The 72,089-nt window shown below is 41.3% G+C and overlaps 3 protein-coding genes, 1 long non-coding RNA gene, 1 other non-coding gene and 1 pseudogene across 5 annotated transcripts; 2 read left to right on the forward strand and 4 right to left on the reverse strand.

The window, feature by feature from the left end:
- Positions 1–14,809: 14,809 nt before the first annotated feature.
- LOC131328468 (beta-amyrin 28-monooxygenase-like) lies at positions 14,810–46,555 on the reverse strand. The gene is made up of 8 exons (XM_058361413.1): positions 46,453–46,555; positions 46,218–46,309; positions 46,047–46,108; positions 44,868–45,581; positions 43,733–43,740; positions 39,821–39,937; positions 20,529–20,716; positions 14,810–15,109 (listed from the first exon to the last, which is right to left on the reverse strand). The coding sequence occupies exons 1-8, from the start codon at positions 46,553–46,555 to the stop codon at positions 14,810–14,812; spliced, it is 1,584 nt and encodes a 527-aa protein (XP_058217396.1).
- Positions 27,273–27,380, reverse strand: LOC131309031 (small nucleolar RNA R71). The gene has a single exon (XR_009194709.1). It is a non-coding gene; the product is annotated as a small nucleolar RNA R71 (small nucleolar RNA).
- On the reverse strand, positions 42,812–43,566 carry LOC131336585 (uncharacterized). The gene is made up of 3 exons (XR_009202883.1): positions 43,397–43,566; positions 43,100–43,197; positions 42,812–42,991 (listed from the first exon to the last, which is right to left on the reverse strand). It is a non-coding gene; the product is annotated as an uncharacterized LOC131336585 (long non-coding RNA).
- A 5,776-nt stretch (positions 46,556–52,331) lies between the features above and the next one.
- Positions 52,332–54,398, forward strand: LOC131328476 (PKS-NRPS hybrid synthetase cheA-like). The gene has a single exon (XM_058361421.1). It carries the CDS (start codon positions 52,332–52,334, stop codon positions 54,396–54,398), a length of 2,067 nt encoding a protein of 688 aa, XP_058217404.1.
- Positions 54,399–63,984: 9,586 nt separating this feature from the next.
- Positions 63,985–66,387, forward strand: LOC131328484 (uncharacterized). The gene is made up of 4 exons (XM_058361427.1): positions 63,985–64,146; positions 64,190–64,627; positions 64,718–65,698; positions 65,818–66,387. Exons 1-4 carry the CDS (start codon positions 63,985–63,987, stop codon positions 66,385–66,387), a joined length of 2,151 nt encoding a protein of 716 aa, XP_058217410.1.
- A 5,232-nt stretch (positions 66,388–71,619) lies between these two features.
- The window catches only part of LOC131335389 (uncharacterized mitochondrial protein AtMg00810-like), a 2,133-nt pseudogene continuing 1,663 nt past the window's right edge, over positions 71,620–72,089 (reverse strand).

A 72,089-nucleotide genomic window follows, 5' to 3' on the forward strand; every position in this document is an offset into this window, starting at 1 on the left:
CGGTGAAGGAGGTTGTTAAATAGAAGCAGCAACTTGAGCTGCAGTATCCTCGGTATCGCTTTTGGGATGTTTGTCCCAGTAAGCCTCATCTGCCTCTAGGGAAGCATCACGTTCTCAAGGAGATGAAGAAGATCGAGTAGAGCCCCCCGATTATGACGGGGTGGAGGGGGAGCATGCCCAATTGATGCTGCCCTCCTAGCACCACGACCCCGCGCAGAAACAGTGAGAATAGAGCTCAAGTTCAAAGGTTGGCGAGTCATCGTACCTGAATTTGGTGGGGACGGAGATATCCAGATGAGGAGGATTGGCTGGTATCACGTTCCAGAGCTGGCTGTTCGGCTTGTCGTTGGGATGCCCTTCTAAGGATCAAACGAGGTAGTGGAATGCCCTCGGAAATGGGTACTTCACCTGGCTGCCCGACAACAGTAATCCCAGCATTGGATCTCAAACTCTTTGATTGGGGAGCAGTTAAAGTTGAGGCAGCACTACTACTTGGGTTGGCAAGTCTTCTATCAATAACACCTCTGTAAGCGGGATCGTAGCCCAGTAGTATGTCTCCGTTACGACCCCGACCAGCTGACGAAATACCAGGTTCCCCTGTATATTTGAGCACCCTATTTATGTCCGCTGTTTGGACGTAGTTGGGTTATCTTTTAGGCCACTTGTTGGCGTTAGTTGCTATGGATTAAAGGCGCAGACAGAGGTTAAAGGGTGCAGAAAAGTAATAAACAGAAAATTCAGAAAGGCGATAAGAAAATAAAGGAGCATACATGGGTAGCCCCAAACATGGGGACGATGGAGGCCCACCACTTGGCCATCTTTCCCTATTGGCTCGAATGCTCCGGTAATGTAGAAGAAGTCAATTTCGTGATCATGAGCAGAATCTGGCAAATTTAGCACGAGATGCTTTTCTGCTCTTCTAACCTTGAAGTAATACGTATTGTATTCAAGGTTTAGCACGATGCTATACCACCACTGAATCTCCCAAATCTCTAGCTAGATACCCAGAATTCTGTTCAGGGTTATAACCCCCCATCACCAGCTTAAAGACATTGGTGGAAACTTGTATAGGGGTAAGACGGTACCAGTTCAACACTTGGCGAAGTAATGGGTGAAGGGGGAAACGAACCCCGCCCTCAACAATAGCTATAATAGGGATACACATTCTATCCCATGAACCACCATCCCTATCTGCACATAAAGGGGCAAGTTTTAGACCCACATTATCAGGGACACTATATTCAGCCCTGAATGCCGCCATGGCAGTAGGGGTTTCACGGAGTTTCCTAAACTTGTTGGGTTTTGGAAGGTTTTCACTACCATCTGCCATGGATATTGAAGGTATGAACAAAACGAAAATCTGAAACTAGGGGTGATCGAAACCCTAACACGCAAAGGTTAAATATGGGAAACGAGTCTCAGAAAAGTGATGTAAGAATGAGAATCTTACAAAGATGCCGTGAGGATTCCCTGGGATGCAACCAAGTTTTGCAGACAACGGCGATGGCAGACGGAAGGTGAGTATTAATCACCTGATCTTAGAAAGAGAGAGGATTCAACTTTTTGGGTGGAAAACCCAAAATGATCCCTTACTGGGTTTAAAAGTGGGGGACGGAGATGAAACGTTCCCTCTCACGCCGTTTCATGAAAAGAAACAGAAACTAATACTGTTGAGATGTCGTTTGGCCAGAACATCAGTCGGAATTAAATGCAAAGTATATGGAAAACGCCACGTGGAGTTCCTACCTCGAGACGGCATAATGATTTAGGCGCCAAAAGCATCAATAACAAGATCTGAAGAGTTGAAAGCTTAGCTCAAAGGTATATTCATAGTTTTACCAATTGCTCCCAAACAGTGGCAAAAGGCAAAACTAGGGAGCAATTGTAGGGAGGTACTCCCGAACAGATAGAATCAGAAACGTGGTACAAGGAACCATGGTATAAATATAATAAAAGCAGTGGTGTGCAAAGTCACCGGCCAGAGAACCTTATTCGGCAAAGAAAGGGGCCAAACAGAGGGAGAGCTCCTGACTAAGAAAACAGTAGCCCAAATAATAGATAGAGGACCAGTTGCACGTGAAGTAACCAAACCACACAAATCTGTTCGGCTATGAAGTAGCTGAATAGAGATAACTCCAATCAAGTACTGAAACAGAGGGAACACTCTGGAAGGGTCCAAAAGCAGTGGTATTTCGTTAAAAGATGAGATCCCGAGAATGTAGGATCTGAGAAAGATACCCAACGGGAATGGAATGCTCGGTCAGCTACGGAAAAGAGTCCTAAAAAGACTAACGTAATGAACTGATATGGGAACGAGAATCCAATATATCCTGGGTTTCCTATAAGAGATAGGAATCCTAGGGCAACATGGATGCTTGGGCAACAAGCATCTTTGAATCTATAAATACAAGGTAAACCTGGAGGAAAAAAGGTACGCAATACGCAATTCTTTACATTACACGAGTTTCCTACTGATAATTAGGTTTTTCTGCTAGTATGTGATACTAACTTAGGCATCGGAGGGCCTTTGCCACGAGAGGCAAAGGTGCGCTCATCCCTTGTCTGTTTTGCAGATTAGGGTTCTGACGACGTACTAGGGTTCCAGTGAAGAGGCACGAGTACCCGTAGCAATCTGGTGCTGTTTTAAAGTACCAATTGTTTTCATCCCCCTACAAGCGACTTTACCTTTTGCCATTATCGATGGAGCCAGAGAAATTCATGCAGAAGCATGACAAGAAAGTGCATCTATCTTCTACCATCACTCTTGAAGCAAGAGAGGACAATTCGATGAGGCAGATGCTTTGGAGCAAAAAGAGTTTCGATTTCAGCTAAGGGACTAAGTATGTACTAGTTCTTTTGAGAAGTCAAAAGAACAATCCCTCTACGTGGTCCACCATAGGTTGAATTTTATTTTATTTTTGATTTGGTTGACTGGACTTGGAAGGAGTCCAAGTTGCCTACGTACCTCGAAAGGATCAAGTCAAATGTAGTTCGAATAGAGTTTTTTTTTTGTATGAAGTACTGAGCTCAAAATTCAAGCTACCTACGTACCAAAAATGGGATCAAGTCAAACATAGTACATATTTTATGGTTTTTTTTTTGGTTTGCCATGCACAGTTTTAGCTCATGCGGGCCAGGAGCAACATGCAATTTAGGCTTACGCATCATGGAGTAACCCTTGCTCTTTAAGGGTAGTAGTGCTTTAAGAATTTACCGTTTATGGGGCCAACTCTTAAGCCATCTTCAACAAGCAATTTGTAGGCGCCACTTGAGTAAACTTCTTGTACCACATATGGTCTATCCCACTTGGAAATGAATTTGCCACCAATTTTATGGGTGGTATTAATGGGCCTTCTTCGAACAAGAATCAAGTCCCATTTGTGAAATGAATGAAGACGAACCTTCTTGTTGAATGATTTTGACATGCAGGCTTGGTAACACTCAAGACATTGTTGTGCCTCAAGTCTCTTTTCATCAAGTGCTTCTAGTTCTTCAAGGTGCAAGCGATTGTTGTCTTCATGAGTACGTGAGACCTTCTTGAATGACCATCCTTAAAGATGGGATTTGACATTCGAGTGGCAAAACAGCTTCCACACCTTACACTAGTGCGTAAGGAGTGGCTTATGTAGGTGCTCGATATGTGGTTCACTATGCCCAAAGAGCTTTTTCCATTCCCCCAGGCCAATCCCTATTTACTTTGGCAACCACTTTCTTCAATAAGTTCCCAAGAGTTTTGTTGAATGCTTTCGCAAGACCATTTATAGGCGGGTTGTACATAGTAGAGGTATACTGCTTGAAGCCAAATTTCTAGCAAAGTCTGGTCATGGCACTATTGTAGAAATTCTTTCCATTGTCCATAGTGATGCAATGCGGTACGCCATATCTAAAGATGAGGTGAGTATGGATGAAGTTGATGACATTTTCCTTCTTTACCTCTTTCAGTGCGATTGCCTCCACCCATTTGGAGAAGTAATAAGGGCCCATGACATCCAGCCCCCATGCATCAAAAGGCCATGAAGTGACAATTGGGTGGAGCAGTTCTAAGGTTGATGTATGAAATTGGTGTGGATTTGATAAGCATGGCATCTCTTGGTGTACTCCATGCAATCTTTGACCATGGTTACCCTCTAGCAGCCCATTCTTTTGATTCAAAAATGAAGTTTGGGGCCAGATTGATGAGCGCCGCATATTTAAAATGAGCTTCTTTCAAAGCTTGCTTAGCTTCATTTTCTCCAAGGCAATGGAGAAATAACCTTTAAAAAATTCGGCGATAGAGCATGTCTTTATAGTAATGAATCGAGGGGCTCGATACTTCACATCCACTCACCTATATGGATCATTAGGTAGTTTCCCATGTTGCAGATAATTGATCAGGAGTTGGCGCTAATCCTCTATTTCAATTTCAAACACTGAGATGACATTCACTTCCTTTTTGCCATTGTCCTCATCATCAAAGATTGGAGGTACGACCCAACTTTCGGCATATTGGAACATGTGTCTTTTGGTCAGGGAAAGCAAGTGTAAAAGCAAGCTTTGCAAGTGCGCCTGCCTGCCAATTTTTTCCTCGCGGTACATGCTCCAAAGTGACACCACCAAGCCATGCAATCAAGTGACGAGCATAGTTGTTAAGGCATGAGTTCAAACTTTCTCACTTCATAGCTGTTGAGGAGTTAGTTGATGATCAACATTGAATCTCCATATACGTTGAGTTACAAATGCTTTCTTTCAACTGCCATCTCTAGTTCGAGAATGAGAGCTTGGTACTCAGCCTCACCGTTTGAACAGTTTTATGTGAGGGTGAAAGCAAAAGGAGTCCCTTTCTTCATGAGGCGACTGAATGGTTGACATCACCCAGCCAAATTTGGTACGAAGCAACGAAGGTAAACCAATCGTCCTTGAAGACTTTTCAACTCATGAATATTCCGAGGTTCAGACATTTTCAAGATAGCGTCAATTTTAGCTTTTTCAATCTCTATGCCATGGTGGTGCACAATGAATCCAAGAAACTTTCGAGACGTAACCTCAAAAGCGCACTTTAAAGGATTCATCCTAAGTTGGTGCCTTCACAGCCGCTCAAACACTTGACTCAGATCATGAAGATGGTGGCTGGTTTCTTGGAATTCACGACTAAGTCATTGACGTAACACTCCACATTTTTGTGAAGCACGTTGTCGAAGATCTTTTGCATTGCTCTTTGGAATGTGGTACCCGCATTCTTCAAGCCGAATGGCATAAATTTGTAACATAAGATGCCTCTAGGTGTGTAGAAAGCTGTGATCTCTTCGTCTCGCGGAGCCATGCAGATTTGATTGTAGCCAGACGAATCATCCATGAATGACAAAACCTCATGTCCAGTAGTGGCATCAACCATGAGCTCGGGTATGGGGAGTGGAAAGTCATCTTTTAGACAAGCGTTGTTCAGATCCCGAAAGTCAACACAAACTCGGATTAGCCCATTTTTCTTCTTTACTGGGATGATGATTGAAATCCAAGTGGAGTACTCGACTTCTCAAATGAAACCAGCTTCGATAAGTTTATTGACCTCCACTTCAATTTTGGGATCCACTTCAATTTTGGGAACCAAGTCTGGTCGGAAGTGTAATGCTCCGAATTTTGGGAACGTTAAATAGACATTTTCATTGAAAATCTAAATAAAGTCTGGCTCAATATTACATCATAATTCTCAAAAGAGTACTTTTATTCAACAAAAGGAGGGGAAACTAGGGTTCCTATCTACTGCTCTGCCTGCTCCTCCATCCTAGCTAGCTCCTCGGCTCCGAAAGTCTCCAAGGTGTAGAGTTCTCCCTGTTCATCTACAAAGTCTGACACATTATACCAGCATTGCCACCAGTATAATATGTCAGGGTCACCAAAGGTAACACCGTGAGCTACGAAAGCTCAGCAGAATAATCCCATATCCGCTAACCCATAAATTACACATAATAGGGCGTAGAATCAGTGAGATCCGCATATCACATGCGTATTTAACAAAATAATTACAATGACACATTCACATTCACTATTCAACTAATGTTGGTGTCCGTGATTTCTGAGTTTCTCCTACGCGATATCTCATAAACAGTGTCTCCATTTTTCACTTTTCATTTTCCAAATACATATCCAAAATCGTTTTTACACACTCATCCTCGGTTCCGGCGCTCCAGGTTTCCGAGTATCCGCACAATGGTTCCGCCGCTCCGGGTTCCCATTGGCACACAATTGGCATTGGCACCTCTCCGCGGTAACCAAGTCACACACCCTACCTCGATTTTGCCGCTCCGGATTCCCGGGTATCCTCACAATGGTTCTGCTGCTCCGGGTTCCCATTGGCACACAATTGGCATCGGCACCTCTCCGAGGTAACCAAGTCACACACCCTACCTTGGTTCCGCCGCTCTGGGTTCCTGGGTATCCGCAATATGGTTCCGCCGCTTTGGGTTTCCATTGGCAAATACACACACACACACCACACAATGGGCTACTACGTCCTGCCTCATTTGGGGTTTCGAAATATTTCTTCTTCTTTTTTTCAAAACACATCTCATCATTAACCACACCCATGTTTCTACTTTCACGATTTCTGTGTCTCATTTTCATGCAACGACTCTGTGGTAGGACTTTTCACATACGTAATCATAAATCATTCATTGTAATCTTGAAACTAAACTAGCAAGATCATCCAATTCTATATTAATCATCATGCTCAAACCACAACTTAAAGCACAACGTCACATGTACAGACGCCTTTGGAGTGAAAATCACTTATACTTTATCACACCACAAGTAATACCAGCAATTCATGTATGCATGCTCATCAATATTAAATGCTTATCTTTTTAAATCCGTTTTTTCTTCTTTTGTGGAAAGTTCAAAACAACATATGTTTATTGAAGTAAAGGTCGATTATTCAACATGTTTATACACCCTTTAGCAAAATAAATTTACTAGCTACCTTTCATGCATTTCAAACATTATAGGCAACTAGACAAACTTATATATATACTTAGAGAGAGTAGTTAGTGATATTCTACATGATCATACAACTTTTATACTTAGAATTAATGAGTAAGGGAAAATCTACCGTTCTTCTTGGTGTAGGGAGGTATTCCCGAATAGATACATCTAGTTGCCGAACACATGATGTATACGAACACGTGAAAGATTGGACAGGACTTATCACCGATCAGTGCGTTGAAAGGCGATAAAGGCCAATAACATGAGAAGTCATTGGTGTAAACTAACTATTCGGCAGATAGAGACATTCCGATTATATTGGACCAAGTTACATGTGAAGTAGCTGGTCCAGGCAGACTGTTCGGCTATGATACAGCCAAACAAGGAAAGAGCTCCAATCAAGAGCAAGAGCAGAGGAAGTACTCTGGAAAATTCCAGAGTAGTCATGGATGAGATCCCAAGAATATAGGATCTGAGAAAGATACCCAACGAGAATGGGATGTTCGGCTTTTAATGGAAAAGAATCCTAAAAGGACTCTTTTATAATGAATTAATAAGGAAAACAAGAATCCTTGATATCCAGGGTTTCCTATATGAGATAGGAATCCTAAGGCAACAGGGATGCTTGGGCAGCAAGCATACGCAAATCTATAAATATGAGGTAAACCTAGAGGAAAAAGGTACGCAATATGTTGCATTCTTATATTCTCCTACTGATAATTAGGGTTTCTCTAAGTATGCGATACTAACTTAGGCATCGAAGGGCCTTTGCCACGAGAGGCAAAGGTGCACTCATCCCTTGTCTGTTTTGTAGATTAGGTGACCAACGACGAATTAGGGTTCTGGTGAAAAGGCACGAATTAGCCGTACCAATTCAAGGTGATCCGAAGCATCAATTGTTTTCATCCCCCTACAATTGGCGCCGTTTGTGGGAAATGAACCAATTTTTCTAAAAAATCATGATGGAAGAAGATCCAGTTATGCCGTTTAGTCCAAAGGACCAGTTGGGTGAGGGAAGAGATAAATCTCCACCAGGTGCTCCGAGAAAGCCCACTGGTAGACATGACAGAGATAACTCCAAAGAAAAAGGAGACAAAACTGCCACTGGCTCCACGAGAAGGAGTAAGTCTCATCGAAGAGAGGAATCAGTCACCCATTCAAGAAGTATACACAATGATAACGATGTCCTCGATAAAAAGAGAAGGGAAATCGAGGAGTACGCTCGTTTGATTAGAAAACGAGAGTACGAGATACAAGAATTGCAACGAGTACGAGAGCATCCAGAAGATTTCGAACTTTCTCGAAGGAATTCCCAGAAGGACAGACGGACTCTGGTAGTCCATAAGCAGGCTCATTCACGAGGAAGAAGGAGCAAGAGTCCTATCATAGGGCGATACGAAGCTTCTCCATAAAAGAGGAGAAGCAGAAGTAAAAGCCGAACACTGGAAAGAAGGGCTTCTTCACGAAAAAGGAGGAGCAGAGACCGAAGTTCCACCCCAGAAGAGGAGGAAATAAGGAAGCATCATCGAGACAGGTACGAGAGGCCTGATGCTGATTGGGTCAAAGCTACGGCTCACAAATCGAGGGAACACGAGGATGAGACAGTGACTGCACGAGAAGCAGCACGCAAGGCCCTAAGTAATATTGCAGCCTCCCCCTTTGCAAAGAGGCTACAAGAGGCTAGGTTGCCGAGCAGAGTGAAGCACGGTACGTTCATACTTTACGAGACAAATACGGATCCCGTAGCTCACATACAGCACTATCAACAAGCTATGTTCATGCACGAGGGGGATGATGCCATCTTATGCAAAATGTTCCCCTCTAGTCTTGGCAAGGTGGCTTTGGCTTGGTTTCATAAACTGGCCCCACGATCCATACGAGGATGGAGGCAGTTGGTTGAGGAATTCACTACTCGGTTCTTGACAAGCAGAAAAGCCCCAAAGACTTTTGAAAATCTTTCCACCATGAAACAGGAGGAAAACAAGCAGATCAGGGATTATGCAAAGAAGTACTGGGAAACTTTCAACGAGATTGAAAGCTGCAGTGAGGAGTATGCAATTGCCACCTTCAAGACTGGTTTGCCTGTTCGGGGAGAGCTGCGTCGCTCATTAAATAAACATCCGGTAGCCACATTGGCTAAATTGATGGAACGGATAGAGCAACACACCAGAATGGAGGATGACATACTCCATGAGGATGGCAGGATTGTTGCCGAACAGCTAAAGGCGCCTGTCAAAAAGCTGGATAAGCCAGAGCCCAAGACTTATAGAGAGAGAAAGGAGTATGGGCAGGCTAAGAAAGAGCCGTACAACGATAAGCAAGCTCCTGACCCCAAATCTTTCTTTTCTGTCACTACGGTTTGGAAGGAACCAATTTATAGGATTCTTTATCGAATAAAGAATCAGCCATATTTCAAGTGGCCCCCAAGTCTAGGCGAAGACAAGGACGCAAAACGTGCTACGAATCAGCACTGCAGTTACCATAAAGATTGGGGCCATATGATTGAGGATTGTGAGATGTACAAAAGACACCTTGACGATTTGGTCTCTCGGGGCTATCTCAAGGAATTTATCCAGGAGGATCCAAAGGAAAAAGGGAAAGCCATGGAACTGGGTTACGAGCAAAATCCTAAAGGAGTAATCCACATGATACATGGTTTGGCCACACTTTATACGAGAAATGAGGTTAGGTTATTACCAAGGCAGGTCAAGCACGATTAGCATGTAATGCGATTGGGAAACAAGAGAGGGCGAGGGAACGATGTGTGCAATGAAAGCATAGCTTTCACAGATGATGATCTGGGAGAAGTCCAACTACCCCACAACGATGCTTTGGTCATAACCCTACGAGTTGGGGAATACAACATTGAGAGGATTCTAGTAGACTCAGGGAGTTGTACAGAGGTGATGTACTACGATGCGTTCAAGAAGCTAGGGCTGGCCCAAACAGACTTAGAGCAATCCTCAACACCCCTGATTGGGTTCGGTGCAGGAGCAGTCTGGCCTCTTGGAAAAGTAACACCACCTATTCGGGCTGGATCAGTGGTGGTAAGGACAGATTTCTTAATTGTTGATGTTCCTTCTTCCTATAACGCGATTATAGGGAGGACATGGCTGCATAAAATGAGAGCTGTCTTCTCGACTTACCATCAGATGGTGAAATTCCCAGGATCGAATGGGGTTGAAGTAATTAGAGGCAATCAGATAGTGGCCCAACATTGTCTAATCTCCGTCATTAAAAGAGCCCCAAAAGCCCACCATGTTCATACATTAGAAATACCAGATCAACCAGCTATCGAGGATGTTGGAAGAAGTCTGACAGAAAAGGTGGTCGAAGGCCTGGAAAAGATTCAGATCAACGAGACTGATCCTGAAAGATATTTCTTAGTTGGAGAATCATTGCTAGCAGACGAAAAGGCTAAACTGATAAGATTTCTGAGGGAACATGTCGATGTATTTGCTTGGGTGCCAGAGGAAATGCCCGGGGTAGATGCAAGTGTGATCTGTCACCATTTAAATATTGATCCTCAACATAAACCAATCATTCAGAAAAAACGGAGAGCAGCCGTGCAGCATGAGAATGCTGTAATTGAAGAGGTTGATCGTTTGCTAGAAGCAAAAGCAATACGTGAGGTTTACTACCCAGAGTGGTTATCCAACACCGTGGTGGTGAAGAAAAAGAATGGGAAGTGGCGAGTCTGCGTAGACTTCACAGACCTAAACAAGGTGTGTCCAAAAGACAGTTTTCCTCTTCCAAGGATAGACCAGTTGGTTGACGCAACCACTGGTTACGCGAATGAGTTTCCTCGACGCATATCGAGGATATCATCAGATTGCTATTTTTGGGCCTGATCAAGAGAAGACTTCATTTATCACACCACGAGGGTTGTACTGCTATAGCGTTATGCCGTTTGGGCTAAAAAATGCTGGGGCAACATACCAAAGACTTGCAACCATCATGTTCACAAAGCTCCTAGGAAAGACTATAAAAGTTTACATAGATGATATGGTGGTGAAAAGTCAAGAAAAACGGGGACATATAGCTGATTTAAAAGAAGCTTTCGAAATCCTGAGGGAATACAAACTGAAACTCAACTCCTCGAAATGTGCTTTTGGAGTCGGTTCAGGAAAGTTCCTGGGCCATTTGGTGACCATGAGAGGGATTGAGGCTAACCCTGATCAAATTGCAGCCCTACAAAGGCTACAAAGTCCCAAAACCACTAAGGAAGTCCAGAGGTTGACTGGAATGGCTGCAGCACTTAATAGATTTATCAGCAGGTCAAGTGACAAGTGCAGACCCTTTTTTCAATTATTGAAAAAGAGGGAGGAATTCGAATGGGGAACAGAGTGCGAACAGGCATTCCAGGACCTGAAGAAGTATCTGGCCGAGCCCCCACTTTTGTCAACTCCACAGCCAGGTGAGTCTTTAGTTTTGTACTTAGCTGTTTCTGAGCATGCAGTAAGTGCAGTCCTGTTGAGGGATTTGGGAATTGAACAAATCCCTATTTATTATGTTAGCAAGACACTGCTGGATGCAGAGACGAGATATCTGCCCTTAGAAAAACTTGTCCTGGCACTTTAGACAGCCATAAGGAAATTGCCACACTACTTCTAAAGCCACAAGGTTGTGGTTTATATTGAGTTTCCATTGAAATCACTGCTACGAAAAGCAGACTTCTCGAGAAGGATCTCGACATGGTCCGTCGAGTTAAGCCAGTACGATATCGATTATTAGCCATGCACGGCAATCAAAGGCCAAGTGTTGGCTGATTTTGTGGCAGAGTTTTCTCCTACGGTGGCTCTCCTACCTCCTACGAGAAAGGAACAGGCGACTAAGACATCACCCAAGAAGAATAAACCCTCAGCCGAACAGGACCCTATGGAATGGAAGTTATTCGTTGATGGATCAACATGTAATACTGGTTCAGGAATTGGGGTTGTCCTTTTTCCTCCTGAAGGAGTACTGATCGAACTATCTGTTCGGCTTGGTTTTAGTGCGTCGAATAATGTGGCTGAGTATGAGGCACTATTGACTGGATTAAGGAGTGCAAAAACCCTAAGAGCAGAGCGGGTTAGGGTGTATTGTGATTCACAGCTTGTGGTCAATCAACTGTACGGGGAATATGAAACCTGAAGCGAAAAGATGGTAGCCTACGTACAGGCAGCCAAAGACTTGCTTGATACCTTCGAAAGGGCATACATTGAACAGATAAGTTCTGGACAGAATGCTCATGCAGATTCATTAGCTTGGTTGGCTGCAGCAGTACCAACTGAATTCAAGAGGAAGGTGGCAGTAGAATATCTGAGTGAGCCGAGCATTGGGAGAAGTGTGGACTTGGTCTTGGACGTGAACTAAGGACCAAGTTGGATGGACCCAATAGTGTAGTTTTTACGAGACGAGATACTCCCTTCTGACAAAAAGGAGGCTCATAAGATAAGGACTAAATCTGCTAGGTTTTGGCTGTCCCCAGAGGGTAAGTTATACAGAAAATCCTTCACAGGCCCGTATTTGCTATGCGTACACCCTGAGATGGTGCAGAGATTTCTTCATGAAATCCATGAGGGAACATGTGGAAGCCATGCTGGAGGCAGATCCATTGCCCACCGAGCAATTACCCAAGGCTACTGGTGGCCACACATGTAGGAAGATGCAAAGGTGTATGTAAAGATTTGTGAGAAATGTCAAAAATTCTCACCAATGATTCAAACACCAGCCAAGGATCTGGTGCCTTTGACAAGTCCTTGGCCGTTTGCTCAATGGGGAATGGACATCGTGGGTCCACTATACAAAGCAACTGGGAATCGAAAATTCCTGCTAATTGCAACAGACTATTTTACTAAGTGGATTGAGGCAGAACCACTGGCCAAAATCACTGAACCTATGATAGAAAGGTTCGTGTGGAAGAGCATCATCATTCGCTTTGGGGTCCCTTATTCATTGATTACAGACAATGGATCCCAATTTTAGAAGAAATTCAAGGCTTTTTGTGTCCAGTACGGAATACGAAATTATTATTCAACCCCAGCTTACCCTCAGAGTAATGGGCAGGCAGAGGCATCTAATAAGACTATCCTTGACGGGATCAAGAAGAGGTTGGACAAAGCCAAGAGGAAGTGGCCTGACGAGTTACCACTAGTACTGTGGGCTCACCGAACAACACCTAGGAGGTCTACGGGAGAGACCCCCTATTCATTGGCATATGGAACAGAGGCTGTCATACCTCTGAAAGTTGGTCTTCCAACCAATAGGACCGCACTGGTTGAAAGTGGGGGCAATGATAGGGCCCTTGAAATTGAGCTTGATCTTGCCGAGGAGAGGAGGGAAAGGGCCTTGGTCCATCTGGCTTCCTACCAGGAACAGTTGATGAAGAGCTATAATATACACGTTCATCCTCGAGAATTTGGTGTTGGAGACCTCGTACTACGGAAGGTGTTCGGCAACACCAAGGTGGCCAATGAAGGCAAGCTGGGGGCCAACTAGGAAGGCTCGTATCGGGTAACCGAGATTGTAGGCATTGGAGCCTATAGATTAGTTGATCTGGATGGTAATCCAATTCCGAGGCCTCGGGAAGGGCTTCATCCGAGTAGTTTTTGTTTGAACCATTCGATGAAAAATAAACAAAAACTGCTCGGATGAAGCAATTTCCGATCATTTTTTTTGCTGATGTCTCGCGAGTACCCTTAAAATCATGTTCTGAACACATTGAGCGGCTCGGATCATCGAAATTCGATCGGAACAGTGAGGTCCTCATTTTATTAAAATGAGGTGGTCCTCATAAGAGCTGGTCTGATATACATACATACATATATATATATATATATATATATATATATATATATATATATATATATATATATATATATATAGAGGAATTTTCAAGTGAGGGAACAAAATGAGGGACTTTCATTTTCCGATCAAAATTTGAAAATCCGAACCGTTCAATGTATGCAGAACGTAATTTTAAGGGTCCCCGTGAGAAATCAGTAAAAAAAATGACTGGGAAGGGCGTCATCCGAGCAGTTTTTTTTGAACTGTTCAATGAAAACTGCTCGGATGAAGCCCTTCCTGGTCATTTTTTTTGCTGATTTCTCACAGGGACCCTTAAAATTACGTTCTGATCACTTTGAGCGGCTCGGATCATCGAAATTCAATCGGAAAGGGGAGTCCCGCATTTTAATAAAATGAGGGATCCCTCACCGGAACCTAACTCTCTCTCTCTCTCTCTCTCTCTCTCTCTCTCTCTCTCTCTCTATATATATATATATATATATATATATATATATATATATATATATATATATATATATATATATATATATATACGGGACGATTCAAGGGACACCCAAAAAAACACCTAAAAAAACACCCTAAATCTCAAACTCATAGTTTCCGATCAAATTTTTATGATCCAAACCGTTCAATATGTGCAGAATGTGATTTTAAAGGTGCTCGCGAGAAATTAACAAAAAAAATGATCGGGAAATGCTTGATTTAAGCAATTTTGATTTGAACCATTCAATAAAAAACTGTTCGAAACTGTTTGGATCAAGCTCTTCCAGGTCATTTTTTTTGCTGATTTCTCACGGGTACCCTTAAAATCACGTTCTGATCACATTGAGCGGCTCGGATCATCAAAATTTGATCGGGAACTATGAGGTGTTTTTTTAGGTGTTTTTTTTGGGTGTCCCCGGAACCGCCCCGATATATATATATATATTCTATCAATTTATTGTAACTATTTTTAGCTTCTTTCCTTCATCATGGAATAAAGCACTTTGAAACCGAAATACTCCAAAAGTGGTAGAATTAATTAAAGGAGTAGTTTTACCCTTAAAATATATATGAATTATTCTGTCTAACCCTTGTGAGGGTAGAGGCGAATTGGAAGACCATTTTCAGGAGTAGACACGAGATTCACAATCATCTTCTCGTTAGGAATCATCTTTTCCCACTTGAACCTTCTCACTAAGTGGTGCATGAACACAAGTATTTCCAATCGGGCATATTCCTTCCCGGGGCACATCCTCGGCCCTCCACCAAAGGGCACGAATGTGTACGGAGCCGGTCCAGATCCCTCAAATCTCGAGGGATCGAATTTCAGTGGCTCTGGAAAGAATTCAGCATTCCTGTGCGTTGGATGCACACTCCAATATATCTGCATATCAATGTAGAGTAGGAAATATAAATACTTATAACAAAATGACTTTCAGCTTTTCAAGTAGACGACATGCATGTTAGTTGAACGAATAATTAAGTCAACAGGCCTAGAAATATTCAGATCAAAGTTCATATCAACTGTCCAGCTCTCATATACTATCACTCCTACTATCAGATCTTCACATCAATTACTTATCACAAACAATGAAAACATAAAGTTTACAGCCCAATAGTTGACTCGGAAAAGTATTTTTTTTTTTTTTAAATTTTACCCTAAGACTCTTTATAATATCTAATATAAAACCCAAAACGTCGACGTTTTGGACTTTATCTTGGATATTTCTTAAAATATTTGAGTAAATTAAAGTCATAATTTTTTTTTATCGGCAAAAGTAACAATTTATTAGGGATAGGGGAAAAGAATCCAATCAAAAGTTAAAAATACAGCCTTAGGAACAAAGCCCAATACACACTTGAAGGCCTAAAATGCCCAAATAAAAACGGGAAATGACAGGCCGGTCCCATTTTTTAGGAGGGGTTCCATGTCAACCCTTTTTTGTCAATGTTATCCTGTCAATGACCCTTTTTAAAAATGCTTTTACTATTTTATCCTTGTTACTTTTTACACTTGAAGAATTCACACATTTCTAAAGAATTCACATCTCCGAAAATTCACACCTCCCAGAATTCAGACCTCAAGAATTCACACCACTCAGAATTCACATCCCCAAGAATTCACACCTCTTTGCAAAATTCACACATTTCCGAAAAATTCACACCCCTTAAGATTTCACACCTCAGAGAATTCACACCATCCAGAATTCACATTTCCGAGAATTCATACCTCTTTGCAAAATTCACACCCCTTTACAAGAATTCACACTCCTTAAATTTACATCCCTTTACAGAATTCACACTCTTTTGTAAGAATTTACACCTTTTTGCAGAATTTACATCCTTTTACACTATTCACACCCCCAGACTTTACATCTTTGAAAAAAGACACAATTCGCACCGAATTGAAGAATTCACACATTCGAAAAGGTCAATTCACACCAAAATAAAAAATTCACATCTTCAGAAACGACATAATTCACATCTCATCTATAGTTTTCACATCCCCAACTTAGGATTCACACCCAAATTCTACTTTAATTTCAGTGGCTAATAGAAGACAAACGCAAAAGAAAAAAAAATAGTGTAATTATAAAATTCCATTGATACATACGTTTAAACACATATGACGATCGAATCAGTTCGATTGAATTTTAGAATTAAGATAAGAAAAAAAACTTACATGATTGATTGATTCAATTAAAAATCCCCTCTGTTTCTGTCTTTGTGGCGGTGAATTTTCTTGGTTGTGTGAATTCAGCCCTGGTACATCTCTGGCGGATGTAAATTCTCGGAGGTGCAAATAGTTACTCTCCAATTCTAAGCGAGAAGAAAAAAAAGCCATTGCATTGAATTAATTAACTCTCCAATTTCATTGATCTGATGAAGGATGTTAGAGAGAGAAAATATTCTTCTTCACAAGGAAAAGTAAGATGACCCCTATCTTGACAAAACCAAACTCCTCCTCAGCACTTTGTAATAGACATAGATGAACCGATGAAGCTTCTGGTCACAGGTCTGGATTTGTGCAACCAAGGTGAAAGGTTTATATCTTGATTTGTGCGATCAAGGGGTGCAGCCAAGGGGTGAATGGTTTTGATTTCCCCAAACCTTTTGTTGCCGCCGTCGCTGACTTCTTCATCCCAACGTATAGCTCGTCGATTTCTCCGTCGTCGACTTCTTCAGTGTCGTCAGCGATCTCCGCAGCAACGGCATCAACAACAATCTCTCTGCCGCCGGTGACACCCTCAGCGACTGAGAGATGTAAGTGAATGAACTTCGTAAGTGGTTTCTCAGAGCTCCGAGTCGGAGAGGGAGAGGCCGAGTTGGGAAGCAAAGGGATTTGGGAGGAGTTCGTCGCCGGATGATTGGGGGTAAAGATGAGCGGGGTATTTTAGACAGATTACATAAAACAGGGTTTAGAGGGGTATAGTTAGACACGGGCGGGACCTGGACACGTAGAGAGGTACAAAACTGGGCCAGCTTGGAAGAAGCCCAAATAAAAACAGATAAACCTCAAACACCCAAAAGGCCTAAAAAGCCCAAATCTAACAATGAAGCTCAGTCCCAAGAAATCCCAAAACCTAACCGTAAGAGCGCCGTTGCCTTCCAAATTAGACAGTAAATCCAACACCGCCGGTCAGCCATCGTCGAATCTCGAAGCCACCCCTGGCCGTCCCTCCGAAGAAGCCATGCATCCCGAAACCCAAACAAGCCAAACTACTGCGGATGCTACCCTTGCCGTTAGGCGAGTACCGGGCCATCCAACAAAGATCACGGCAGGAGCCACGCCAACCGCAACACGCAACTAGTAGAAACCTACGCTGTTAGGCATGATCGGAAGACCCAACAGAGATCTGATCGGGCATCCACGAGTTTGTTTGCGGCCGTGAATGGGAAAAATGAAACGAGCGGGCAAGGGGAAAAAAAATAGAGGGGAAAAAGGAGAAGACAAAGGATCGTCAACAATAATACTAGATCCAACCTCGTCGGACGGCCGAGATCCCCTGTTGCGAGCCGTCGTGAAGCTCTATGTGTCGGCTCCCAAAAACGGCAAGAGGAAATCGTCCGTTGAGATCCATGGACGCTTGCATCGCCGCCGGAAACCGCCGTGGCCACCATCTCGTTGCTGCCTTTGCCGATTGTTTTGCTCGCATCGGCTGAAAATCTGATTGTTCGCCTCTGCCTTTTTGGTTCTAGAGAGAGAAAGAGAGTCAATTCTTCTCATCATAATTTTTTACTTTTTCGATTATTCTCGTTAAGACAAATCAATAGGTGTAAAAAGTTTATGCAAAATGAACAAATACGAGAAAATTCAAAAATAAAGACAGCGAAAAAATCCCAAAAATCCCTTAGTGGAACTTAGCCGCATTTGAAAGCCAAGATCCCTTTCTACACAGCAATAGCCAGCTAGGTATGCCTTTTAACTCTTGTTGACGTATCAATTTCAATCAAGCTCTTTTTAATAGAATTAATAAAATTTTATTAAACAGAGTTTTTGGGGTTTTGGTGGTAAAATTTGGCAATTTTGGGTTCTCCTTGTTTGTTTGCTCAGTAAAAGAAATTTTATAAATCTATGAAAAGAAAACAAAGATTAAAAGGACAAACAAAAGCTATCCGAGACCTAAGGAGAAACGTTGGCAAAGAACCAACAAAGAAAAGAAAACTCCTCAAACACAGCCAACCCCAAAGAAAAAACAATACCCACTAAAAAGCTACCCGGGTTCTCCTTGTTGCAGTTTTTGCTGTATCAGTGTTTGGTTTTGTTAGTCTCTTGCCAACTTCCTTTGGGCCTTGGGCAACATATGATTATTGGGATGTGTTCGTGTTTGTCTGTTCGCTCGCTCCTTCTTGTGATGCCACTGCGTCCTGGGTCCCTTATTCATCTTCAGCAATTAATAAATTTGTTTGCTATTAAAAAAGAAAAGAGATTTGCTACAATACACATCTCTTATTTGGGTGTATATTATATGCACCCTCATTGATTACCATTGGATGTTTGAAAAAAGATCTAGACCATTTAAAATGTTAAGATTGGTTACTAACAAATAACCTATGACCAATGCAACAGGTAAACCCTATGAATTAACCAAAATGGAAAGAAAATCCCCTCAAGCCTCTCACTCTCTTCCCAAGTAGTGTATATCTTTCTTTTCCTTCAAAAAATTAGGCCCAATTTTATTTTTGATAATTAATTTATGTTAAAAATAATAATTTTATTTTTTAATCTTTGAAGCTAAAATTATTTCAAGTGAAAATAATTTACTTCTTTAAAATACGTTGTTCTCGATAATTATTAAAGAAAAAAGATACTATCATTATCATAATGTAATAAAAAGTCAAGTTAATGCATTTTTTTTATAGGATTTTTAAAAGCCAATGATTTTGGTACTCCTCATTTTGTTAATGGCACTCCCAAAGGGAGTGCAGCAGATTGATTTTGGCTGCACTCCCCTTGGGAGTGCCAAAATCAACACCATTTTTAAAGTGTTTTATATATGTAGCCAATTTTTTTTGGAATTTTTTTGAAATATTATGATGTTTAACATTTTTTGCAATACCTTTAATTGCACAGTGAACTTTCACATGTAGATCCAAAAAAAAATATTTCACACAAATAGTTCAATTAAAAGGAATAGCGAAGTCAATCATCCATATTAATCAAGTAGGAAACACTAACAAAGTTAATGGGTGATCGAGAGGGCGATGGTGACGAGATAAATTTACCAATACATTTTAGAGTTATGTGTAAATGACAACAATATTTAGAACGTGCTATTTATTTTTTGGTCATTAGACATACTACTAGAGTTTTGTAAATTAGTGCTCGCATCTGAATTACAAATAACTAATACTCATATTTGATAATGTAATCGATTACAAGTGTTATCAATACCAATCAATTACGCAATTGAAACCGTAGAGAAACCGTAGAGAAATATAATCTATCTTGTAATCAATTATTTGTGTTATTAAGAACAATTGATTTTGAAATCTATTGCACTGTTATTTTTAACTTATTTCGCAATTGATTAGAGGACTTACTGAGACCCATCAATCGATTAGCAAATCGATTGAGTAATTGACTTCACATTGTTTTCCAATCGTACTCAATTCAATTACAAAATCAATTATATTGTCTAATCGATTACATAATTGAACATAACAAAATTGATTACATATATATTCGATTATGATGTCTAATTTATTAATCAATTATATATTTTATTATGATGTCTAATCAATTATAAAGTCTAATCGATTATGGAATTGAACATTGACATAATATATTACATATTTGATTAACTACCGCTAAAAAAATGGATCAAGTAATCAATTGCACAATTGATTACACGTTATTAAAAAGTTATGAAATGGACTAATTAAAATGTTATGATTCCGTAGTGAAAATATTACAAACTGAAATGTTAAGTTTTTTTTTATAAAGTTATGAAACACACCAAAATATTATGATTCTAAAAATGTTATGAATATATTGCTATAAAGATACGATTGATTAGTGTAAAAGTTATGATATGCACTAGAAGGTTATGATTTGTAAATAAAATATTATGAATGAAAAGTTACGAATTTTTGGTATAAAAGTTACGATAAACCTAAAATGTTATGAAGGACCAGTACAATAGGTAATTTTTTATGAGGTGGCATAATATGAACCACACAATAGGTGCATATGATACACACCTTAAAAGGATGTGTATTGAAAATTTTCCGAAGGAAAAACCTCTTTTAATAGAATTATAGAAATCTCAATTTATAGACAATTTAATATGCTTAATTACCTTCCAACCCTTTGGAATTGAAAAACCATTGTACATGAAATCATTGAGAGCTTCTCTGAAAGCACCTTGGACTGGTGGAGAAAGCCTCATCACTTCACATGCCACGTTCCATGAATACTTCATCTTCTGAATGTCACCCCAATTTAAACATTCACCTGGTGCTTTTGATTTTGCAATTTCCATTTGCTCTGTTCACAAAGTAGAAAAAGCACATCAAATCACATTAATGGTTCTGTTTGCTAGCACTTATAATCAACTTATTTAGCTTATATTTGATTTTATATTTGATTTAAAAAAGCTAATCATGAATGGTGTTCGTTAACAATTATAAATAATTACTTATTTGATTTTTCTAGCTTATTTGACCCAAAAAGGCTAGATTATTTAATGCTCCAATTTGAAGGGGTTTTTTTTTTTTTGCTTATGTTAAGTTGTTAGAACATGGCTTAGCAAAAAAAAAGTTGTTATAATAGGAATGGACAAAAGTGTAATGCCCCGAATTTTGGGTACGTTAAATAGACATTTTATTGATAAAATCAACTGGAGTCTGGCTCATTATTACAACAGAACTTCCACACGAGTTCAATATTTACACAAATGGAGGGAATTCTAGGGTTCCTAACTACAGCTCCACCTGCTCCTCCATTCTTGCCAGCTCCTCGGCTCCAAAAGCCTCCACGATGATCTGCTTACCTTGATCATCTACAAAATCTGACACATTATACCGGCGTTGCCACCCATATAATATGTCAGGGTCACCAAAAGGCAACACCGTGAGCTGCAACGCTCAATAGGAAATCCTTACCCACCAACCTTAACTTACAAGTAAGGTTATAATAAAACATCGATTTCCACATGATACGTGTGAACACAACTAACAATGACACATCCACATTCGTTAATCATCTATCGTTGGTGTCCAAGATTTTAGTGTTTCTCCTACGTGACTCATCGTAGACCGTGTCAACATTTTCATAAACAAATCAACCTTTTAAAAATCATTTGCATTGGCTTCGTACCATGGATAACCAAGCCACACACTTTCAAAATCATTTGCATTGGCTCCGTACCGCAGATAGCCAAGCTACACACCCAACCTCGGTTCCGCCGCGCCGGTCTCTCGAGTATCCTCACAATGGTTCCGCCGCGCCGGGTTCCCATTGGTACACAATTGCATTGGCTCCGTACCATGGATAACCAAGCCATACCTCACCATGGTTCCGCCGCTCCGGGTTCCCATGGGAACGCACACAATTCAAAACCCTCGGTTCCGCCGCTCCGGATTCCCGAGTAATCCCACAATGGTTCCGCCGCTCCGAGTTCCCATTTGGGGTTTTCGAAAAAAATCTAAACCCTCGGTTCCGCCGCTCCAGGTTCCCGAGTATCCCCACAATGATTCCGCCGCCCCGGGTTCTCATTGGGGTTTTTCACAAATCTTACTTTTACACACGCACACAACTCACATAATGCCACCCAAAACCGGTCATTATGTAGTTTCAAAAATATTTTCTTCCTCGAAAAACATTTCCTTTCATTACTCACACCCTAGGTGCCATGTTTCTACTTTCTCAATTCTCGTGTCTCGTTACATGCAAAGACTTTGCGGTAGGACAAAAATAAGCTTGATCCATTCTAACAAGATCATCCAATTCTATATTACTTATCACGCTCAATCACCACTTATAGCATAACGCCACATGTACGGACGCCTTTGGAGTGTATCACTTATGCTTATTCAAAGCACAACGCCACATGTATGGACGTCTTTGGAGTGAAATCACTTATGCTTAATCACACCACAAGTAATACAAGCAATTCATATATGCATACTCATAACCATCTTAAATATAAAAACTACAATTACTTCGAGATAAGAAAGTAATAGGAATAACCTACTTTATACTTGGGGTGAACGATAAGGGAATCCTACCGTTCTTCTTGGCGGTAATCGGCTACGGAAGGTTAGTCGGCGGTCGGACGGAGTAACTTCCTACGGTGGTCTCCGGTAGCTTCGAAAGAGAAAGGTTTCTCTCGAAACTTCTACTTGACTAACGCTACTCTATTTTATGGATCGAAGGGTGGTCGGGTGGCGGTTTTAGTGGCGGCTTTGGATGAGTTTTTTGAAGAACTCAAGAACACTCAAGAACATGAAGAACAAAGAAAGAACAAAGGAAATTCTAGAGAGAAGGAAGAGCAAAGCTTGAAGGTGTGAGTTCAATGCTTGGAATGGCTTGCTATTTATAGGCAAAGGCATGCCCTCTTCCTCTCTCCCAAGGCCGGCCCCCCCCTCTCTCTCTCTACCTCAAATTTTAACACATGGCAAGCAATCTTTGAAAGATCAAAGCCTAACCCTAGGCTTGCATGGCTAAGATTGACCTTGGATGCGATTATGGAAGATTTGTTGGAAGATTTGGAGACAATGGTACAAGATTTTGTCTAAAACAAATATAGAAGTTCAATGGACGTTAATGGAGGGTGAGTTTCTTAGCTAGGAAGGAAGGTTCACCCATGGATTTGAAAGATGTAGGAAGATCAAGGAAAGTACAATCCCATCTCCTTCTTTCTTCCTTCCTCTCTCTCTCTCTCTCTCTCTCTCTCTCTCTCTCTCTCTCTAGTACACACACATATATATTACAAAGTACAAGAAAACAATAAACAAAAAGTACTTCGGTACTTTGAATCAAAGAAACTTTAAAGACAAAGATTTTCTCAATAAACAAATAAATTGGCACATGTTTGATTAAAATAAACTAGTGTGCTAAAGTACTCTAGGAAGATCAACTCCCCAATAAATTAATCCAATTGGGTACAAAACCCCAATATAAAATAATAAAAAGTACTTAGGAGAAAGATTTGGGCTATTACCCAATGGATAATAAATTCCCTAACTTTTATTGTCCAATGGACAATAGCTACTAGGAAACTTTTATATTAAAATAATCAAGGAGTACTTTAAAGCATGTGACAAAAGCCTTATATTAATTTAGGTGTGGTACCAAGTACCCTAATTAAATAAAAAGGTTAGGATTCTCCCCATAAAAATAATAATAAAGTACAAGTCAAATCTTTATTGGAAGGTTCCTTAGTCACATCGGTACTTTATTTGGTCAAAAGTCTCTATTACCCAAGGGTTACTAATTTTCCTAACGGTTATTACCCAATGGATAATAATTCTCCTTGCGGTTAATAACCAATGGACAAAAGAGTACAAGTACCTTTTATTTTAAAATAAGATTTTAAAAAACTACATGTACTTTTAGTCAAATATATAAAAAGTTTTATTGTCCAATGGACAAAAATTGCCCTAACCATTATGGACCAATGGGTAAAAGCAAAAGGTTCAAAAGTTTCAAAAGGTCCAAAAGGTTCATCTAGCAACTAGGTAAGTCGGTTGCTCGGTTCCTCCAACTAGTCGGTTAGAAACTAACTAAATTGGTCACGTAGGGTTTCTAGTCGAGAGTTAATCAACGACCAAAATCTAACTACGACGAAAATTAACAAGAATCATATAGCCACTCAAGAGAAAATAAGTAATTCAAATAAAATTCAAATATTTAATAAAATTTTTATTGACCAAAATTCAGAGGCGTTACAATCTATCCCCCTTAAAACAATTTCGTCCCCGAAATTGGCGCGCGACTACAGATTAGACTAGGTTGCTAAACCGATCTCGGAATCATCGACTATCCCCCTTAAAAATTTGGAGTAGGTCACCATCAATCGGTCTCTACTTGAGCATTTGCGAAAGATGTTTGCGATTCTATTTGATTATTCGATTCTTCAGCCATATAGGGGTGGGAAACAGTTTAATGGAGATTAAAGCTGTAACACGTCTACAGGATGTGATAGATAGCATAGATAAGAAGGCAGTAAATGGGATAAAGGACAAGTTTTGTTTAGCAGAGCAAACCTAACGCACTATTTTGAATTGACGTGCACAAAAAGAATCTACATGCATTGATCCAGTTCACGCTGATCACTGCATGTGTTTCAAACTTGCATTCGTGGACCCCACACTAGCGTGAGTTTGCTTTGCTCGTAGCCTTTGTTTTTACCCCCTTATGGGCTCTGGAATGACCAATGCACACCCAGAACAAACCATACAGTTTATTACATTTATACTATACAGTTTAAAGGTTGAAAAGCCTAACAAATGAACAAAACACCTCATAAATAGCGTGGGGACAAAACAGTGGCTAAGGCCAAGTCACCCATGCAAGAGCAATGCATTGGAAAGCCAACGAATCAAGCACACCTGCGCGCACAGGTTGGTAACTTGCGCACGCCCATCCAGGCTGTTTCCAGTACTTGTTCTCACATGAATGGGGCTTTGGGACATGTCTAGATATACCCAAGTTGGTGTTCTAACAAAACAGAAATAAGTATTGAAAGGCAAACTAGCAGTTTTAACATAGGAAAGCAGTAAACTGGTTTTATATGCTCGCAGTGATGATCTATAAAGAAAACTACATAAAAGAACATGGTCCCTGTCCTCGCACATATTGATAAGCACTTAAGATTGCTTGATCGTGGTGCTTAAGTCCGTTAGTTAGAAGTGTTTTTAGCTATTATTTGTCATTTTTATTCAATATTGCTCGTAAGGTAGTTTGTTAAGTGTTTCAGGCAAAATGCCCTTAAAAGGCGTATTTTGAGTGCAAAGCCAACCCCCAAGTTAGTTCAAGAATCATCGCCCGGTGGAACTTGTGCCAAAGTGACCAAAGAACGAAGGCAAGAAGCGTCGGGCAAGCCAACGGTCGACAGGTGCCAAGTCTGGGAGGCTGGCCTGAAGAATTGGAGATAAGCTCTGCGTATCGATACGGATTATGGGCCGTATCGATACGCGTTGGTTAATTTTCCAGGTAGAGAGTTCCGTATCGATACGGCCATAAACCGTATCGATACGGGTTCGTTACGGGAAATTGGTCTTCTCAGCTTAGCGACGTGGTATCGATACTTTGCATAATCTGTATCGATACGGGGAGCTCTCGCCCAGATATTTTGTTACTTTTTGGGCTTTCCATTTGTGGAATACTTGCCTTTAATAGTATGTTTTTAGATATTTGATGAGAGAGAAACCCATTGTGTATAAATAGGGGTCTCTTCTCTCTCTTTTGTATCTAGCTCATTACACCTTTTGTTCTTAGACTCCATTAATGCTTTTGAAGCTTTTTCATAGTATAATCTTTTAGGACTCAAGTAAGTAATTCTCATTTGTTAATTTCTCGTTTATTAAAGTTGTTCCTACAGACTAGATCCTTTATAATATCAAGTTTATTTTCGTTTTTATCGGTTAAAAGTCATGTCTCATTTTTATGCTTTCTTTTATGCTTTCTTTTATGCTTTAGCTATGTGTGAGTAGTCGACAGGCCAAGTCTCGGGGTAATCTTTCCCGAGTACTTAGGTGGTTATTAGGTTCTCAAACCTTCGGGCTTAAAATCATGGTTTTCGAAATTTTATTAACCTAGCCATTTTGGTCTAAGCGAGGGGTGTTAACTCCTTAGTATGTCGTTTAGTCAAGCGGTCTTGGCAAGTGGCATATTGAGGGCTCGTGGCCTCCTACGTGTTAGATACATTAGCAAAAATAGGTTGGTTTAGTTCTGATTAATCACATCTTTCGTTAAACGAAGCAATCAAAGCTAAATTCCCCGGGCGTGAGCACGCGGTCGTGACTCTCGCCTGAGTTATAATTGAGAACCAGTAACGGATTACGTCAAGGGTTAGACGATCCCTAGACTTGCCTCTTTTAGTTTATAAAGCTCGTATCTAATTTGTTGCTTTAGCCTTTCCACCGTTAAATGCAAAACCAAGTTGGCCGTCTTAAACGCCACAATCCACCATACAAAACCTACAATCCGATTAAGCTATATTCGAATTCTCTGTGGGCACGATCCCAGATTTACCGGTTTATTATGCTACCGACGACCTAGCCCTACGCTTGGGGTTTTTCTCAACCTTATTTGAAGGCGAGGTTTGAAGGCTAAGCATTTTTGGCGCCGTTACCAGGGATTTCTTTATCTAGCTTATTTGGAGGATCGACAAACCATTGTAAGTACTTCGTTTATTTTTCATTTCGAGTAAGTTGATCTCGACTTAGCGGATACCTCTAACTGAGCCACCAATTCGACTTGAGGTTTAACGAAGCTAGTTGAACATCAATTACCTTTTTACTTTCTATTTATTATTGCTTATATAGCCGTGGTGGTGGCATAACCCCACGAGAGTGTTTGAGAACGAGGCGGCGGCATAGCCCCCATAGTCTGCTCTATTGGACTGTGCAGGTTGTATGTTCAATATCTATTGTAGCCCTTTATCGAATCGGCTACATCGATTTGCATCTCGCAAGCTATCACCTCCATTAAGCCCAATGGTAGATCAACCGGCAGCTCGTACTTTGTGCGATTATTTAACGCCAGAAAGAGGTCCACATGTCTCCCCCATAGCCATTCCCATTTGCACTGTCGCCAATGCGTTTGCTTTTAAGCCAGAGTATCATCGGGTTATACCAGAGTTTCGGGGGCGTGAATTGGAGGATCCCTATGCTCACATTCGGGAATTCGAGACTATCGTTAGCACCTTTGTGACTGGGCCGGGACAGCTAGATCAAGCTCGCCTGAAGTTATTTCCCTTCTCGCTCAAAGACAAGGCTAAGTAGTGGTTCCATTCTTTGAAGCCCCGATCTTTGCTCTTATGGGGGGAAGTGCAAGACGTGTTCACCACAAAGTTCTTTCCGGTCAGCCGAACCAAACTTCTCATGGATCAAATTTAAAATTTCAAGCAAAAAGATGGGGAAGTCTTCTATAAGTATTGGGAGCGTTACAAGGATTTACTCGCAGCTGTCCCACACCATAATTTTCCCATGTATCTTGTGATCAACTATTTCTATTTGGGTTGTGATCGGGAGTCCAAGCAGCTTTTGGATACTATGGGGTGCGGTGATTTTATGGGAAAGGACCCCGACTCCGTTTGGGAATTCTTAGATGCTTTGACCGAGAGAGCTCAAACTTGGCAATACATTGATCCAGGTGACCAAGCTAAGAGAAATCAAGGACCGGGAGGCTCTGGTAAGTTTTCGGTGAACGAACATAACGGTCTTGAGACGCGGTTGGATGAATTATCGTTAAAGTTGGACAAAATGAAGCTAGATTCGGTCCAAGTGAAAGAAGCGAAAGAAGTGACAAAGGTTCGCCAAGTGGAAGAAGTTTGTGTCATTTGTGAGACAGTGGGTCATTCTACTGACAATTGCCATACGATCCTCGCCCTTCGACACCATTATAGTCAACTTCCCACGGAAGAGGTGTGTGCATTGAACCAACGTTGGGATCCATATTCCAATACTTACAATCCAGGGTTGAGGTCTAATCCGGCTTTCCGTTGGGGTAACCAGAATGAGGCAGGCTCGTCAACTTCTCAAGGTCCTCCTCCTCAGAATCAAACTTGGCGCCAATCCCAGTTTTAAGGTCAGCCACGGTTTCCTACGGCTCCAACTTTAGGACCTCCTGGATTCATGCCGCCAAACCAATTCCAAGGGCAAAATTAGTTCCCACTTCAAGCGCTTCCTTCTCGACGATCTTTGGAAGACACCATGAATGCGTTTTGTCAGATGCAAACTACTACTAACGAGCAAACAGCTCAAGCTTTGAACAATATAAGGAATCAAATGGGCAAGTTGACTACGTCAATTGGCATTCTACAACAAGAGAAAGGGAAGCTTCCTACTCAACCTTTGGCAAACCCTCAAAGTCAAAATTTGCTTGGAAGCTCTTCGGTGACTTTCCCCGAGCAAGCCAAGGCTATTATTTCTTTGAGGAGTGGGAAGATAGTGGACAGTGCCCAAGTGGAGCCGTCGGTGATGCAAACACCGTTTCCAGCACCATTGAAGCCAACAACACCAAATGGGGAATCTCCCAAGCCAGCTCTTATGGAGGAAGAGAAGGGAAAAGCCAAAGAAGTTGAGGTTCCACAAGCTTTCACTGTTCCCGCTCCATATCCTAATCGACTAAAGTCGCCTGCCAAGCCAAATTTGAACAGCGACATTTATGAAGTTCTTAAGCAAGTGACGGTCAATCTTCCTTTGCTCGATGCTATTAAGCAGATTCCATCGTACGCCAAATTTTTGAAGGAGTTATGCACACAAAAACGGCAACTCCAAGTGCAAAAGAAGGTGTTCTTGACTGAACAAGTGAGCTCACTCTTCCAGTCAACCCTTCCGCCCAAGTATAATGATCCGGGCTGTCCTACGATATCCATCACTATTGGGGGAAAGGTCGTTGAGAAAGCTCTCCTTGATTTGGGTGCAAGCGTGAATCTCCTGCCGTTCTCAGTGTATAAACAGCTCGGGTTGGGGGAAATGAAGTCGACTCGGGTGACTTTACAATTGGCGGATCGGAGTATCCGAGTTCCCAAAGGGATGGTCGAGGACGTGCTTGTTCAAGTTGACCAGTTCGTGTATTCGGTTGACTTTGTGGTTCTTGATACGTGCCCGGTACCAGCGGCTCAATCATCCGTTTCGATCATTCTTGGCCAGCCGTTTTTAGCAACATCCGATGCCGTCATTCATTGTCGGGATGACCGACTTAACATGAGTTTTGGCAACATGAAGATGCAAGTCAACATGTTCCATATTGGGAGCCAAATGGGAGATGATGAGGACGTTTGTGGAGTTAGCATGATTGATTCGCTTGTCCAAGATCATGTCAATGAGTTTATTTGCAAGGATGAGTTGGGACTCGCACTTACTTCCGCCGAGGCCGATTTTCTTGATGCCCCTGAAGTTGCCTATTTGTGTTCTTTGCTAGATGAAGAGAAGGTGTGTGCTATTAATCCGTGGGTTCCAAAATTTGAGGACATGCCTCCTATTGAGAAGCAAGCTGTTCCGTCTAGTGTGGAACTCCCGACACTCGAACTTAAACCCCTACCGGATACACTTAAGTACGCCTATCTTGGTGAAGGCCAAACATACCCGGTGGTGATTTCCTCCGCCTTCACCGAACCCCAAGAGTTTCAATTGCTAGCTAAGCTACGGGCACATCCCAAAGCCATTGGGTGGTCTATAGCCGATATTAAAGGCATTGATGCCTCCCTTTGCTCCCACCACATCTATCTTGAGGATGATGTCAAGCCATCTCGCCAACCTTAACGGCGATTGAACCCCATCATGAAGGATGTCATGCGAGCAGAGGTGCTTAAATTATTATATGTTGGCATAATTTACCCCATAGCAGATTCAAACTGGGTTAGCCCGATTCAAGTGGTACCTAAGAAATCCGGGGTGATGGTAGTGAAGAATGACAAAGATGAGCTCATCCCAACGCGCATTCAAACCGGATGGCAGGTGTGCATCGATTACCGGAAGTTGAACGCCAGCATCAGGAAGGATCACTTCCCTCTTCCGTTCATAGATCAAATCTTAGAAAGGGTGGCCGGCCATAAATTTTATTGTTTTTTGGACGGGTACTCCGGGTATAATCAGATTGAGGTGGCTTTGGAAGATCAAGAGAAAACTACCTTCACGTGCCCATTCGGGACCTTTGCGTATCGTCGTATGCCGTTCGGGCTTTGCAACGCCCCCGGCACTTTCTCAAGGTGTATTATGGGCCTTTTCAGCGACATGATCGAGAAAATTATGGAAGTGTTCATGGACGACTTCTCTGTCTTCGGTGATTCATTTGAGGCTTGTCTCACCAATTTGGAGCTCGTGTTAGCCCGGTGCGAGGAAAAGAACCTCGTGCTTAATTGGGAGAAATGCCACTTTATGGTGACCGAAGGCATTGTACTTGGCCACATTGTTTCTTCGAAAGGCATCGAAGTGGATCGGGCGAAAATTGACTTGATTGGGAATCTTCCGACTCCTAAGTGTTTAAAGGATATAAGATCTTTCTTGGGGCATGCCAGTTTCTATCAGCGTTTTATCAAAGATTTCAGTGCCATCGCCTGGCCATTGTGTCATTTGCTTGCCAAGGATGTGCCGTTTGAGTAGACGCCTGCTTGCGAAGCCGACTTCTCCCAGTTAAAGTCACGTCTCACTTCTCCACCTATTGTGCGATCTCCGGACTAGGAATTGACCTTCGAGCTAATGTGTGACGCCAGTGATTACGCTGTTGGAGCCGTTTTGGGCCAACGGAAAGGGAAAGAGCCGTACGTCATTTACTATGCAAGTAAAATGCTCAATGAGGCTCAAATGAACTATTCAACTACGGAGAAGGAGTTGCTTGCAATAGTCTTTGCGTTGGACAAGTTTCGGTCTTATCTAGTGGGGGCTTCGATCACCGCGTACACCGATCATTCCACTCTCAAGTACCTTTTTACGAAGCAGGATGCCAAGGCAAGATTGATTCGGTGGATTTTGCTCCTACAAGAGTTTGACCTCACTATTAAGGACAAGAAGGGTGTCGAGAATGTGGTGGCCGATCACTTGCCTCGATTAGAATTCGAAGATCATACATCGCACATTCCTATCGGTGACTTTTTTCTCGATGAGCAGTTGTTTGGAATCTCCACGGCTCCATGGTATGCGGATATTGTGAACTACTTAGTTACCGGTCTAATGCCTGCCCATTGAAATTTGCAGGGGCAGCGTCGGTTTTTAGCAGAGGTGAAGCGATTTTCCTATGACGACCCATATTTGTTTAAGTACTGTGCCGACCAACTTGTCCGCCGGTGTGTGCCCGATTCTGAGCAACAGAGTGTTATTACATTTTGCCATACAGAGGCCTGTGGCGGCCATTTCTCATTCAAGAAGACCGCCGCCAAGATTTTGCAAAGCGGGTTCTATTGGCCACAGTTGTATAAGGATACTTTTGCTTTCTGTCGGGCGTGTGCACGCTGTCAACTTCTGGGGTGCGTGACGCGACGGAATAAGATGCCGCTTACGCCCATCTTGATTATTGAAGTGTTTGACTGTTGGGGTATCGACTTCATGGGGCCATTTCCTACATCTTTTGGGTACCTCTACATTTTGTTGGCCGTTGACTATGTCTCCAAATGGGTGGAGGCCATCCCCACTCATACCAATGATGCCCAAGTGGTCGTTGAATTTCTCCGTGAGTACATTTTGGCGCGATTTGGCATGCCCAGGGCTATCATTAGTGATCAAGGGTCCCACTTTTGTAACCGATCCATTGCGGCCCTCCTGCGGAAGTATGCCATCATTCACAAAGTCTCAACGGCTTATCACCCGCAAACGAATGGCCAAGCGGAGCTGGCGAATCGAGAGATTAAACATATCTTGGAGAAGACGGTTAATCCTACCCGTAAAGATTGGTCAACTCGATTGATCGATGCTTTGTGGGCTTATCGTACTGCCTACAAGACAATCTTAGGGATGTCACCGTATCGGTTGGTCTACGGGAAAGCGTGCCACTTGCCGATAGAGCTTGAGCATAAAGCATATGGGCCATTAAGAAGCTGAATTTCAATATGGCCAAAGCCGGTGACTGCCGCAAGCTCCAATTGACAGAACTCGAGGAGTTGAGGTACAATGCTTACGACCATTCTAGCGCTTACAAATCTAAACTCAAAGCCAGGCATGATAATACCATTGTGATTAAAAACTTTGAGCTCGGTTAAAAAGTGTTATTGTATAATTCTCGGTTGTATTTGCATTCCGGAAAATTACGCTCACGTTGGGCTGGACCTTATGTGGTCAAAACTGTTTTCCCTCACGGGGTGATAGAAGTAGAAAGCATGAGTAACGGTTCCTCTTTCAAAGTTAATGGTCAGCGGCTTAAGCCTTTCCTTGGAAACTTTGAAGCTGGCGAGCCCGATGAGGTTTTGGCCGATCCCGTTTATACGGATAGCCTTTCGATTTAGTTCTGTGTTCCATTTATTTGCATGGGGAGCGAAAGCGTAACCGCTGAACTTAACTGTTTGTCGGACCTTGCCCTCGGGTAGGGGGGTACCCTTCATTGACTTGGGTATATGTAGCTCCGCACGCCGCTACTAAAAAAAGGGTCGTGTGCCCAGCTCCGGTTAGTAAGGGCAATTTTAATATCAGTGACATAGGGCTTTCATTAGCTTTTCTGATAGGAGTAATTCACAGTGCACCACTCACGTCTTCCAGATTAGCCCCAACGGGGGTGGCATAGATCTTAGGTTAGGCCTTGATATTCCCGTGCTCCATTACCGCACTTGGCTCTATCTTGTGCCTACTTGGTTACGATCTTAAGGGACGCTGGACTTCATTATTTGGCGGAGTCCAGCTGTGACTTGGATGCTCCGAGCTCTGATATTAAATTCTGTATGTTTGTACATTTGTAACTATTGCTTTTATGTTTTGTTCTTATTTCTCATGCTTCGGGATTTTCTCACCACGAGATTTCACCAACGCATCATTGTATCGGGCTTTAATTAGTCCTTCTTGGTCGTAGTTTGCCGTTAACGATCCTTGCTCACGAGATATGTCCCTATCGGAGGCAGCTTAGGTCTTTGGGTGAGACTTGATATTCCCGTGCTTTGGCACTAGGCTCTGTCTTGTCTCACTTTGTTTCGATCATAGGGAACGCTGGGCTTAATTGCTTGGCGAGGTCAAGCGGTGAATTTTACTTCGGGCATGATGTAACAAAATTGACGGTCTAGTATAGACACCTGTGTCTTGTCTACCCGGTGAGACTCGGGAAGAAAAGTATGACTCGTGAGATTGCGTGAAGATCGGGTGGTGTTCTTTGATGTGTTCCTTTTTATGTCTTTATATTTGATGGTGCCCGGATTCCACGTGCCGGGTGGTTCTAATGTCATTTGGTTCTTAGTAGGTAGTTCGAGCTTAAGTCTTTTGCAGGGTGAACGTACTACCACACCAGCCTTGGTGGTTTGGATCTAACGTTGGAGTGATTGAGGCATTCAGGAGCCCTAAGCATGGGTGCGATTACGTGTCGCAGTTGTTAGTCCAATAAAGTTTTGGCCATGATCCTGTGTGACTAGTTGTGGTTCCGTTGGAAGAGCCATAGGAGTCGACCTTGAAAGCCGTTCGGATGACAAAAGGAGCCGGTGACGCAAAAACCTCCAACTTGGTCGAGGTATAAGGGGGTTGACATTCCCCCGTAGGTACGATCTTTTGTTTCTTTTTCCCTACTGTTGTTCTCCATGCTATGAGGGCATAGCATATTTCAAGTTAGGGGGAGGGACATAAATTGGATATTTATGTTTTATGCTTTTTGTTTAAATTTTTCCATGTTTTTCATTTTTGGTAGATCAATCCTTCCGTTATTACAAAGTTAGTGGAATGGAGCAACTTAGCACTTGGTCATTAGTTCGTTAATTGGCAAGAGTTCGTGTAAATATTTTTGGTGAACTTGTTCTGTCCAACTCGTATGCATGCTGAAAGGGCGAGAAATTAGGTGTTGAGTGTGTTGTGAGTAGGTTTGACCCATATCCCGTTGTTGTCCTCATTATATTTTTAGTTAGGTATTAATCTCATGTCATGCCTAAACATGTTCGTTATCTACTTTAAATCATTTCGGAATCTATGGCATATGTAAGAAATGATACAAGGCCATCTTTGCTTGATTAAAACCACAAGAGAGTCCCATTGTCCTTTAAAATAAAGCCTAGTCCGCGTCTCGCTCTTATCCATAGGAAACCGGATGTTCGGGTGGATGGTTGGAAGTTGGTTTTTGAGCTTTGTTGGGCTGGCTCTAGGTTTACAGGCTCCGGGTGTATCTTTAAAGTGGCTTTGGGCGTCGGCATTGGCTATCGGGTGGCAAAGCTGTACTTCTGGAGATAAGCTTCCCGAATCGATACGGCTGTTAAGCTGTATCGATACGCGTTTGTTTCGTGGGAAACCAGAGTGACGCGTATCGATACGGATTAAGGACCGTATCGATACGCGTGGGTTAAAATTGAAATCTGCAGTTAACTAGGCCGACCTCTTCATCTTCCTAAACCCCATTTTCTCTCACTAACCCACCATAACCACCCAAGTTCTTCGAGAATCAACCCCACAACACCAAAATCAACCCCAAAACTCCATAATCTTTCATCAAACCTCCAAGCTTTCAAGGAATTCCAAAGGATTTCAAGGGTTTCAAGTCAAATCCTACTAGTACAAAGGTAAATCCATTCTCACTCTCTATATACGCAACATCTCCCATTGTTCTTTCTCTATGATAGCTTTAACCCTTGATTACCCACTATATATTGCCATGCATTACTATTTTGAACCATCGTACCATGTATTCTAACCCCCAACTTCTGAAATCACCCATGAACCCTTTTCCGAGATTTTTGAAATTTTGATTGGATTGGGGACTGAAATTGCACTGCTGTGTTACCATTATTGTACTGAATGTTAGAGGTAGAATCTATGTGGTTCAACTCAGAAGTTTTGTGGATTTTGACTGGCCGCCTGTTTTTGTTGAAACTTGTGCGTTCTTGGCTGCAATCTGGGTTGTTTTCTGTAGTGTTTTGTTTCAAGATTTGGGGTATTGTTCTGCTTGGTAGGTCTTGAATGCAATGGTGAGAAGAAAGACTATGGCTGCTAAGGGCAAAGCTCTGGCTTCTTCTTCGCAACAAGCGGAGGAGATAGTGCAGGAAATGGAGGAGGAGGAGGAAATGATTGCGAACCCGCAAAAATGGGGCCGGGCTAAAAGAAGGACGGCGGCTGAGATGCGAGTAGCAACTCAAAATAAATGGGAAGAGGGAATTCGTAACCGGGGGTTCAAGAATGAGCATCATGTGGACGTCGACAACCTTGGCATTGAAAATCCGTTTGTTCGTCGCATCCGTGACCAAGGTTTGTCTTACTACCTTGCCCCTAACCCTAGTTACAACAAAGAGCTTATCATAGAATTTTACAAAAATATGAAGATTCCACCTGAGGAGGATGAGAAGAAGGATGATGCTAAGGTAACATCGAAAATTGGAAAGATTCCTATTGAGGTGACTTCAGGATTTATTGCACGGGTTTTGAATTACCGCCAACCACCCGCGGATGACGTGAACTATCCGGATGACGAGTATGTGGCAGACGAGACCTTTGTCCAGGAATTGTACAAAAATCCTAAGGAGGCGAGTCTCCCTCATGTGCCAGGAAAGTTTAAGGAAGTTTATCGGCTTGTCAATCAACTAGTGCACCATAATTTCAATCCAAGGGGGACGGAGAACAAGCCGGATAGTTACAAGGGGGGAATGATTCACGCGTTCATGAATCCAAATGTGGTGTGTGATTGGGCGAAGGTTATATTTCAGGAGATGATTGATTTCAAAGCTAAGGCCCCCGCCAATTCTAGGTTGCCTTTCCCGTGTTTGGTGACCGTTATTTGCTTGGCTCAGAAGGTTCCCGCTTCAAAGTTTCCGGAACATGAGAAGCTTAATCCAGGGGATATTAATAGTTCCATACTCACTCGGAGTATCTCTCAGTCCCGACCTACTGCTGCTGCTGCCCCACGTGGGGCATACTTGACTACTTTGCCACCAAAGGGTGCAAAGTCGGCTACTTGGAATAAATTACTTTTTTGCCAAGGGGTGGCCACTATGGGATGCCTGAAGAAACTTAAGAAGGAAACCCGAGCCAATGCAAGGAGGAAGCGGAAGATAGATCACAAGTTAGACTGGGTTCTGAGCCGAGAAGTGGGGCAAGCCAGTGAGCAGTATGTACCACCGCTCGAAGAGCTTGATGAGGATAGCGATGATTTTTCTGGGGAAGAACCTGTGTTTGTGGATGATGAGTAGGGTTGGTGGAGTAGTTGGAAATCCCTCAACTTGGTCGGGGTGCTTGGTGGTTGACAGCCCACCTCTTATCTTTTATTTCGTTGTTTTTAGTTTAGTTTAGTTTAATTTTGACTTAATAGTTTAGTAAGTTTTTGTTGAGGCCGGCATGTGGCCTATGACTTGGTAGTTGGAGTTGGAGGCGGCCAAGGGTAGTTGAACCAAGCTAGTATATGGCCGCCACCCCATTTTGCTAACCATTCTTTGATTAAACCAAGGTCGTTATATGCTATGAAGCCCTTAGTAGATCTTTAATATGCCTTGATTCCATTTCGATTTATTGCCTGATAGTTAGCATATTTAGTTTGTGGCATGTTTTCTTTCGGCAATCAAATTTTCAATCGTTTAGGCGTAAGTTCTGCTTAATGGTGCTCTCCACTTATAAGGCACAATATTTTTGTTCCCCGTGCCTAATTCGAGCACCTTTCTTGTGGGATATGGTTACTTTGAATGGAATTGGTTAATTTATAGCTTCGTATCCGTCTTTTGTCTTTCAACGCTCATTTCGGATACTTGATTATAACTTGCTCAATATTTAGTTGATCGCTCAATTGTCGGCTGCGAGTTGTTTTGGAATAATTAAGTTATTTTAACTCTTGCCAACTAGTTGCAGTTTGAGTAGGTGCTAAGTAGTTTTGTCGGAAGGATTGTCAGATGTTCTTTCTTTCCTTTAGCTCTTATTTTGTTGCTAGGGGCTAGCAACGCTCAAGTTGGGGGGTGTGATAAGCACCTAAGATTGCTTGATTGTGGTGCTTAAGTCTGTTAGTTAGAAGTGTTTTTAGCTATTATTTGTCGTTTTTATTCAATATTGCTCGTAAGGTAGTTTGTTAAGTGTTTCAGGCAAAATGCCCTTAAAAGGCGTATTTTGAGTGCAAAGCCAACTCTCAAGTTAGTTCAAGAATCATTGTCCGTGGAACTTGTGCCAAAGTGACCAAAGAACGAAGGCGAGAAGCGTCGGGCAAGCCAACAATCGTCGGGTGCCAAGTCTGGGAGGCTGGCCTGAAGAATTGGAGATAAGCTCTGCGTATCGATATGGATTATGGGCCGTATCGATACGCGTTGGTTAATTTTCCAGGCAGAGAGTTCCGTATCGATACTGCCATAAACCGTATCGATACAGGTTCGTTACGGGAAATTGGTCTTCTCAGCTTAGCGACGTGGTATCGATACTTTGCATAATCTGTATCGATACGGGGAGCTCTCGGCCAGATATTTTGTTACTTTTTGGGCTTTCCATTTGTGGAATACTTGCCTTTAATAGTATGTTTTTAGATATTTGATGAGAGAGAAACCCATTGTGTATAAATAGGGGTCTCTTCTCTCTCTTTTGTATCTAGCTCATTACACATTTTGTTCTTAGACTCCATTAATGCTTTTGAAGCTTTTTCATAGTATAATCTCTTAGAACTCAAGTAAGTAATTCTCGTTTGTTAATTTCTCGTTTATTAAAGTTGTTCCTACAGACTAGATCCTTTATAATATCAAGTTTGTTTTCGTTTTTATCGGTTAAAAGTCATGTCTCGTTTTTATGCTTTCTTTTATGCTTTAGCTATGTGTGAGTAGTCGATAGGCCAAGTCTTGGGGTAATCTTTCCCGAGTACTTAGGTGGTTATTAGGTTCTCAAACCTTCGGGCTTAAAATCATGGTTTTCGGAATTTTATTAACCTAGCCATTTTGGTCTAAGCGAGGGGTGTTAACTCCTTAGTATGTCGTTTAGTCAAGCGGTCTTGGCAAGTGGCATATTGAGGGCTCGTGGCCTCCTACGTGTTAGGTACATTAGCAAAAATAGGTTGGCTTAGTTCCGATTAATCACATCTTTCGTTAAACGAAGCAATCAATGCTAAATTCCCCAGGCGTGAGCACGCGGTCGTGACTCTCGCCTGAGTTATAATTGAGAACCAGTAACGGCTTAAGTCAAGGGTTAGACGATCCCTAGACTTGCCTCTTTTAGTTTATAAAGCTCGTATCAAATTTGTTGCTTTAGCCTTTCCACCGTTAAAAGCAAAACCAAGTTGGCCGTCTTAAATGCCACAATCCACCATACAAAACCTACAATCTGATTAAGCTATATTCGAATTCTCTATGGGCACGATCCCGGATTTACCGGTTTATTATGCTACCGACGACCTAGCCCTACGCTTGGGGTTTTTCTCAACCTTATTTGAAGGCGAGGTTTGAAGGCTAAGCACGTATCTGCGCGCACAACTACAGAGTAGTGCGCACATGCTAAGGACTGATGCCCACAGGTCCTTTGTTCACACAATTTTTGAACCTTGTTAGCCTTTGGGCCAAGATTGGTATTGATTACCAGGCTTGACCCTTCCAACCCCCCTTAAGGATCAGAATAGAGAGCGGCAGGAGTTTATACCTTTGAATGAGTTTGAAAGGATGTTTGAACTTGAAGTATTGAAGGCTTGTTTGAGGGATCGTTTGATGCTTGTTTGAGGGTTGAGAAATGAAGTACAAGGGTGCTTGTTGCTTGGGAGAAGGATTGCTTAGATGGCTTTGGGTAACCAAAGTTTATGAACCAAAAATTCTAACACTTTGCAAGGATGGCCAAGGGGAGTATTTACAGAAGATGTGAGAGAGATACCAGCCAAAGGAAGGTTGGTGTCTTAGCCCTTAAGCCTTCCCTCTCATTGGATGAGAGAGAAAAAGGTATTTTTGTGGGGAAGTGGACACCTTCTGTCAGAATACTGCTTTTCAGGTAAAACGGAAGCTTTTAATGTGTTGTACTCCATTGATCATGACTTTTGCATCTTGAATAAAGCAAGTTTGACGAGATGTTGATCAGCGTGCGCGAGTCAACATGTTGACGCGCACCAATTTTGGACTAGCGCGCGAGTCCAAGCCACCCTATGCGGGTCCACGGTCAAACCTAACTATTTGACCAATACCTAGCACTTTAACCCGCGTGCATTGGGCTAGTAGGGTTTTAGTAGGTTTAAGGGGTAATCAAGCACTTCAAGTTCAAACACTTAACATTCCCGTGGTGATCGTAATCCATTTTATCATTGGGGAAACAAAAACCGAAAATAAAGAAAATCAATTTGACAAAAAAAAAAACCTAGATTGGGGTGTCTACACCCATCAATAATCCCTCTCTCTCTCTCTCTCTCTCTCTCTCTCTAAACACTGGCGTTAGGTTTTGTACGGGGGAGGCAGCGGCGCTAGCCGACCTATTAGAAATTTGATGGCGTACTTTTTTGTTTTTGCCATTTAAAAAAAGAAAGATGTGTATTGCCCACCTCTTAATAATTTAATCTCCTATTTTCCACAAAACAGTGCTATATTTCAAATTCTCAATTTCGTAAAAAGAAAACCCACCATGCATGTTTTTTTCTATTTTCTCATAAGCTAGTATAATAAGCTGTGAAAATCAACTTTTAAATAAAAGCCCTTACATCTCTTATTGGTTGTTATGTTACGGGATTTCAGACTTCCGATATCATTATATAGTTACACGTATCGGCCGGTACATCCCGACTGTATCACCGATACCGATATGTCTCCCGATACTGACTGTGTTTTAAAACCCTGGTGAAAACATAGTAGACAAGCACAAATTTAAAAAAGAGAACTTTGAGAATTACCTTTGTAGACTCCTTCGTAAACCTCAGGGAACTCAGCAAGAAACTTGACAATGGAAGCACAAGAGGAGCTAGCAGTGTCATGGCCACCAATCAACAGGCCTAAGATTTTATCAGCAACTAGGTGCTCCTTCGTGCGCAGCACGAATGGATGCCCGTTGAAGAGAAGAAGTTTTGAGGTAGGTCAGATATATATTGTTTGTAGTTTTATAGTTGGAAATAATAGAAGAGCTTGGAAATAGGTAGAGTATGTGAATAGACAGGTACGTATATTACATAGATTGTTGAAAGTACCAAAAGCATTGGTTGATCTACATACGCAGATAGATTATACAGATTGATTAGAGTATCAAAAGCGGCAGTTGTTTTGGATAGGGAGAACGCAGCGTTTGGTTGATCTACACACATAGATATATTACATGAGCTGCAGTTGGAGTAGCTATATACAGGGGGGCAAAAGCAGCTGGAAGGCGGATCAAAAAAAAAAAAAAAAAGCAGCTGGAAGGCGATTTTCGATAGCAAAATATTGTTTTTGCAATCTTTTGTGGTTTCAGTTTAACTTGGGTTTTTTGCCTGAATTTCGTTCGGCTCCATGGGTGGATGCTGATGTAGCAGTGCTCTTTTCATTCTTGATCGGTGTTGCAGGAGGCAGAGCTAGTGGTTGTTGCAGATTTTGATGGTCGTCCAATGTTGGTTCAGGGATGGCGGACATTGAATAGACACTGAACCTGCACTGGGAAATTCCAGCGTAGGTGTTCATGTAAGCTTTGAGGGTGACGTTGCATTTCTTTGGCTCCGCAAGCTGGTCAAGGAGTTCGAGCGAGAGAGGGACCTGAATTATGCATTGAAGGAGCAGCGGTTATTTATTTATTTATTTATGCATGTTTGGTGTAAAGAGGAATAGCATTCCTACATCAGGTTCGGTTGTGTCTATGTTGGCTCCTGTAATGCCATAGAATTGTTCGGCAATTTTTGGGAAGATTGTTGCGGCAATTGATGCTGTTGGATCGCTGACTTGAACGTTGAATTTGACCCTGTGATTTTCCGACATAGCAGGAAGGTGAAATGTGGATTGTATATTGTACATTTTTTTTGGGAATGAAAACTTTTTACCTGATTAGCGGCGGAACTCGTCGGGCACAATAATTGCACCAGAGTTCATCATTTTCATAGGCATTTGATGCTTTGTTGCACAGTGAGCAAGCCAAGTAATGGAAACGTTGATTGAAATTGGTGACTCTTGCTATGCCTTTGACATTTATGAGCCGGACCTGCAATGGACTTGTAATATAAGCCTCTTTTTTTTTTCTTTTTTCTTTTTTTTTTTTTGGGGGGGGGGGGGGGGGGTGGGTGGTGTTGTAAAGTGGAGCAAAACCTAAGAGTAAGTAAAAATGGTAGGTAACATAAATTTTGAGAATTGTGTGCAATTTTGGTAATAACTTTGTCGAGTGGCTGTGAATTAATTTGACGCAAGAAAGAAAAGCTGAAGAGTATACATTTTATTGGCAGAAGTTCATTGTACTGAAAACAATAAAAAGGAAGAATGACCTTAATGGGAAAGTAACTATATGGTACATTGTCTATATGAATCATGTATGAGCAGTAGTTGAGTTAACACAACAAAAACGGAACCATAAAGAAGATGGAAAAATGTGATACCAGAGAGTTAATGACAGATGTCAATGACCTAATTCAACAGCTTAGGTAGAATAAGTCCATTAAGTATTAATCGAAATCAAGGTTGGAACAAAAAAACTGACTGTCCTTCTCATAGTAGATTCAAAAGAAGTCAGTTGGAACTTTGAACTTTAAATGTTGCATGAAATGCATTCTGTTATTGATTGAGCTAAATATTAGTATGGTTTTGATTGGTTTCTAGTTCATATCATGCACGTTTCTATGTGCTTCTGCAAAGGTGCAGATATTCAAGAAACTAAATATAGCCATCTAAAAATGCATACGTTGAGATAATAATCCTGAATTTTTTCTCTACGCCTATTATGATGATCACAACAGATTATAGAAAAATGACCATGAATAGAAAAGGATCTTTTGGAAAGGGTTAGTTGTGGATACTTTCATTTTTTCATTTTTGTTCTTTTGGGATTGAAAATGAGATCTGCAGCTAAGCAATTCTTTGTTATGGATTCTTCTCTAGATCACATACAAACTACCATTGTTAATTGATAAATTTGGTCAAGAAACCCCATAAATGGAGATGTGACAGATAAGTATCAAACTTAATTGCAAGAACTTTTTTGCTAAATTTAAAAAAAAAGGACTAAGATAGGAAAAGTTGGTAGAAATAACATATCTATTTCACCCAATTTCCAATTAGCTAAAATTTTGTATACTTCAAACACAAACTATCAAAAAGAGACATGAAGGAATCGTTGGCATAGGTGGCTTTTGCTTTTGCCCTTATGCGTAAAGCTTGACACTTTCAGATACCACCATGGACAAAGAGATGTATAATATTATCACCGCCAAACAATCACATAAAGTTGTATCTATGTTTAATGAATAAAGACAACAGATGAAACTGGTGAATAAAATCAGCCATTTGAATTTTTTTTACCTATTTGGTTGCTTGAAAATTGGCCACAAATAAAGACAAAAGAGGTCTGCACAGTTTTGCATTACTATTACCTTGTCCACTGATGTGGGAAGATTGATAACGTTGATTGCATCAGTTGGTGGAGGGGCAGTAGATCTGACCATGAGAGCTTGCATTGCTGTCATTGGTGGTAATTGTTTTATTTTGGTGGCATTTGCAAGGCACCTGAAGGAGTTTTTGTATTGTGAAAATGAACTATTGTTGGAGTCAGAAGAAAGTATATTGGAATGTTATAGGTACCAGGATTGCAGTGCTGCACTTTCTGAGATCTGTGGATTGAGGATAAACGATGAGGTAATTTTGGTGGCAAGGGAAACACCTGAAAAAGAAGATGAATTTAACTTTTTATCCACTTGATGAATTTAACAGTAGGCAGCATGACAAACCATGACATGATTGAGACACTGAACAAAGAGTGCAGTAGCAAACTGATTGAATGCTTCAATATTCACCTGCAAGTTTTGAACTGGGATAATCCAAGTTCGGCTACCCATTTTGATCTCCATCTGCTCCAGTGCAAGCATCCCAAAAACATGCCTAAGCCGAAGGTTGAACTCCTGGGGAGGGGGCAACAAACACATACTGGTCAACAAAAACGAATAAGGTTTTGAATGTAACACACAACGAATGGCAGTGAACACAGCCAAAAGAAAGGCAAGACATACACTGCGCAGGTCAGGCCCATATACATTGAAGTAAATAAACTTAAGCACTGCATGAGAATCGACAAGGATTGAAGGCAAGCAAGCAGTATGTAGATTGCCTAAAACAGAAAAGACGAATCACATAGATATTAGCCAAAACCAACGGGACATCATGCACAAAGACAATATTTTTGAAAAGATTGCACCGCTAACCTGAAGGCGGGGGCAAATCCTGCCAACGGCCAGCTGGGCCAGACCAATCAAACAAAAGTTCATAGCCATCTTTACCAAACATAGCCGTATGGAAGATCCATTTACGCTCGCATGAAAAAACAATCCTATGGTCAACTTCTAACTGATGGGCCTGATGGAACTCATTCCAGTTTCTGCGAAACTCATGGCTGACAATTTCCACTGACCAAGCTTTCTTGCCATGGCGCAGGACAACCCAGGCACTTGAACCATCAGCGGGGAAGTACTGACAAAGAGCACGGGCACCAGCATTGATCAACGGCTTTGCAGGAAAATTTCAAAAGTAAATACGACAGAAAAAACCCAGAAATGAAAGGCTTTGTAAACGTAAGATGGTAACCAACACAATAGAAAACACCGCCAAATTGGTTAAGTAAAAAAATAATCTCGGTTAATATATACCTTCCTCGCTGTACCTCACAAACGAATGGTACATAAGATCATCCAACCACACATTCAACTGGAAGCCATAATTCCACTCATTGACATCGCCCAAATTGAAAACACCGTGATAGTCTTCAAGAAACTCATTAAATGGCTGGTAAACCATACGATTCTCAGCACCACGCACCACAAAAGCAACAATAACCTGCTGGCCTTCAGCAGTTTCCAGATAATACGAACCCACTGTCGAAGATAAGGGTGAAGGGTTGGGAATCTTATCCCAACGCAGAAACGGAACATGAACCACCATCCTGCAATAAAAACACAATCAGAAAGGAGAAAGTCATGTCGAACTATGAAAAGCATAGCCAAACTTAACAGCATTAATCCACTCTGAGATAACACAAAAATAACTCTACGGATAAATTTGAAATTGCAAACCGAGGCAACCGTACGGAGGACACAAACGCAGACAAAAACTCCGAGCATATATAATAACTAAAGCTGAGAAGTCAACACAACCCAAAGAGCAATCACAAATTAGCGGAGGAGATAACTGCACGAAACACCTTTCACATGGAAAAACATAACAAAATCACACAAACACTCTACACCTGTAAAAGGGAAATACATTCATCTCATCTTCTCACCACCACTATTCACCACACACCACAACCCAAAACACAGAGCGAATCTGGAAGCCATGACCAAATCGAGCTCCTCATAACAGCAAGCAGAACCCAAAATCGACAACAACATCGCAAACCATACCAGAGCCGTAGGAACGAAGAAAGAGACCAAGGCAAAATCGTTACCCGAAATCACGCAGCCGAAAGCCCTAGAAACACAGAGGAGAAGACCAGAAATCAACGGAGCTTGCTGCAAGAAAAGAATCGAAATGCAAAGGAATGGAGATAGCGGACAGGAAAGACAGGAGAACGAATGGTCAAGATACTGCACGCATCCCGCAGAGCACTCAGATCACGCCAGACAGCCCACCGCTCCAGGCCCACGGGAAATTACCATTTTAGACACCCAATACCGTCCAGCTTGAAACCTCCAGGGACTTTATTGGAAAAATTGGACAAAAAATGGCATCCCACAATCTGGTTCTTATTATTTAGGAGGATCAATATCGGCCTCGTGCATCAACTTTCCATTTTCGTCACTTGTCAAAAGCATGTGTGACAAAATATCTTGCTTGGGCGACGCTTTTCCCTCAGCCAAATCCAACGTCCTCTGCTTGATAATCGCCACCAATTCCGTCCTAATGAAATTAGACGCCTTGATCGCCAGGTTAAATGGGGTTCCGGGCAAGTTTATGGGTACAGATACTATCCCCGTTGACAAAACACTGAAAGGGTCTTCGAACTTGGCCACATGGCTAAGATCTTCGACGCTGACAAACAATCGACAGGCAATCCTGAACGTGTAGTGCTTAGTTAGAGGGAAAACCACCACCTGGTCTTTGTTCTCCCAATCAGCGGCAAAGTGTCGCTGAGCGATCCCATCCATGATTCCTATGTACCTCTGCAACGGATCTGCCTTGAGGAAGTTGGGGAGCATTTTTCTCAATCGGATGGCCTCTTCGTTCGATGAGGTTTGGATTGAGGTTGGGAAAATTTTGTCGACAGAGCTAGGCCACCATGGCTGGACGAGCTTGTTCTCCTTAGAGAACAAAAACTTGTTGCCGGCTGCCCCGCAGAACACAACTGTGGGAGAGCCCAAAAGACTCGTCCTGAATACAGAAGACGAGTACTTGGCTATGCGATCAAATACAAATTTCTCAGGGTGACCTTTCCTTCCGGTGGAGAGAAAACCAAGGCTCTCGCCCACCATTGGGAACCCGGTGCTACCGGGTGGGAACCTGGGAGGTTACTGAGATTGGAGCCGGATTTTTTCCCGTAGAAATAAAAGTGGAAAGATAGGGTGAGAAAGAGAACAAAGAAGGCCGGGAGAGAAGCATAGAATAGCTCCATGTTCTGATTAATTGTTGTGTGTGTTTTGTTTGGTTTGAGTTGGGTAATAAGGGGCAGAAGCAAATTTATAGGCCTAGAATAGCTCCAGTGTGAGCACAAGGGAGGTAATTTAAACGTACCTGCAGTTGCATTTATGCACCCAAAAAGAACAAGAAAAGAGGTTTAAGCTTGAAACGTTTAAAGTAAAAAATTTCACCATAATTGAAAATTTTGTTTAGTATTTTTTTTTTTTGAACAACAAAAAATATTTATTAATCTTTGAAAACAAATTACAAAGATTAAAAGGATCTAAAGCACTAGGCACCAGAAATCAGAAGGGAAAAATAACCACCCTTAGATGGCAAGAAGCCAACCAAGGCGTATGACCCCAAAGAAGAAGCACTACACCCAAGATCCAACCATGGCAAAAAGATACCTAAAAGAAAACCCGCTTTTGAAATGACTAAAGATTAATCATTACATTGAAAATCCTAAACATTGGCCGTTGTGCCATCTTCGGCTTCCGTGGTCATGAATTTCCTTACTGCATCCTCATCATTACCCAAATAATCGACACCCAAAATTTTCTCAATAGACCAAGCAGCCCTTGGCTCATCTAGATGAATCTTGTTAGTGCCTTCGGAAGAAACGGATAAAGCCACATACAGCTGCATTCACAGATCTCAACACAACACATTTTTTCTGCTTTCTTCAAACTCTCTTCTTAATTAGCTTTAGGAATACCCAACATTTTCTCAGCCGACTTATGCTTCCAATTACCTTTCCCCATTTCTTTAGCCTTAACAACTCGGTCGAGGTCCACAACTAACTGGATACCATCAATAGTTTTAACCAGAGCCAGGTTAAGCTCAACTACTTCCATATCCGTTTGATTTAAGAAAGCGGCCACTTCTGAAAGATTCCAAAATCCTTTATCAAACTCCTCAACATCCGAAGTAGAATCATGAATTGCTAGCTGTATCAACTCCCAACAATGGAGTTAGATTCTCTGCTATAATTTCGCCATCTTCCAAGGTCAAATTGCTTTCCCCAACACCATAAACTGAATCGGAACAAGTATCACCCACCACTGACTCCACAACCCTGGAACTAGAATTTTGAATTTCGAAATTAAGATTTGTACCTTCAACTACCCTCTCCCCAACATACGAATTTGCACTATCATTGATACCATCTTGGAGTTCGGTGACCGGAGAGAGCTCACAACCTAACGGAAATCCATCAATCTTAGTCTCATCCCCAAATCCCGACCTTCGTTCTCCTCCAATCCATCCTTAAGTATTGGGCGTGCATGTGATGCTGTCTTTCAGATTTTTTCTTCTCTCTTTTCTCATTATATGTATGACGATCCTTATCCTGTAGGAAATGGATCCTCTCCTATCGTACTTTTGGATTAGTAGAAGGGACCGTCCACATTATGACCATGCATTTGCTGCAGTGAATGGTTGAGATTTGTTCAAAAACTCTTCAGTGAGAAAGTTAACTCTTCATCTTTCATGGTAGAGTTTTAAATAAATACGAACCATTGATTATACCAATGAACGATTGCAATGTGAACTATTCCCTCCGGTCCAAAAAAGTACGATCGGAGAAGAGTCGGATCTTATCCTATATATGGTTTTCGTAAGAGTCTTTCCTTCTTCCTTTTATATGATTGTTGCCCTGTTTGCTAGCATGTATAAATTACTAGTTTTTTAAGCTTATAACCTTTTAAATGAAGATGTATATAATAGGAAATATTCATTCAATCCGACGGCTATAACCTTATCCGAAAGTACGATCAAATGGCTATAGATGCTTCTTTGTTTGTATGCCTAGACATTTTTAAAGAAAATCGCTCTGTTTTATCATATAGATTTTCACTATAACTATCAATATATAATTAGTTAATTTTCGTATATTATGCATGGACTGTGTTTCTGTAAATATATGTAGAAGTTATGTATTAGTTGTTTGGTGTAGATGCTTGTTCGAATTCTAAAATCATTGTAATTAAAAATATTTTTACTTTTGTTTGTCATTATTTTGCTGGAATTTGTTAAAACTAAAATAGCTACTATATTTTAAGGACTAGACATTAAATTTATAATAAGCTATTTGAGAGCTTCTTCAAGCAAATAGGTTATACCTTTTCTTGCAATTTATAAAAAGATACTCCCTCCGTCTCTTTTTAAATGTCCCAATTTGACTTTCATGCAGTTTTATGAGTCAACATAATTGTACCTCCAAAATATTAATTTTCATATTTATTCTCTATAAAGACATCATCATTATACTTTTACTCATCAACTTTTAAAAAAAGGAATATACTTTTAGGGGTAAAATAGAAATGTACTAACTTCTACCCACTAACATTACAAAAGGACACTTATTTAGAAACAACCCAAAATGGAATATAGAACACTTAAAAATGGACGGAGGGGAGTATAACAAACAATTTTATAAATTCTTTAGAATACACACAATTCTTCTATGTGTTTCTTCGAGGAAAAAAAAAACTGAACTATTTTGAGTTTTTTTTTAACAGTATTGATGAGTGGCCCCGTTCCAGTTTATAGAAAAAGTAATTTTTGAAAAAAACGGCAATTTCAAGCTCAAAAATCATGTACCTACTCAAATAATTTTTCTACCAATATGGATCTTGTTTGATAAATCTTATTGAGATCTTTTATATGGTGCAAAAAAAATGAAAAAATTATTTTTCATTTTTATTATATTTGATTTTAAAAATTCAAACAAAAAACTTTTAGAAAAGGACGGTAAACCGGAACGGGACCTGAAGGAGGATGCTATGTTGAGTTTTTTTTGCCTTTGCATTAAAGAGGTTAGAGGGATATTCAAGAATAATTTTTTGACCGATTCGGAACTGTGTCTTCAGGCATAGACACGCGAATAATATATAAGAGTAAGCAGAGCGGGGTTGGGGTGGATCCAATTGGGTATCTGATTAGAGAATCGGAGGTAGATGGAGCCGCCTCCGAGCCGATCCCTAAAACCTTTTACAATTTTGCCTTAGACGTATAGTGCGTCTGATTCGGAAGTCGAATTCACACCCTCTTGGATTTGCCTTTTGGGCTTTACAACGTACGGAAGCTATAACTTGTGAGTTTTACAAGTCAACAAAGGCTTCCGTGAGCTTTACAAGTCAACAAAGACTGCCAAATCTTGTTTAGGATAGGTTGATGACCTCTTCCTAGCTCCATCTAAATTAGGCCGTGTGGGCATGGGTGAGTTCTCCTACACTTATAAGACTAGGGTGTTCGCAACGGTCATGCTAGTTGGTCTAATAATTAAATGTATCTAATGTTAATTGTTTAACTTTTTGGCCTATTTGGATTTTTTTTTTTTGGAGATTGTTGTAAAACAAGTGAATATTATGGTTTCTTTTTGCTAGATAACCGTTATATTGATGAGTGAAAGAGGATGTTATGTTTGAGTGTTTTTTGTCTTTGTGTTAAAGAGGTTAAAGGGATATTCAAGAATAATTTTTTGCCCACCGATTCGGAGCCGTGCCTTCAGGCACGGGCATGCGCTAGTAGTATATAAGAGTAAGCAGAGCGGTATTGGAGTGGATCCAATTGGGTATCGGATTAGAGAATCGGAGGTAGATGGAACCGCCTCAAAGACGATCCCTAAAACTTTTTACAATTTTGCCTAGACATATAGTGCGTCCGATTCGGAATTCGAATTCACACCCTCTTAGATTGCCTTTTGGGCTTTATAACGTACGAAAGCTATAACTTGAAAGTTTTACAAGTCAACCAAGACTGCCAAATCTTGTTCAGGATAGGTTGATGACCTCTTCCTAGCTCCATCTAAATTAGGCCCTGCGGGTCAAGGGTGAGTTCTCCTACACTCATAAAACTAGGGTATTAGCATCTGTCTATGTTCGTTGGTCTAATAATTAAATGTATCTAGTGTTAATTGTTTAATTTTTTTGGCCTATTAGGATTTTTTTTTTTTTTTTTTGGAGATTGTTGTGAAACAAGTGAATATTATGGTTTCTTTTTTTCTTTTTGGTAGATGACCGTTGTGTATTTTATTTATGGTTAGTTCGCTTAGCTTTATTTTTTTTTTTTAAAGTACTGTTGTTACAATAAAAGATACGCTTATTTTTAGAGCAAGAATAACAAAATTAAATATATGCAGATTTTGGTGCAAGATGACTATGTTTTTCCCCTTATCATGGTTTTTGCCTTTTTTTTTACCCTTTGGATGCACGAAACACAAATGACATAGTACTTAATCTATTAAACCGTTGGCTGATGGAAGAATAGGGTAATAGTAGTTATAATATCTATTTTGTGCAATGGTTTGTACTTACCAACGGTTTATTTATTTGGTAATTGAGGGCAACATGCCCTTAAAATAGGCGGATCGAGGGAGTGCTGTGCAGACGAGCGTTCAATTGAGAGGTGCCACTTGAGTTTGAAGGTCCGACATCCAAGAAATCGAACTTGAAAAGCTTTCTATGCTATTTGATTTCAAAAAAGTGAAGGCACCAGTCCATCATAACTATATATGGGTTCGGGAGTCAGGTTACGAGAGAAGAAGGATTTTAAGGCACCTCTCTCGCCCAATCTGAAGATCGATCTCTACTTAAGCATTTGCGAAAACATTTGTAATTCTGTTTGATTAATCAATTCTTTAGCCCTTTAGGGGCGAGAAACAATTTAATGGCGATTAAAGGTGTAACACAATTGCAGGATGGTATCGATGGCATGGATAGCATGTTACGCACTACAAGAAAATCGTTCTATAACAACGGTCGAAAGCGTCGCCAAAAAACCCAAAAACCGTTGGTAGAGACCCGTTTAGGCTATACCAACGGCTCGAGAACCGTTGGCCAAACCGTTGCAATATATCCGTTGCTGTAGACGTATAGCAACGGTTTTGACAAGCGTTGGTACAGATTTTTTTTTACTAACGGTTCATATAACCGTTGCTAAAGGCAATTTTCATTTTTATTATTTTTTTTACTAAGCTAAAGGCAGTTTTTATTTTTTTAAAAGCCAACCACTGTGTGACGTGGCAGCCGTGTGGTGCTGACGTGACAGCAGCGTGGCACCCGCGTGTCAGCCCGCGTGGCAGGCAAAATAATCTTGCTCCTCCTGAGAATCGAACCGCCGAACTCGCGTGTGCGCTCGCGCGAACCAACTGGGCTAGCCCATAACTTGTGTAAAATTATACACCTTTTAATATTTATACTATACTAACCGGATTTTTTTAATTTTTTTTTTTAAAATCCGGTTTATACTATACAAACACTTACTAATATCATTTTTTTCACTAGGTTCAATAATTACCTTTTAAAATTGGTATAAATGCACAAGGCTGTATGCATGTAATCATATATGATACTATATTTAATTATAATTGTTTTTTTTAACAGAAATTATAATTATTTAGATTGATGCAAAGAAGGATAATAATTTTGAGAGGTGTTTTATTTTGTAATATTCATTTACAAAAAATGATATCTTGTGTGAGAAAAATAGTTCCATTATCCACTCATCTTCAATTAAATTGACTTGCACCATGTACATAAAAAAAAAAAAATCTCTGTTTTCCTATATTTTTTTCAATATTAATTTTACCTTTTCTAAATTTTTGTTAGATTCACAAAATTTTTTTGATTGGTAAGTCATTTCTATGAGATGAGTCTAAAAAATAAAATAAAAATCCAATTAAAAGCATAAAAAATCAATATGGGCAAAAAAATATCAAACAACTAACATTTGTTGTCTTTAGTGTCATCTTATATGATATTTTTTTGAACTTCGGTCCACAATTTTATACTCCCTCCGTCCCTTTTTTAAGTGTCCTGCTTCGTAATTCCAACTTATTAAAAAGACATTATCATTATATCTTTCACATCAACTTTTTCCTCCACTTTCCCTACTTACCCATCATCATTACACTTTTACTCACTTACTTTTTAAAATGGAATATACTTTGGGAGCCGATAATGCCACGAAGCATTTTTTTACTGCCACGACCATTAAATGCTGTCCTTGACAAATGGACTTCCTTGTCCTTTGCTCTCAAAAGTAGTCAGAGCCTTAATTTAATATTCCCAAATTGCCCTTTTATTGATTTTCTTTCCTAAATGGAGTAATTGTTACGTATCCCCTTTCAACAGGCTTTTGCCATTCCTATTCTACGTTTTGTTTCTTTCTCTTCGATTTGACATCTCCATGGCTAGGGTTTTAGGAGTACAAAATTGACAGGAGCCCTTATCATATTCAAGGTATGCAGTACTTTCTACTGGAGTACTCTCTTTTTCTTTTCTTTTTTTGTGTACAGAAACCTATTTATTTCTTTTATTAGTGGCCCATTCATATTCTGTACTGAACTTGGGATGGCGTGGTACATTCTCCGGTAGCTTGCCCCAGGGGCGGCAGAATACAAAGGGAATAGGGTACCAATTTTTTGGGTCTATACTAAACTTGTCCATTATGAGACTTTTTTCCCTTTCTTATGCATATTTATGGCTTTATTGTTGTGAAAAAAATGTTTAAGTAAACTTTATTTTTTGTGCGTCTTTATGCATGTACTTCAACTTTCTTTGTCATCATAAGATACCATAATCCTTTTTTAAAACATTTTTCTTATGTAGGTCGATTTTGTGAATAATCATGGATATTGACCAATGTATTGAAAGTCTTGGTGGAAATTCCTGTGATCAAATTGATCAACAAGGAATCAATTTGGTTGGACAGTTTGGTTGGAAATTTCAGTCTCGTGATGAACTACTTGATACTCTTCGAGAGTTTTTCTCAATGCAAGGATATGCAATATCTATCAAAAATTCCAAAATGGATAAATATTTGACCATTGGGTGTGATAGGGGTGGTTGTTATCGAAATAAATGGAAGGTTCCCATAGAGCATCGACAAAGAAAAACTGCAACTCGTCTCATAAATTGTCCTTTTGAAATTCGTTGTAAGAGACGAGAGGATGGATTTTGGGAGGTTGAAGAAAAAAATAGCTCACACAATCATGAACCCTCAAGTGACATGTCTGGACATCCCTCTTGCCGTCATTTGTCACAAGAAGAGATTACAACCATTGAAGATCTGACTAAATCGGGAGTGCCACCGCGCCAAATTCTTTCTTCACTGAGACAAAGGAATCCAAAGCTTCAAGCAATATCAAGAACAATCTACAACACGAAGGTGAAACTTCGAAAGGAACACTTAGCAGGGCGAAGTGTGATCCAGGCATTGTTTGAAGAGTTTTGTCAAGGTGATTTTATTTTTGATGTTGCATACGACCAAAATGGGCATTTGACGCATCTTTTTTTTGCACACCCTTCTTCAATCACAATGACCAAAAGCTATTCAAATGTTTTTGTGATGGATTGCACTTACAAGACAAATAAGTACAAGATGCCACTACTTGACATAATTGGAGTTTCAAGTTTTAATAGTTCATTCTATTCTTGTTTCGCCTTTTTGGCAAAGGAGGGAGAAGGAGACTATATTTGGGCTTTGCAAAATTTCAGCAAGATATTGGGTCCTACATGCCATCCTTCTGTGATTGTGTCGGATAGGGAATTGGCCTTGATGAATGCAATACAAGTGGTTTTTCCATCAACTGTACATCTCTTGTGTGTGTGGCACATTGAGAAAAATATTTTGGCAAATTGCAAGTCTTACTTTGAAACTCAAGACAACTGGACCACATTTTTGACTACTTGGAACCAAGTGATAAGCTCTCAAGATGAACAAGCATTCAACGAAGCTTGGAAATTATTTGAGCTATTGTACAGGGAGAAGGAAAAAGTGTTGTGTTACATTAGAAAGACATGGCTTCCATTCAAGGAGCGGTTTGTGCATGCATGGACTGAAAATTGTTCTCATTTTGGAAATCGTGTTTCTTCAAGAGCAGAAGGTGCACATGCAAAATTGAAACAATATTTGCAAGTTTCAACCGGTGATCTCCATCAAGTAAAGATCAAGATATGCCTTGCAATTGACAATGAGTTTAATGAGATAAAGGCGCAACTGTCAAGTGAAAGGATTCGAATACCCCACAAATGCGATATCTATTTTTTTAAGGAACTTATCACTAATGTGTCGTCATTTGCTTTGGGTGAACTACTTAAACAATATGAAATGGTCAAGTATGGGACAATGCGTTCAACATGTACAGGACATTTCATGGCAAGTATGGGTCTTCCTTGTGCGCATAAGATGATTGGTTGGAAAGGTAAGGTAATACCCCTTGATGAAATACACACACAGTGGAGGATTGATAAAAGATATTTGGTTGTTCCTGATGTTAGAGAAACTAATGCGGGGGAATTCAAGAGGCTGGTTCATGTTTTAGAAGATAAATATCAAGAGTGGCCTCAAAGTCAAAAGGAATGTGTTCAGCAACAAATTTCTCAACTTATAAATCCATCTGTTCCATTGCTTCTTGAGCCAAATATTCTACCTCATAAAGGGCGTCCATCGGGGTCCAAGAAAGGTACCACCTCTACAAGGCGGAACGCTTCACAATTTGAGATTGTGGAGGCAACAAGAAAGTGTAGCATTTGTAAATGTGTTGGTCATAATAGTCGAACATGCAAGGGAAAAAGTGAGGCAAATATCATGAATTCTGATCATATAGTTACTCTTGAAGACAACGAGAGTAATGTGGATGTGCTCGGCAGAAATTCACTTTCTACTTCCCTCGACTACTTTTTGTTGGATTGATGACTTGAGGTTAAGTGTTTTTTTTTTTTTTTTGTACACTTTTTTGTTGTACTATTTCTTTAAAATCAGTCAACTAAACTGAATTTTATTATTGCAGGTAATGAATTTTGTGGTTTGAAGACAAACGAAGTGCTCAATTGAAGAATGTGTCTTTGAAATGGGCTTCCATTATTTCCAGGAGAGAGATATTTTTGTTTTGTTGAGCTTAAAAGCACTGGAATTTGGTATTTCATTGGGGAATGTTTTTTTTTTTTTTTTGAGGATTGTGCTTAGGATTATATTTTCAAGAGAGATGATATTTTCTGTTTTTCTTGAGCTTAAAAGTACTAGTAGTTGATACTTTGTTGGGCAATGTTTTTTGAGGTTTGATTTCAGAATTTTAGTCTGAATTTGGAATGAATGACTACACTAGTTGTTTCTGGTGAAAAAAAATAGCCTTCCTATTGTGAGATGTTTTTCATGAAATTTTTCCTATTGTGATATGTTTGTTCTCTTTTAATTGAACAGAAAAGTTAAAATTGAGACTCCTTTGATCTTCTGTTTGTTTATTAGGGGTGGGGGCAATACCAATCAAAGAAAAAAAAAGTGGGAAACAATATAAAAGAAAAAAATTGAAACACGGAAAAGGCCGAGTTTTTATGTAAGGTTGGATTTGCTTAGCTGTCATTGTCAAAAGACTTTGGGGTCTTCACTTTTGACGTTTTGTATAGCTAGAAGAATGGCAGGCATTTTTAGAATTAGGAAAGGGCAATTTGGGAATGTTAAATTAAGGCTCTGACTACTTTTGAAAGCAAAGGACAAGGAAGTCCATTTGTCAAGGACAGCATTTAATGGTCGTGGCAGTAAAAAAATGCTTCGTGGCATTATCGGCTCCCTATACTTTTAGGGACAAAATAGACAATTCATCAACTTTTACCCACTAACTTTACAAAATGGACACTTATTAAGGGACAGCCCAAAATAGAATACCGAACTATAAATAAGGGACGGAGAGAGTACTTTTTTTATTCTTATTAAGATGAATGATTAATCCCAAAATGAGATTAGTTTCAAAAATTACCACAAAATGCTAAAAAAATACGTTAAATAAACAATACCGGAAAAAATACCACAACAAAAATTTAGGAAAAATAGCCCTAACAAAAGCAATGGTCTCGATCATCATGATTGTGTCGCGGTCAAGGGGCTAAAGTATGTTCAAGAATGAAGTTAATCGAGTATCGCTACACACTTATCGGACAAAAGAACTCATTTTATTAATGAAATTGTGTATCGATAAAGAAATTTTCTAAATCTGATCGAGCCAAATTTCTACGAGAACGATTTAATCAAATGAAAAAATAAAATCAACAGTCTCGATCGTTAGTTCGGGTTTGGAAAACCGATCGCATGAAAGAAAATTGATTTTGGCGGTATTAAATTCTACTAACGGTTAATGAAAACCGTTGCTATAGTCCAGTTTATAGTAACGGTTATTTAAAACCGTTGCTATAATCCAGCTTATAGTAACGGTTATTGAAAACCGTTGCTATAGGTCAGTTTTTACTAACGGTTAATGAAAACCGTTGCTATAGTGTTGTAATCTACTAACGGTCACACGAAAACCGTTGCTATAGTCCTGTTTTTAGTAACGTTTTATAAACCGTTACTATACACCATCTATAGCGACGGTTTTTTCAACCGTTGCGAAAAAAACCGTTGGAAGATCTTGAATTTCTTGTAGTGACGGTAAGCAATAAACAAGATAAAAGCCAAATACTACTTCAATAAGCCAACATAGTGCTCAAAATGGAAGTGGGCATAAATAGGGGCGAGCTTGCATGCACTGATCTGTTACACAGAGATCACTGCATGGAAGCACACCTGCACGCGCACATCCATTACTGACGAGTGTGTGTAAACTTCTTCCAACAGTACGTCTTTAGTTTTTATCCCCCATTGGGCTCTGGAATGACCAGTGCTCTGATAAACACCCAAGATTGTATGATCATGGTGCTTTAGTCCTTTAAATTGTAGCGTCTTTATTTCTAATTCTTCGTTTTTATTCGATATTACTCGTAAGGTAGTTTGTCTAGTGTTATAGGTAAAACGTCTTGAAAAGGGCATGTTTTGATCACGAGGTTAACCCCCAAGAAAGTTCAAGTATCTGCGCCAAGTGGAACTTTTGCTGTGAAGACTCAAGAGCGAAGGCGTGAGGTGTTAGGTGAACTTCGGGGTCGATGGGTGCCAAGTTTTGACGGCTGGCCTGAAGACCTGGAGATAAGCTCCCGGTATCGATACAACCTTAAGTTGTATCGATACGCGTTGGCTTCGTGGGAAGGCAGAGAATGATGTATCAATACGGATTAAGTCCGTATCAATACCAGAGCTTTACGGGGAAATTGGCCATTTCAGCTTAGCAGTGTGGTATCGATACACTGCATAATAAGTATTGATACCACGAGCCTTCGGCCAGATATTTTATTACTTTTAGTATGTTTGAGATATTTTGTTGAGAGAGAGAGAGAGAGGCAACTTTGTATAAATAGGGCCATCTTCTCTCTTGTTTGTATCTAGCTCATAATATCTTTTTAATTTTCCTCCATTAAAGTCTTTCAAGCTTTTTAGTTAAATCCTTCAAGAACTTTGGTAAGTTTAAGTAGTTTGTTAATTTTTCAAGTGTTAAAGTTGTAGCTACCGCTTGGATCTTCCTTAATATCAAGTTTGTTTTTGTTTTCATCGGTTAAAAATTATGTCTCGTTTTTATGCTTTCTTTTGTGCTTTAGCTATGAGTGAGTAGTCGCTTGGGTAAGTCTTGGGGTAATCTTTTCCGAGGACTTAGGTGGCTATTTGGTTTTGAAATCTTCGGGCTTAAAATCATGGTTTTTAGAGTTAAGCTAACCTAGCCATTTTGGTCTTGGCAAGCGGCGTACTGAGGGCTCGTGGCCTCCTACGTATTAGTTGCCTTAGCAAAAATAAGTTGGTTTAGTTCCGATAAATCACAACTTTTGATAAACGTAATTGTTAAAGTTAAATCTTCCGAATGTGAGCACACAGTCGTGATTCTCACTTTAGTTATAATTGAGAACCGGTAACGGCCTTTGTCAAGGGAAAGAAGATCCCTAAATTTGCCTCTTTTAGTTTATAAAGCTCATTTTTAGTCTTTCGTTTTAGCATTTCCACCATTTAAAACAAAATCAAGTTGGCCGTCTTAAACCCCGAAATTCACCTTATAAAACCTACAATCCATTTAAGCTATCTCTGAATCCCTGTGGTTCCATCCCGGTCTTACCGGTTTATTATGCTATCGACGATCTAGCCCTACACTTGGGGTTTTCCAACCTTATATTTGAAGGCGAGGTTTACGGAGCTAAGCATGCTCACCCAGGACAAACCAAACAATCCATATGTAAAATAAAGACAAATAACTATAGGCAGAATGAATAATAATTGAAATGCACCCCATAAACAGAGTGGAGAATAAAACAGTGGCCAAAGGCCAAGTTACCCATGCAAAGCCAACTACGGGAAGCCAAGCTACATCAGCGCGCGTAGATCAAGGACATGCGTGCCCCTGTTCTGACCGGGCTTCCAGTATTTGATGTTGCATACCTGGGCTCTGAGACATGTTCAGAAACAACCCAGGGGTATTCCAACACAACAGACATGCATATTGAAAGACTACTAGCAATCTTAGCAAAGAAAGCAGTAAAACAGGTTTTACCATGCTCAACAGTGTCTGATATGACAATAAAAACATAAAAGATCAACACCTCTGTCCCCACGCAGATCTGCACGCGCAGCCACGTAGTGGCGCATGCGAGCATCTGACTGATGTGCGCAGGTGTGATGATCACACTTGAAACCTTGCCAGCTTTAGGACCATGACATGTATAGATTACCAGCCTTGGCCCTGCAAGCCCCCCTCAGAGATCAAACCGAAAAATAGTAAATGTTTATACCTATGTTTGAGGTTGAAAGAGAGTTTGAACTTGGTTTTGGATGATTGAAAAATGGATGTATAGTGGTTGTTTGAGTGATAGTAGAAGAGTTTGAGAGAACTAGGGTTAAGATTTGATAGCTTTTTTTTGGTCAACTTGGTAACCTTGTAACCCTTGGCAATGAAGAACCATGGGGGTATTTATAGGGGGAGCAAGTTGAGGTGTAACCAGCCAACAAGAACAAAAACAAAAAAACTGAAAAATAAAAACTTTTCCTAACATAACCTAATGGTGACACATTATGTTTTATATTTTATTTTGCTTGTTTGTTTGTTGATTGCTTATAGCTTTGACATTTCGGTTATGTATTTGACTATAAACTTGAATACGTTTGGACTAACTTTGTCGCAATTACTCATTAGGTTCCAAAGCTTAGTCCACTATAAAAAGACATACAATTTTTGAATCAAAAAGTAATGGTCCTGCAATATTAATTGTCGCGGAGTACCACCCTTCAATTTCTCTGTCTCCCCTTGAACCAGCTTCTTCCTCCAATGTTGGTCCCTGTCTCGCCGAGCCTCAATTTCTGGTACTACCTCGCGATCATCTCCTCATTATCATGGGTTTCCTCATCTTTGGCCATGGATTTCATCAAGAAAACCACCCACCCTGTCTTCATCTTCCTCATTTTGATGCTCGTTCTTTCATGGTTCTGTTTACACCCATTTTTGCCCAAAATTCAGAAAATCAATTTATTGGTTAAAAGAAGGCCTTGGATGATGGTTTCAGGCCTTGAGAAGCCTTATAAATCGGTCACCTGCAAAATTGGGCCTTTGGAAGAATTTAAAATGGCCACAATTAGGCCAAATTAAGTTTGGAAAGGCAGGAGAGAGTTTGAAAATTGATTAGGCCATATTAATATTTGGAGCATGGCCTAATTAGTCAAGGCCCAAATTGATTTTTAGATCCAGGCCCATTTTCAAGCCTCGGCCCAACTAATCAAAGCCCGGACTAGTTTTTCAGGCCTATCTAGCCCAATAAGGCCAAGATTCGTTTTTCAGGTCTAGGCCCAGTTTTTCGGATTTATTTAGGCCTAAAACTGACCAAGTCAAGAAGGCCATAAGCTGCTTAGTCATGCTTGGTAAGCAAACTGCTCACAAGCAGCTCAAAGGCCTAGAAGCTTTTCCCTAGCAAGCTGCTCAAGCAGCTCAACCAGGCCTGCGTTTTTGGCCTTGGTGGGCCCCAATATCCCTTTTTTACAAGCATCCATGCAGGCAAGCAACTCAACCAGACCAAGGACACGTGGCAGCCATGCATGGAGACATCCCAAGCAGCTCATAAGCAGCTCAAAGGCCTAGAATGTTCTTGCTGGGCAGACCTGGGTAAGCTGCTTACAAGCAGCTCAAAGTCTGAGTGGACCCCATCCTTCAGCATAAAGCAAGACCAAGGACAGGTGGAGTACATGCAGCCCTTTGGAGCTGTTGGTAACTGATTCATGCAGACCTAAGCAAGCTGCTCACAAGCAGCTCACCCAGATCTGGCTGAGCCTTTGTTTCTTGATTCTTCTTCCATAAGGGGTCAAGATTAGAGGATTTAAGGGCCCACAAGGGATGCAAGGACAAATAAAATGGTGGGAAGGCCTGAAGAAGCCTTGGTCTTCAGCATTGGTGGGCCCAAAAGACGTCCAGTCAAGCAGCAGCTGCTCACAAGCAGCTCAAAGGCCTGGATGCTGAAGTTCCTTTTACTCTTTTACAAAGTTTTATGCAGAAAAGAAGGGCTTTTCAGGCCTGTACCATTTCCTTGGAGTAAAGGGCACGTTTTTACCAAAGAATAGCCTCTCATTGGAGCATTTTGAAGCAGCTCAAAAGCGACACTTGGCAGCCATGCATGAAGGCATGTGGAAGAAGCTTGAACAGCTCAAGACCTGGAACATCTGCCTATAAATACCAGAGTTGAAAGCCTTGGCAAAGGTCCACGACCATCAAAGCCCATGGCTTATCCAAATTACATTTCAATTATCTTTTAACCATTTTTATCTTTCGGTCCCCGACCATCAAGCCCACGGCTTATGCAAATTTATGTTTTAATTATCTTCTATCTTTCGGTCCCCGACCATCAAGCCCATGGCTTATGCATATTTATCTTTCAATTATCTTTAGTTTCCCGTTCAATCTAGCCAAGCCTAGATTTTATTTCATTTCCTTGTAATCAGACTTTATTAAACCGTTAATGAAGTCCTTTTATTTCTGTTTTAGGCCTTGCTCTACCTTTCTTTCCATTTTTCACACAATTAGGAAATTTTAAGTCCTTAGCCCGCAAAGGCAAACCACGAACCTCCTCACGGTCTCCACCCTTAGGCCGTGCACTTTCGTCAAGTTAGAAGTCAAATTAAGGCTTCCAGGCCTTGATACGAATTTGGGCAGCAATCCTGCCCTGGCACGCCCGCATCAGGCCTAGAACTGCACTACTCGCTGTTCCTAGGCCAATTTTTACATTTTCGGAAGAATCATTGGCACGCCCGGTGGGACCCTAATCGTTTCAAGGGGAATGATCACGCCGATTCATGTCGATTCAATACGTTGAATTGGATGTTGAGATTCGGCGTCTTGAAGAAGAAATTAGTTGGCGCTATGATAAGGTCGATGAACTTGAAGATGAGATCAACCGTCTGAACATGGAGAAGTATCGACTCAATCCTACGGAGGGTTGGTTTCTCGACGCACAACACTACTACAACGATGCAATTAGAAGGCTTGAAGACGAAATTAGCAGACTTGAAGATGAGGAATGCCAATTACGCAATGAGGTAGCCTTTCTCCTTAATGCTAAGTCACGTGGCTATTCAAGTATCATGCATTCAGGCCTGCTCGAACAGCCTGAATTCCAAAATTGTGGCTTTGGTGGTCTTCATACTCAGAACTTTGGAGGCCAAGTTGAAGAAAACATCAACATCCAGTCCTATACCGTTGCATCCAACGAAGAACTCTCACAGGAGTTTACTGATCTTTGGGATGCAGCTTTGTGTAAGCTTGAAGAATCCAACCAGGCCATTATCAACTCCAATCAAGCCATTATTGAAGCGTTGGCTAAACTTAAGGATAAGTTGTCGACTCCTACTCCACCACCGGTACCACGGTTTTGCACTTTAGGCTCGACTTCAGGCCTGAATGTGTCTAAACAAGCTTCTAGTAAGCCCACTAGGCCTCTAGGCTTCCCTCAGGCCTTAGCTCTCGAAAGCCCTGCACTCGGGGGGCAAGAAGGCCAAGGAATTGCACTCGGGGGGCAAGGAGGCCAAGAAATTGCACTTGAGGGGCAAAATTCTCAGTTCTGGCCTTTAAGGATTCTCGAGCAGCCAAGCCTGTATGATAAAGATCAGAGTGATCATGGCAACATTTCTAGGCCTGGGTGCAACAGCCATCATTTAGGAGTTTTTCAAAAACTTTTAGATGGAAAGCTAGTTCCAGGCCCGGAGGAGCAAAACGACAGGCCTATTTTGACGCAAGGGGAGCAAGATCTCAGGCCTAGAATAAGCTAGAACTTGGGAAGTCCAATTATGAGGCAATATCAACCCATTTTCTCCTCTCAAGAGCTTTCTGAAGTCTCTGAAGGGCTACCACATCCAGATTCAGTCCTTGGTGATGAGCAGATCATTGATGCAGATCAGGTACGATCTAGGCCTGCCATCAGCTCTATAGATAGGTCTGAATTGCATGTTGCGGTTGTTCTAGAAGAGGAGGAACGACATGAAGAGGAGGAAAACGGTGACACTCCAAGGCTTGATCATGATTCTTTTGTGATTGGAGATCCCCCTCCTCCCCCGTTTAACGAAGGCCTTTTTGGCATTGTTCAACCTGCCAAAAGGCATTACAAGCGTAGGCCAACTATAGGCCTTAAAACTCTGGAATCACGCCCACATTGGATTTGTGGGGCACATCAAAAGCGAGTGTTATTCACTTGGCTTACACGAAAACATCATGGTTGTGGGAAGGGCTAAGTGAAGAAAGTCCTTCGAAGGCCGAACAAACATCTCTAAATTGTTCGGCCAAGGCCTACCAGTCATTGAGTAGGCCTTATTTTTAAGTTCTTACCAGGCCTTTTCTGCAGAAGTGGAGGCCTTTTTATTTCATTGTCTAGGCCTAAACCATTAATATAAGCAATCCAAGTACAAAGTTTAGGCCTTCTAGCATATTTTCAGTCCTTGCTAGGCTTTTTCATGGTCTAGGCTTGAACACATACCTAATACTGGTATAAACAGGCCTTTTTGCAAGAAATGAGGCCCTTTAAGCTCTTTCTTTAAGCCTGATCACCTTTTTAGGCCTTTCAATGTATTTCTAGGCCTTGTTGTCAAACCTTTCATAGGTTTGGAGCTTCTCTGCAACCGGGACTGAAAAGAGGCCTCGTATTGGTGTATAAAGGCCTTTTCCACATAGATGGAGGCCCTTTGAGCTCTTTAAGTAGGCCTGAATCATTATTATGAACACTCCGAGTGGGAGTTCAGGCCTTCCAAACATATTTTTAGGCCTGAACATAGCCTCTATTGGCAAAAATAGGCCTAATAAGAGGCGATACTTATGAGCCTTGAGATTCAACTCTGGTATAGGCATGAGCATCATCCAATTACTCTAAATAGCCCTGGAGGATGCAAGTTAAGGCCTTTTATCTTTCAGAGAGGCCTTTGAAAGGCCTGTCCAACCAAAAAGATGGTTGGCTGACTCATTCCAAGGTCTGAATTTAAAGCATGTTGTCAAAGGCCTGAATGAAGCATGGAAAGTGCCTAATGCCTACTAAGTCCATAGGCAAGGCAAACAAAAGAACACATGCTAAAATAGGAATCAAGGCCTGTTTGGATGCCAAAAATGGTTTTACTTTTTATGCACGCCTTGATCCTAAAAGTAAAGGACCAAGGCATGGGGGGGCATTGTTTACACCCATTTTTGGCCAAAATTCAGAAAATCAATTTATTGGTTAAAAGAAGGCCTTGGATGATGGTTCAGGCCTTGAGAAGCCTTATAAATCGGTCACCTGCAAAATTGGGCCTTTGGAAGAATTTAAAATGGCCACAATTAGGCCAAATTAAGTTTGGAAAGGCAGGAGAGAGTTTGAAAATTGATTAGGCCATATTAATATTTGGAGCATGGCCTAATTAGTCAAGGCCCAAATTGATTTTTATTTAATTGCTTGGTTCACTATTTGACTGGTTGAGATATATCTTTTAGCTGTACCTTTAATATGGAATTGCATTTATGTCTCATAACACTCCTGGATTCCATTTTGGAATCCAGTTTTGTAGGCGTTGTAGATATCCACTGCTGATCGTCGTGGGGTTGTACGCTCACTTAGGGTAGCATGTCGGGAAGGCTGGACTAGTTTTGGCAAAATTTTGTAGATAGGGATGTAGTTGCAGCCTATGTTTAAATTTGGTTTATTGTATAGTTTAATGCTTTCTTAAGACTTCCGCTGTGTTTGTAAGAACGTTAAGTTTTGCGTTATCAATAAAATGGTTGTTGGTTAATTTAATTGCTAGAACTTGAGTTATAGAAATGGGTTGGTGGTTGATGTTGCACCCTCACGTCGGTTTAGGCTCATTTGAGTGCTGGCCCGGGGTGGGGTGTGACAGAAACCTTCCAGGTTTTCAGAAAATACCGAATGAAGCTCAACTCAACAAAATGTGCTTTTGGAATCTCGTCAGGGAAGTTCTTAGGTTTCATGGTGTCTCAAAGAGGGATCGAGGCAAATCCAAAAAAGATTCAGGCTATACTCGCCATGCGCTCACCGCGAAATATAAAGGAGGTCCAAAAGCTCACAGGACGAGTTGCAGCTTTGAGCAGGTTTATTTCATGAGCAACTGACAAGTGTCAAACATTCTTTAAGGTTTTGAAAAAGGCCTTTGAATGGACAACCACGGAGGAAATAGCTTTCACCCAACTGAAGGAGTATTTGGCATCACCACCATTGCCGAGTAGGACTCAGGATGGAGAGAATCTATTCCTGTACTTAGCTGTCTCCCCTCAAGCCGTCAACACGGTTTTGGTTCGGGAAGAGCAGGGAACCCAACTCCCAGTATATTATACCAGCAGGGCACTACGAGGAGCTGAGTTAAGATACCCCAGAGCTAAAAAAATAGCCTTTGCAATGGTTATAGCAGCCAGAAGGCTACGGCCATACTTCCAAGCTCATCCAATCAAATTGTTAATGGACCAACCGCTTCGAAGAATTCTCCACTCACCAGAGACGTCAGGCCGACTAATTCAGTGGTCAATAGAGCTTGGCGAATTTGATATAGAATATAAACCTCGAATTGCCATCAAGGCATAGGTATTGGCAGATTTCCTTGCAGAATACACATATCCAGAGCCGGAGGAGCTCCCCAAAGAAGAACCTAAACCTTGGGTCCTTCAGGTCGACGGATCAATAACTAAAGATGCAAGCGGAGCAGGCTTAATTCTAACATCCCCGAAAGGACAACGCCTTAGCTACGCGCTTAGATTTGAGTTCAAAACAACCAACAATGAAGCCGAATACGAAGCCCAAGTGGTTGGATTGGAGCTGGCAAGTGCCGTTGGAGCTAGCCATGTGCTGGCCAAAAGCGATTTACAACTGGTTGTGGGACAAGTCCTCAGGGAATACACCGTCAAGGAAGAGATCATGCAAAAGTATGTGGATAAAGTAAAGGCTCAAGTTGCGAAATTGCAAAGCTTCAATATTGTCAGAATCCCAAGGGAGGAAAACAATGAAGCAGATTATTTGGCAAAGCTGGCCATGGCTAAGGAGGACGCTATTCCACGGAATACACCTGTAAGATACTTAGAGTTGCCAAGTATCGTCTCCCCAGATATACAAGTTCAGGCCATCAATTATAGTGACTCATGGACTGGTCCCATAGTTGACTACATAACTAATGGGACACTACCAGGAGATAAGGTCAAAGCCAGACAGCTTAAGATCAGAGTTGCAAAGTACTTGATGATGGGAGATGTGCTATATAGAAGGAGTTTTTCATTACCTTACCTGAGGTGTCTCACCACAACGGAGTCTTTGCAAGCTATGGAAGAGGTCCACCAAGGAATATGTGGGGATCACCAAGGTGGCCGCATGCTAGCTTACAAACTCCTCAGGTTAAGGTACTACTGGCCCAGCATGCAAAAGGATTGCAACTCTTTGGTACAAAAATGTGAAAAATGTCAACGCTTTGCAAATATCATTCATGGATCACCTACGGTTTTAACCCCAATGAAAGGACCTTGGCCATTTGCCCAATGGGGGTTAGACCTGATTGGCCCGCTTCCCATGGCTGCGGGCCAGGTCCAATATGCTATAATAGATGTGGATTACTTCATAAAGTGGGTTGAAGTTAAGGCACTGGCCACAATCACAGCGGAGGTTACCACTGACTTCTTATGGAAGTTAATTATTAGCCGTTTTGGATTGCCACGAGTAATCGTTACGGATCGAGGGAAACAATTGACAATGCTCAGTTTAAAGCATACTGTATTTCTAAGGGAATACATGTGCATTATGCCTCTAAAGCTCATCCAAAAGCTAATGGGCAAGTCGAAGTTACGAATCGCACCATCAAAAAGGGGATTAAGAAGAGGCTGCGAGAGGCCAAAGGAACCTGGCCGGACGAACTTTATAATGTGCTATGGGCATATCGAACAACACCCCAAACTGCAACTGGAGAAACACCATATTCTCTTGCATTCGGGGCAGAAGCAGTAGTCCCCATTGAAGTGGAACTCCTCAACTACAGGACTACAAGCATTGACCACCAAGAAAACCAGAAGGATCTTAGGGCTGAGCTAGATCTCTTGGAAGAAACAAGGGAAACAACAATGGCCAAAATAGCCGTTTACCAGCAGAGGATGGTCAAGTACCATGAAGCACAAGTTAGGCCAAGAAGCTTTCGTACTGGTGATCTAGTTCTACGGAAATTAGATCCCACTGGGAAGAAAGTGGGCTATCAGGTCCTACACCATGTCAAAGCTGGTGCATACAGGTTCGCAACCCTAAGGGGAAAAGAACTACCAAACTCATGGAACGCAGAGCATCTCAAGAAATACTACAAGTAGGTGCTTACAATGGAAGTATATTTTTGCTTTTTAGTTTCGCTTCTGTATTTAGGAGACTTTCAGTTTTCAATAAGGCTTTAGTAGCAGAGATGTTTTTAGGACCACGTGTTTTACTTACGAGTCTGTGAGGCCAATAAAAATCCCCACGAGGGACAATTGTTTGCTTTTCCTCCTAAACGCATGATTAGAAAAGAGAAGCAGAAAACAAAAAAATAAAACTTAAATTTTATTAATAAATCCACACCCTAAGGGGTGTGGACAACTTTTTACATAAAAACTTCATGGGTAAACCCACAAAGTTACAGCCTAAACACTATCTCCCTCCCTTGGAGGGGAGGGAATAGGAGGGGCCGGCTTCCAACTGGTCCCAGTTGGCTATCAGCACCATGCAAACCGTTTTATCCATGACAAAAATAGATTCTGCCATGGCCTCCATCTTTGAAGACAGCCCATCAATGGCTGCCTTTAGACTCTGCAGCTCTTGACGCAAGTCAAGGGTTTGCTCTTCGTTCGCCATCACGAAATGAGAATTGATTATGAAGTGAGAAGTAACCTCTAAAATTCGTCGGTATTTATAGCAAAATATGGGCGGTTCATTAACCGCTTGCTGAACCAATTAGCACGATCATAATCAAAGCTGTGGGTAAAACCGCCACTTTAAAACTGCTTAGAATAATGGGAAGTTTCACATTCGATTTCCTCGGGTAGTTTAAACGACAGCTTTCAAATTTAAGCAACAAATTTAAAACCCCAAGGGCCAATCTGGTGTGTTATTAAATAGACGTAGCACAACTATGCAAAATGAAGAGCTCAGGAAAAATATCCAAGCCCATAGACGTAGCACAGCTATGCAAAATGAAGAGCTCAGGAAAAATTTCCAAGCTCATAGACGTAGCACAGCTATGCAAAATGAAGAGCTAAGGAAAAATATCCAAGCTCATAGACGTAGCACAGCTATGCAAAAATGAAGAGCTCAGAAAAAATATCCAAGCTCATAGACGTAGCACAGCTATGCAAAATGAAGAGCTCAGGAATAATATCCAAGCTCATAGATGTAGCATAGCTATACACTCCACAAAACTACAATTCCCCCAATGAATACCCACGGGAAAATCTAACAAGCGTCTCCATTGTTTGGACACAAACGATGAACACACTTAGGGGAGTAAGACGTAGTATATCTATGCAACAAACAGATAGAATTCAAAACTAGAATTCAAAAGCAAAAATCTGCAAAAGCAATGCACAAAGACCATATGGAATTGCCATAACACAAAATGAAAGTATTCTTTCATTTTGTCTACACCTGTCATCCAAAACAGCCTCTGACAAGCTCCAAAAAATGATCTCACTAGGATCATCACCAGCAACCATCAAGTTAAGAGCTAAGGCCAAAACTAACGGCCACTTATAAAGAAACACAGTCAAAATACAAAAGTATTAAAAAGTGTTTAGTTATTGAACCAAATGAATTTAAAGTTTCAAAGTCCCAAGGTAGGACTGTCAACAGCCTGCCCATCACCAGATGATGGGCCAGGAGGTGTTACCGCTGAAATTGGAGATTCGAGGGGAAGAGAGACGTTCTCTGGAGATTGGAGAAGGGATACAATTGCTGAACTCAGAGTAGATGTGTCTTTAGACGCTGCATCATCGCCTTACTCTTCCTCCCTTCGTCCCCCGTCAAAGCTAGAGGGCCCCTTTTCATGGAAAAATCCAAATTTGGAAAAGCTAAGGCCGCCCGGCTTCTCATGGCTTCGAACCCATCAAAATATTGCTGAGTTATGTCCTGACGGTATTCAGGGGACTGCAGGAAGAGTTCAATGGCTTCCCTTCATGCATTCTTCACCTTCTCAAGCATCCCTTGGCTCATAACCTTGTACTTCTCCATCTCCACGTCCCATTCAAAAATCTTCTGCTCCAAACTTCGAGCAGCTGCCACGGCAGTATCTCTCTCCACCTCCAGCTCTTTCTTTAACTTCAAAGCAACGTCTCTCTCGGTGGTAGCCTTCTGAAGTTCGGCAATCATCAAGGCGCCTTGTTTTGTAAGTTTAAAGTTGGCCTCCGTAAGGGTAACAACCTGCTTGCCCAAGCTATGGCTCTGAGAAGTAAGATATCGACCATGGGCTGCAGCCTGCCAGAACAGACAAAGAATCAGAAAAGAAAAGTAACAGATCATAAAATGATAAGCCAGAGAAAAGGAGCATACCATTGCTAATTCAACTAACATTTGCTCCCCAACCTCTTGAAGAGACATCTCTCCCATCAATTCTTTATTAGTCGTATAAAGCAACTCGGAGGCATGCTTAAGAGCTTCTTGACGGTCACCCAAAATGGAAGGACCAACAGAGACCTTCGACTTCTTTGCAGAAGGAGTATTTCCCACTACTGTACTCTTCGCTTTTCTCTTTAAATTCTCAACATCTTCATTGACAGCTTGCTCAACTGCCAAGTCAGGAGCAGGATTGACAAAGAGGTCAGCATCCAAGAAACTTTCGACATTTAGCTCTTTTTGAAGACGAAAGCTTTTTCTTTTCGGAGCTACGGCCCCGGGCGACTGCCTGGCCCTCTCAACTTTTAATTGGGCCAGTAGGGCTTTGTCCATCTTGGGTGCCATCTCTTTGCCTTCACCTTCTTCTTCTGAAAAGAAAAGAAATAAAAACAATATGAAAATCAGCTAGAGGCATAATAGCAAACCAAAATAGAACCTACCTCTAGAGAGTGCTAAGGCCTCACGAGTAGTCTCTGGGCCCAACAAATATGTGGCCAACGACTCTGGAGTCATAAGCAATTCCCAACTGTGAACTGAGTAGTCTCTGGCTTGCTAAAGCTCTGCTTCCTGAGAAGGGCTCAAAGGAAATGGGACTCTAGCTGCCAAAATAAAAACAATCGTGAATATATAGATTAATTTGTAAAGACAATGAGTTATAGAAAGGCAGTGGCTTACAATTTGTAATGGGAATTCCCCATCTACTGGAAATCCGAGGAGTACATGCCCCAATCTCCCAATTAGGAAGCTCCCAACCATCACCACCAACAAAAAAAAATTTTATCTTTCCAATTTTTACTCACAGTAGGAAGCTCTGTGACTAGCTCCCCTCCACCAGGCCTCTTCGCAAAATAGAACCACCCAGAGCCTCCGGGGGCTTCTTTAATGGAAAACTGGTTCAAGAAAGGCCCTTTCGTCAAAGAAATCTGCCCATCAGACATTGCTCCCCACAACGTGGCACAGCTTATCAAGAGGCGCCAAGAATTGGGAACAATCTGGCCAGGTGCCAATCCAAGAAAACTCAGAATATCCCTCACTATGGTGGGTAGAGGCAGACGCAAACCCCCTTCTAAGGAACCAACGTAAAGGCAAGTCCCATTCTCGACAAAAGAACAGGCTCGTTCTAACCCAGAGGGTTTCCTAAGGGAAACAGATTTTGGAATAGAATATCTAACCCTGAGAGCAGCTAACTCTTCGTTAGTAATGGTGGAGGGAATGTTAGAGGCAGAGAAGGCAAGGATCCTACGGGAACCCCTTGACGAAGGAGCAGGGGGCGAAGGATGTCTGACACAGCTAGACTGACCCATGTCAGGCGAAGCCCTAATACTACTATAACGATGCATCGAGACCTCTTCTTCTACGGTCGACTCTTCAGCGCTAAGAATCGACGAAAAATTAATGAAACCTTCCGCCATTAGGGTTCCGACAGTGAACCGTGGGTACAAAGAAGTAGATAGATAAAAGATGTCGCAGAAAACCCTATTCTGAAGAACAAGGGAGTAAGGCGCAAAATCCTCTATGATTGGAGAATGCAAATTAATGCAGGAAAAACCAATCAACCTAGCACAGATAAACTCCCCAGGAATGACCCGCGTCGGGTCAGTAATTTCTATACTAGAAGGAGGATCCAGCGTAAAAACGAAGAAAAGAACAGCAAAGAAAGAGGAAGCGTACCTACGGGAGATAAGCTCTAACAGGATGACGGAGAAGAACGACGAAGGAAAGTATCACACTGAAATCGCTTGCGAAGATTCGAATGCCGCTCTAAAATGATAAGTGATCAAAGCAAGGGAAAACCTAAAAGATCAGCACTAGTCCCGAGAACGGCTCCTGGATCTTCGTCGTTCACCTCCCGAAACAAGAAATCTCGACACCTGTCCCATGATGGGACCCGCGTGTTTAAAACTTTCTGAAGAATAGAAAAGAGCGGTAACCGCCATTTGAGCTTTTCCAAATGTTCCCAACCTCTAGAGCTTAGGAACATGGGAGTACTTGATAAGTAGAATATACCTAAGGAGCTCAGCACTACCAGGCCTACGGACCTGGGGAGTACGAGCTACCTTCCCTCTAAGCCTCTTGTAGGGACCTACAGGGAACGGAGCAATGACCTTCCAGCTCCGTTCTCCGGCCGAAGCTTGAAGAAAGTCCAAGGACCAGCTCCGGCCCCTAGCTCCCTTGTAGAGCGTAACTTCTACGGTATCACGCGAAGGATATGCTTATTTAGATAAAGATGCCACGACAGGAAGGATGAATCCTAAGGGATAAGGGAAGGCTGGGATAAGCCCAAAGGGCCAGAGATATGCACAACCATGATTGAAGATGGGATTCCTAGCCCTGGCAGGAATCCCGTGGATTCCTAGCTAAGGTAGGACTCCACACTCCTCAAAGAGAAGTTCTGGAACCTACGAGGTATAGTCCTACGAGGACTCAAACTCTGATTGTAATGCCTATAAATACGACGGTAGAACACTAATATACGGTACACAACTCAAACACAGAGAGCTTCCATTCATTTACAACAAGGTTTCTACTGACTTAGGCATCGGAGGGTGGTTGGCACGCCACCATACCGGTGACACGAGTTATCAGCTTTGTTTTGCAGGTTCAGGTCGGAGCTATCATCAAAGTTGCCTCATCACAGCCCATGCCATTCCAAGATGCATCCGGCTAGCTACTTTATCCAACCGACCACGATCATCGATGCCCGTAACACCGTAAAAGAGAAGTCCATCGGGTTATCTTTAAGACAAAATTAACTTTAGATTGCTCTCGTCGAAATGTATAATTAATCTAATTAAAAAGTTTGACAGCAAATTACACAAAAGATTAGCGAAGGTAAATAATGCCGACTGGCATTAAGAACGAAGACAAGTTGATTTATGCCACTTACCCTAACTAGAGCAATAATCAAATTTTGTGGTCACATTGCACTTTCCTCCTTCGTTAGTTGACTGGGGGAAACTGTTGATTGCTAGCGAAAGGATTTAGAAATCGGGATAGGTCTGATACAAGACAGTTTTTTGGCCTTGCGATACCATCACACCCTGATGTACTAGTAGGAAGGAAAATGGCATGTGTGTCGGGCAGTTTCCATTACGCATCAGTCCGTTTCCGATTCACAAACAGATTCTTGGCCGTTACAGCCAATACTCGACCGTTATGAACGATTTCGGCAATTAAATTTTTTTCCTTTCTCAAAAATAATTTTTATAAATTCAGGACCGCGAAGGCCGATGCTTGTTACGTATCCTTCGATACTCCTGACACCGTTACACCTCGTTCGTAACAATTACATGTCATGATATTGTTATTTAAAATATTGCTTGTAATTGCAATCACCAATGTGACTCCACCCAGGCAACCACTGCCCTTTCTTCATCCAACCCGGCAATAACCAATGCCTCTTCATCGTCTCTGTTGGAGGCAAGAGCACACA

Source organism: Rhododendron vialii, chromosome 1a (genome assembly GCF_030253575.1).
Source record: "Rhododendron vialii isolate Sample 1 chromosome 1a, ASM3025357v1".
NCBI classification, from domain to species: Eukaryota; Viridiplantae; Streptophyta; class Magnoliopsida; order Ericales; family Ericaceae; genus Rhododendron; species Rhododendron vialii.

Excerpts from the sequence above, each read along its gene's own strand:
- LOC131328484 (XM_058361427.1), top strand. The coding sequence starts at position 63,985 with ATGTGCTTTTGGAATCTCGTCAGGGAAGTTCTTAGGTTTCATGGTGTC. Across the intron at positions 64,628-64,717 it reads AACCTCGAATTGCCATCAAG|GTCGACGGATCAATAACTAA; the intron begins GCATAGGTATTG and ends TGGGTCCTTCAG. Across the intron at positions 65,699-65,817 it reads TGGCCACAATCACAGCGGAG|GGAATACATGTGCATTATGC; the intron begins GTTACCACTGAC and ends TGTATTTCTAAG.
- LOC131328476 (XM_058361421.1), top strand. The coding sequence starts at position 52,332 with ATGGATATTGACCAATGTATTGAAAGTCTTGGTGGAAATTCCTGTGAT.
- LOC131328468 (XM_058361413.1), bottom strand. The coding sequence starts at position 46,555 with ATGGAAGTAGTTGAGCTTAACCTGGCTCTGGTTAAAACTATTGATGGT. Across the intron at positions 46,310-46,452 it reads GGCTAAAGAAATGGGGAAAG|GCACTAACAAGATTCATCTA; the intron begins GTAATTGGAAGC and ends TTTCTTCCGAAG. Across the intron at positions 45,582-46,046 it reads CTTTGGGGTCATACGCCTTG|GTTCCCACCCGGTAGCACCG; the intron begins GTTGGCTTCTTG and ends GTAACCTCCCAG.